Source organism: Rhododendron vialii, chromosome 6a, assembly GCF_030253575.1.
Source record: "Rhododendron vialii isolate Sample 1 chromosome 6a, ASM3025357v1".
In the NCBI taxonomy this organism is placed as follows: Eukaryota; Viridiplantae; Streptophyta; class Magnoliopsida; order Ericales; family Ericaceae; genus Rhododendron; species Rhododendron vialii.
The window spans coordinates 200,726-272,024 of NC_080562.1; the positions used below are offsets into that span (position 1 = coordinate 200,726).

Genomic DNA, 71,299 nt, shown 5'->3' on the forward strand with positions numbered 1-71,299 from the left:
AACCCACTAACAACTTATCCAATTTGACCCAAACCCGCCCGTTTGCCACCCCTAAGAAAAACTATCATAGTGCCATTTCTTGTGTCACAATCTTTGTTTAAGAGATGATAAACTCTTTTTTAGGCCTTCAAGGTGTTTTTGCGGATAAGAAAAAATGATAATCTCTTTTCTAGACCGATTATTGGGAAGCTATAGGTGATCATCTTTTACCAACTTTTTTAAAATAGGGTGACTTTGGAGAGAGAGAGAGAGAGCGCGCTTAGCATTGCAAATTTGTGGTTGAAAGGCAGGTTTGTTGCAAGCAAATAAGCAGTTTTAACAATATTTTAATCAAAGAAAGAATATTCAAGTTACGGAAAAGATATACTACTTGTCTCTCCTTTTTGTCGGCAAAAAGAGAACGGTCTTTCTATTGTCAGCCCAGTGGATTGACAATAAGCACACAAGAGAATAAGAAAAACACATATTTCTATATGTTTTTTTACACTTTTTAATACACATTCACACTTCTTATTGTCAGCCCAATGAGCTGATTTTAGATTTTTCCAAAAGAGATTATATAGTATTTGATTATTGTAGCTCACCACTCAAGCACATATCACAAATCTAATTAAAACAAACAAACAAACAAGATGACGGAGTAGTATGATTGCCGACAGAGCCGGCCATGAGCTAAAATAACTATTGCGACTGTTTTAGGCTTCCAATTTTTTTTTGAATTATATGGGCTTCTCCTACATTTTTATTCCTTATTATAGTATAACAAAAGAGGTCATATTTTTAATTTTCGCTTTAAGTTCCGAAAAGTCAGGACTGGTTCTGATGGCCGAATAATAAAAGTTTCAGTTTTCTTTTGCGTTGCACATATACTTTACGGCTCGTTTGGATGAGATATTAGGTTTGGAGGTATTATGTAAGAATGGGTGATTGGATAGTATGGGGTATTATGTAAGAAGAGTAGATCCACATTGATGTGACAGAGGGATTAAATAATACATGATTTGGATGAGGTATAAAATGAGGGGATAAAGTTGTTTTGTAGTTAAATGAAAGAGAGAGGGTGTATTATAAGGGGGGATTCCACGTAGCCGACTCCCACCATAGCCATGTGTAAGCCCCCCTCAGGGGGTATTAGGGGGGATTATGGAGCAAGGGTATTAAGATATCCACCATAATTTTGGACTTTCCAAACCACGCCATATGCACGGGTCCACGTATTAGGAGGGGGATATCATAATCCCCCTTCACATCACTGCATCCAAACCGGCCCTTGCTTCTGTATTATAAACCAACCAAACAGGAAGTAGTAGTATTGCAATTACAACGTGACGTCATCAATTACGATGGTGGGAAATGGAATTTGCCACCCCCACGCCCACCCCCACATGACACTAGGACCAAAGCTCCGCGTCAAGTAAAACCAATCAAAGGATTGGACTTTCCATTCCGCGTAGTAGGGCCGCAGATGAACGTGTCATGCTCCTCACTTCTCTCTCTCTCCTCTGTTATTCTTTGGACGAGATTTTAATAAATTCTTCCAAATGGCTGTGGACGTCACTTTTTTTGTACTACCGTGTGGTTATTATTAATTTGAATCATTTATATTGTAGATTTCATATAATATTGTACTCCATTCATGTAAAAAATAAATTTGATCGGACATTGATAAAAATATCAAAATTTGAATTTTATTTTGTAAAATAAATAGTTTATCTTTATTATTATTGACAAAAATCAGATCATCCGTTTTATAAACCAAAGTTCAAATTTTGATATATCTATTGACTTCCAATCAAGTTGATTTTTTGCATGGCAATACTATATGCTACGGGTCTTAAAATATGAACGGTTCAGATCGCAATGATAGACACTCGATGGAGCCCATAATAGATGGTGATGGAAAAAAGAAATTTTACACCGATGATTGATAGAATTTATTCTCATTCACTTTGGACTTTTATGTACCACTTACAACACCACATCTTTCTTAGGTTGTGTTCTTTTAAATTTACCATAAAATAAGTTGATTTGTTATTATTTGAATTTTTTTATTTATTTATTAGTTTTGCGCTAAATTTTGTAAATTATTTATTCGTACGAGAGGAATTGGAATTTTTTTTTTACTTTTATTTAAGTATTTTGAGAAATAATCATTTTAAAAAAAAAAGTAAAATAAGTTGACTTATTTTGAGAAATAGTGATTATTTTCCAGTAGAGGGATGATTGAGGAGTTTTCTCCTTCCTTTCTTTTCATTTCCCGTGCTGGTACCTAAATGGACTAGTTGTTATCTCTTGTTTGTCTAAATTTGTTTTTGTGTTCATCTCAGGTTAACTATTTTCTAGCTCCGCACATGTAAACATATTATTTTGTTACAATTCAAAAGACGTACATTTTAATAGTGAGCCAGCTATGTACGTATAAAGAATGTGAGTTCAACCTTCACTTAATTTATATCAGTTAGACGATAAGTTTGATTTTGTCCAAAATATTTATAATGAATTCTGTACTGCAAGTGCCGTTAGGCTTATATTAATACAACTTCTTACTTTTGTCATAAAAAAAAAACCCTTCACTTTATGTCACCATTTATGATTTGAGAGTCAAGACTAATGACTTGCGCCCTGGCTGATTTATGCCTTAAGAAAGTGGCTCATTGTCTTGCTGATTTATGCCTTAAGAAAAATCTTGTTAATCAGTCAGGTTGTATTAATCCGCCTGAGGTGGTTTTTTTTTTGGAAAAAGATTTAACTGGTTGATTTGTTTCTAAAGAGAATACCCGTTATCTTGTCAAAAAAAAAAAAAGACTAATGACTTGCCATAGACATGAACGATATAGAGTGCTATATATTTTTACTTATGTTACTAACTGAAACTCTTGCAAGAACTTTAATTAACCTGATAAAAGCTAATCTAATCCAATTATTGTGAAGTGTGGTATATATGTGAACCCGCCTAGCTTAAACGGTACCTATCATTTAATTCTTTTTTTAATTATTTTTGGGTACAAGAACGTGAAAGCGAATGCAAACTATCTCTAACGTCATTCCAGTTTTCTATCTAATTAATAAAAGGAGATGCATCCACAAAAAGAAACACAAAGACGTTAAAAACCATGCACGCATTAAGATAACACTTGAGTCATGAATTCAACAACTAGAACATTAATTTACAAGTAGTAGTGCTTTTTTACAGGAAGCATGTTTGGTCACATGCGGAAAGACAAGCTTGCTTAATTCTCATGAACCAAATTTAATTTCTACAAAAAACAGAGGTACTACTCCTTCTATAAGGTAGGATTACTTTTTCTTTTGGATTTTCTACCATGCATTCTGCCGCGGCTGTTAATTAATTGCCTCTCATATAAACAAAAAGGAGAAAAAAAAAAAAAGGAGAATTGTCTACTACTAGTCATGAATTACTAGTCTAATAAAATTGGAGGACGGAAGCTTCTTCGTAAATAGTGGTCAACCTGATCCTGAAGGAACGGACCGCCATCTTAGCCCGTCTAGAAGAATATCTGTGCAACTTCCTCACCGATCCCGACTTTGATACCCCCAACGCTGCTGCCGGCTGCTGCTTCTCCGAGATGATGGAGATTCCCTTATTCTTAATTGTAGTAGTTGCTGTCTGCCCGTTACGATTTTCATCCATGTAATCGCGATCGACAAAAGAAGAATCACTGCTAGTACTGTTGACATGATTTACTAATATTGGGGAAATCCGAGCCGACTTGTTATTCCGACGATTCCAAATATAAAAGGAGGAGGAAGAAGAAGAATGTTTGGTGGAAGTATTAGTAGTTGATTTCTGGAGGGCGAGACTGGCCTTGACGGCCAAAGCAGCCATGTCGGAGGCAGTAAGGCGGTACTGAAGTTTTGAAGCGGGGAGCACAAAGTAGATCTGATTGGGGTGTAACTGATCTTGTGCATCCAAGGCCGGGATGAAGTCATCGTAGTACAAGCGGTCTGAGTTGCAGACGAAGAAGTTGGAATTATTACTTGGGTGATCATCATGCTGTGTTGTTTGGACTTCCATCTCAAGGACTAGAGACACGGTCAGGGGACTTGTATATTGGTGTAGATCCCCATTTGCTGAGATCACATTTACACAACGCCGATGTGTGGATTCACTCCTACTTGGTTGATCCGCTGCTGTTGAGGACAAACAACCACCCATCTCGAGATTGATTTATGTTGATTGTGCGTCTTTGGAAACAGGGAGAGGGAGAGATCTAGAGAGAGAGAGAGAGAGAGAGATGGGAAATGAAAGTGGGAACGCGGGAATGGATATAAAGGAGGCAGTGGGGAGAATGGTATCTGTTTGGGGGATTTAAAAAGGCACGAAATTGGGACGCGATCTCGTAGAAATTGAGTGAGAGCAAAGGGCCAAGTATGACTGTGACGTAAGCGATGCCGTACCGTTATTTACCAGAACAGAAGGAATATATATATATATATATAATTAAAAATTCGTTTGAAAGGTGCAGGCAGACGTAAGAGCTGACTGGAGACTGGTTAGTATTTGTACGCTATGTACAAAAATTCACAAAATACGGAGTAGTTTAAGCCTCGTTCTAGAACACCTTCTTAAAAAATAAATATTTATTTCACATTTTCAAAATTAAAAATAATATAAATGAAAATTAATTTTTAATTTTTTTGTACCGTATTAAAAATCTCAATGAGATTTATTAAACAAAATTCATAATGATAAAAAAATTATTTACATAAGCATATGAATTTTGAATTTGAAATTGTCATCGTTTTGGAACGGATAGTATTCTCCGAGAGCAGAGTCAATTTCAGAAAAAAATAATAATAATTGTTCTCCATGCAAGAATCTTCTTCTTATTGATCGCTTTTCCACCTAAGCCGTGACGTGCTACGCGTCCAACTAAAAACAAAAAACGTGCTGCGCCTCACTGGTGAGACTCATTTCTAATGGCTTTTTAATCTTTTTGGTCCCTAATGTATCAAATTCGGACCATTTTGGTCCCCAATAAATGAATTGGAGACATTTAGTCCCCCATGTTTCTAAATGTGTACCGATGTAGTCCTCACCAGTCACACCGTTACCTCTAACGTTAAAACAAGGGGCAATCCTGTCTTTTCCCCACCCCTAACCCTATTATCCTCAGACGACGGATTAAAAAAGAAAAACTCTGACAGAGGGGAGCTTTACCAAATCTCAACCCAAAATCGTGTTTGTATGGATTGAAAAAACAAGAATCCGAGATTGGATCATGGACAATACTGGTGGTAAAGGTACGAAAATTGCTCTTTGCTCTCATATTTGGAAAGATTTGGTTTGTTTGCATGGATTTTGGCTCGTGTTTGTATGATTTCGTGTGAGTTAGCGTTGCTTGAGCCGGGATTGCACGTCATGCCATTGACGGCAACTGTGGGTAGGAGTATTTCACTTGCCGTAGGAGTATACAGGAGTATTTTTTTGTATGTGAAGAAACAAACTCCTCCCTTTGTATAATGTGTGTGTATATATATATATATATATATATATATATATGTGAATGTGTATGGGTACTTTGTATAAAATCATGTGAGTCTTTAATGTTTTACTTTCAGAGGATCTATGTAGTGGAGGGTAAAAAAAGGATTTTTTTTTTTATTGCTTTGTGGCCATTTTTTGTTATTTTTGTCACTGGGTGTGGTCCCAAAAGCTGTCTTTTTACTTTCAGAGGATCCAACATGAACATTTTTTGTTGTAAACCAATAATGCATACAACCATTAGAATAATACACCATAATTTGTAGGAGTTCATTTTAGCCTCCACTGCCATCAATTTCTTCTTCAACTTCTTGTTCTCTTTGCTTAGTTGTTGGTTCTTTTTTTCCATGTCCTTTAGTCGGTGCTCTAGCTTAGCATTCTTTGCCTCCAATTCGTTCTTCCTTGTCCGTGGATCAACCCAATAGAAGTATTTGCATTTTTTCTCTTTTATCTGCAAATATTAACAAAAAATTGTGTAAACCTGCAATTTATTGTGTAAACTTGTAGTTTTTATTTTCAGTATATAGTTTGTGGCTTTATTTCATACCTCGTAATTGGCGCACCCTAAGAATCGTCTTCCTGGATCAGCAATGGTCTTTGACTTTCAAAGGGGGGCTGGATTCCCACACAAGCAAGTGGGGTACTCATATTGGGTAGTTGCAGAGGAAGAAGAAGCCATGGAAGAGAGAGAAGAAACTGGTGTACTCTGTTTTTTTTCACAGGTAATGTATATATAATGGGTGTATGATTTTGGCAGGATAAAGGGGTTGCCAGGTGGGTTGGTGTATGGTTTTGGCGGGATAATAGGGTTGGGGTGGGGAAAAGACAAGATTGTCCCTTGTTTTAACGTTAGAGGTAACGGTGTGATTGGTGGGGACTACATCGGTACACATTTAGAAACATGGGGGACTAAATGTGTCCAATTCATTTATTGGGGACCAAAATGGTCCGAATTTGATACATTACGGACCAAAAAGGTTAAAAAGCCCATTTCTAATTGCCAAAACCAAATACTCATTTTGTTTCAAAAAAATGATAATTTTTGAAACTCGCATTATTTTTTATCGTTTATATTTTTCAATCTATAATATTTTTCATGAATTTAAAAATTTTGTATAATAGAACTAATCGAGAGCTAGCAAATAAGACCCATATTGTATATTTTTTTGGAAAAACTTCAAAAAAATCCCTGAACTTTCTGACAACTCGCAAAAAAACACCTGAACTTTCACTATTAACAAAAAAACACCTAAACTTAGCATTCCGTCAACAATTTGACCCCTGCCGTCCAATTCCGTTAGTTTGTAACGGATGGAGCTAACGGAAGGCGTTAACTTCTTCTTCTTTTTTTTACTTTTTACATTCAAAAATTACTTTTAACTCTTTCTTTTTTTATTGGTAAATAAATATGCAATAAAGTTCTTTTTTTCTTATTATTTATCGAAAATTACTTTAACCCTATTTTTTATTTTCAAATTTTACCTTTCCCCCCTCTCTCTCTCCCCCTTTTTTTCTTATTAGAATCGACTCCACACCACCAATTAACCCCACAACCAACCGCCTAAGCCTTAGTCACAATTTCAAAAATTCAAAAGTTCTTTTAACCTCCTCTTTGTAACCTTTTCTTTTTTTTACTACTTTCCCTATTTGTAACTTTTGAATTTCTGAAATTGTGGCTAAGGCTTAGGCGGTTGGTTGTGGGGTTAGTTGGTGGTGTGGAGTCGATTCTAATAAGAAAAAAAAGGGGGAGAGAGAGAGGGGGGAAAGGTAAAATTTGAAAATAAAAAATAGGGTTAAAGTAATTTTCGATAAATAGTAAGAAAAAAAAATTTATTGCATATTTATTTACCAATAAAAAAAGAAAGAGTTAAAAGTAATTTTTGAATGTAAAAAGTAAAAAATAAAAAGGTTAACGCCTTCCGTTAGCTCCATCCGTTACAAACTAACGGAATTGGACGGCAGGGGTCAAATTGTTAACGGAATGCTAAGTTTAGGTGTTTTTTTGTTAATAGTGAAAGTTCAGGTGTTTTTTTGCGAGTTGTCAGAAAGTTCAGGGGTTTTTTTTTGAAATTTTTCCTATTTTTTTAAATCTATATTGAAAGATATAAGGAATTGAAATTAACACGCATATAAAAAATTGACATCCAATCTGAGACAGAGGGAGAAATACCAAAAGATTTATCTCTGGTATTGATTTCTAAATTATGGGGATGTCAATTTTATTGTTTTTTTTTTGCAGGTTTATGCGGCAAATTAATTCATTGATAGTATATGAGAATTTGACATTTTCAAATGCGCACTCCAAACTGATAGTATGTCAACTCTTATACTCTCTCTGTCCCAAATTTATAGTCCACGACAAAAAAAATTGTAATTTTCAAATAAAAATAATATAGTACTTGCGCATATAATTTTTCAAAGGTGCGAGAAAATTAAAAAATTATCTACATAAGTATTTTAATTTGTTATCATAAAATTATACGAGTTTTTGTAATTGACTGTTACTAATCCAAAACAAAAGGAGTACATATTGTAATTTTTTTTACATAATTTATCAAGTTTTCGCCGAGATCGACATGCAGATGTTGTTTGCAAATTGTGGACAAAACCCTCTTACTAATGATGTATCTTAAAATCAAGCTCTATATATGTACATAAAAATACGGGATCAATATATATCTCTCTATCGGTGTAAGATCGATCCAAGATTGGGAGTCTTTGTAACATGTGTTAAGAGCCAAGACAAGTTCCCGTCATTGTGAAAGAAATGCTAATTAAAATGGAAAAATGACGGTTAAGGACGTGTTTTGATAATTAATACCTACCAAGAATAAGCTAAGAACATTTGTTAATACTAAAAATATTCTTGATGGGCATTAATAATCAAAACACGTTCTAGGCTGTCATTTTCCCATTAAAATGGTCCGTAGGGCTATTGTTGAGGGTCTTAATTTTTCGATCGTAAGGGACTATGGTTGAGGTTGAAAACGTGTGGTTGTTGTATTTGAAATGTGTATTATATATATTATATGTAAAAAAAAAAAAAGGTGTATTAAACTATATATACACAGTATGAACTGAGAAGTGTATTATTTTGAAAACAGCTTCCTACTATTGGGATTGCCAATGAGAATGTGGACAATAAGTCTCTCGTCTTGATCAGTGTGGGAAATTGTTTGAATGTGGGCAATTAGGAGTATATGTTATTTGAAAATTGCTTTGATGAGTGTGGAATGAGAATAATAATAAGTCTTGTCTTGATCATGTACTACAGTAGATTGGTCTTGCTTATATTTTTATGAGTGCTGCTACAGGTACAGAAAATTGGGGACCGAATCCGGACCGACGGCCGCCGGCGAGCCATCTCCGGCCACCGGACGGCCGATCCGAGCCGTCCAAAAATTCTAAAAAAAAAAACCGAGGGGCCCCTCGCGGGAATCAACGTCATCCGAGGTGTGTAGGGTGCTACATATACACACGAAAAGGGGTGCTCCGATCAAGCACCCTACACACCTCGGATGACGTTGATTCCCGCGAGGGGCCCCTCGGTTTTTTTTTTTAGAATTTTTGGACGGCTCGGATCGGCCGTCCGGTGGCCGGAGATGGCTCGCCGGCGGCCGTCGGTCCGGATTCGGTCCCCAATTTTCTGTACCTCTATCATTTTTGTATTTTTTTATATGCATACATACAATTAAGCAGAAATTGAACAAAATCGAATACCGCATGACTTATCTTATACACCTATTTAATTACAAGCATGATGTAAACAAATATCTATGGTTCTACCTTTTCTTTTTTTCTTTTTTTATTGAGATCTAACGAATTGATGAAAAGTGAAATAGACGGTCAATATGGCATCATTTCTTTGGGCTACTCATCGGAGCCAAATAATAATCAATCAGGTTTTCCTTAAGCAAAAAATTAAGCTTTAGAATTTAACGGACGGAGCCCATCCCACCGGTTTAGCCCAAGAGGCCGGGTCTGCTTTTGAACAACTAAGACCTAAGCAATGTACTGGCGCTTAGCGCATTCCAAAAAATTCTAGCCCAAGAGTACCTTTGCTTTGCAATCAGAGATCGATCAATTTTTTAGTTGTTGGGCATACTATAGTCTATAACCTGAGTTGGGCCTCAACAGACGTTCCAGCGACACTCTATTAGTATATATTTCAGTTAATAGTAACGATTTTCCTATTTTGTTTTAGAGTTCCACTTTTCCAACTAACTTCTCCAACAATGCTCCCTATTTTACTCTATTCCACTTAAGAAAAGGAGTAATACACAAATCGCCAAAAAACTATGGAGAACCACATAGCTATCAACTCGACGGTACTTAGGCTATGTGACGATCTACTAGTAAAATTGTTAGTTTCTTAAAAAAAAAATTGATTTTCACGCTCACACTCTTTCAATATGATAGGGTGCAAAGGTAATTAATAAAGAGTTCTAAGGTCAAATACCTACATCATTACCAAAAAAAATATCCATCCAACGGTTACCAATACAGTTTTGGCAAGTGTAATGAAAGATGTCAATTGGGTTAAGATAGTGAAATAGCGCTTTAAAGTTTTTTTAACCAAATTTGTATTGAGCATTTCAACAAGATATGGTGAGATATATATTTGGTAACTGTAAAGCTAATTAAGTAGTCCCATGCGATGATAAATGAAAATTTATTTCATTAACCTTTTTTTGAGAGAGGACATCAAAGCTGGCTAGTAGAGTAAAGACACGTATGAGGGACTGGTGGTATGGACACAAACCACCAAATTAAGAAAAGGAGGGGAGAGAGCCTTGTCAACAAACCAATTACAAACACTACTACCGTTTGCTTATCAAATTAAGCTGTTTTTGTCTGTTTTAACTTTGACGAGCTAGGCGTCATCATGATTCATGCATGAAAACAACTGAAACTAATGTTTATACTAGTAGGAATAATAAATATTAATTAGGGAAAAAGAGAAATAAAGCTTCCTCCAGTAAACTAGTAGTATGTCACATTGCATTGCTTATATATATATATATATATATATATATATATATCCATATTCCACCATAAACTTCACTCTCTGCCAAACACTGTCCCCCTCTCCCTCTCAGTGTGTGCGTGTCTCTCTCAATCGACACGACGTGTATTAGATAGGACAGGTGGAGAGAGATTCTCTCAACTAGTCCAGTTTAACTTTTAGCCAGTGGGAAGAGGAGGATAGCACGGAACCATGAATGTGTTGTAGTACAAGAAAAATGGACCAAGTGGGGTCCGATGATGAGACGTGTGAAGAAGAGACAAGGGAGGGAGGAGTGTAACAACCAAACCACACCCCCCTCCCCCCAGGGTCCCCCTTACCCCTTAGAAGAGTAGTTCCCAAAGTTGCTCACGGCTCTGCTGTCCACTTGTGTCATACTACTACCATGTGGAAAGGAAAACTATACTCTACTCTACTAATTGCATGTGTAAACTACTGGGGGTTTGCGTGCATGTTCCCCCGGGGGGGGGGAAAGTGAGAAATTTTTCGGTGCCAGGTGGGTATATTTCACTTGGTATTCGCTCGACACATTCGGTCCGTCTAATATATTTTTGAACAATTCAGATTGAAACCCTCACTCTCCACTCACCTCAACACTTTCTCTCTCCAAATCCGAGCCGTCCAAAATTGTAATAGACGGCTTGGATACACCAAGTGATACCTGCTCTCGGCACTGCAAATTTTTCCCTTTGAAGTGTACTTGAAAGCTCCCCCAAAAGAGTGACAGACACAGACGGGGGAGAGAGACAAGAGGGAAAATCTACAACGCCGCTAAAAAATTATTAATTTAAGTGTTCCTGAGGTACCGTCACATGAATGGATCTTTGATCTAAATAATTACTCCACAATACTTGGGAGAATGCCACCAATTAAGATGGCTTCGCAAAATCACTAATAGGCGAATGAATTCCTTTTGCACGCCACCAGAGGGGCTTAACTAACAGCATCGGCTGCAAATTGAACCGATAAAGTCAGGAACTAACGCTAGTTGCATCAGATTATATATTTTTCCATCCCTTTTGTTCTTCCATCCCATTCCCAAGCGCATTAACATCTCCTACCAACGTCAGATAAGTATTCAAGCCACAATCAAAAAGCTCCAAGTCAAATGACCTCTTTTTACTTTGTTTGCAACGGTTCTCTTTAGATAGTGGCGGCTGTTAACTGATTAGTCGTAGGTTCAAATCCTAAGCTCAATCGCCATAGGCATTGACATTGGCAAACAAAGCAGTGAAACCGATGAAAGATAACATGCAATCTTTACAAACACTACCTATATATATATACACACACACAGGAATAGAACTTCTGTACATGTCACAATACAATATTTCTATTGTCCTTCCATACCCACAGTGCACAACTTATAATCTACATCTACATACTATCTATAATTTGGACAGAGGACAGTAATAATGCATAGTATATGGAATGTATCTTCACCTATATGCAAATATATTTACACCAAGCATTTCCACAATTTACTTTGCCTTTTGTTCTTTCCTATGTTTCTTTTACCATTCACAAGTATTGATTAGTACTAACAAACATAACATCATTCCTTTTCTTTGTACCGTGTCATGAAACCCCCAAGCCGCGATTGATGTGGATACTGAGTTGTTTATGTTCCTTGATCAAAATGGTGAACGGTGAGGGATGCCCTTTCTCCTTCTGGAATTCCGATGGTTGAAGATGGGAGGAGTGGCAGGAGAAATGGAGTTCGTAGCCTCCTCATCTCCAGAAGTATAGTACGAGAACTTGTCACCGCCACCACCATCATTGCAGCCATCATCAGATGAAATAGTAGGACCAGCCACCAAGCGATTAAAAATATGCATCCTGCATATCTTTGTTGGGGTTGACGACTCATCAGATTCAAATCCGCCACGTAATGCATCCCTATTGTGCTTTAGCCTCAAGGTGAATGTCAGCTCTGGATCACCACGCTTCATACCTCCAAGCTACACCACCAAAATAAATGGAGCCTAGCTTTCGATCAAATTGTCAACAAAAAAAAAACCCTATAGAAACACCCCAAATTAAAGCATTTCAAGGACCCACCTTACACCCAAGAAATAGAAGACGCGAATGAACAACTATTAATTAAGAATGAAATTAGTAGATTGAAAGCTACACCAACTGAAGCAAATTTATCGAACACATTTGAGTGGCTTGAATTGATAACTTAACATTGAATAGATTGAACCAAGAAAGGATAAAAGGAAACAACTTCTAAAGCAGATGATGTTTTGTTCACAAAATTGGATCAAACATGTGGTTGAAGAAATGTTTGTAGTACTGCCCTGCCGCACAATGTTAGCCCGTCTTGGGAGTGATCGAAAATCGTATGAGCAATCTATATAAGAACAACAACAACAACAAAAAAAGCGGGAAAATCACCTTGCAGCCGAGAGAGCAGAACTTGAAGGAATCGAGGAGACTTCGCCCACAAATCTCACAAGTGTTGGTGACTCCCTTTCCAGGCCTTGGCTGAGGCCGCTCATTTAAGAACACAATCTTGGCGCTATTAATGATGTACGTCTGGACACAAGAAATGTCTATGTACCTTTGTATCTCATTTACCCTCACCACGTTATGGTAAGATGACCGTCTTATCTGCAATCATGAAACCCTTAAAGTCAAAAACAGAATCCTGCACTTGTTGGATATCAAATAGAGGAATCAAACCATTCAGAAATACTCAATGGAGGGGAATGACTAATAACCTGAAGGACGCGGTGGTCTTTGTGGTGGATCAAACAGTAAGAACAAAAAGCATTTCCGATGCAATCCAAGCAGTACATGTTGCATTCACTTTTATTGGAATCCCCATGAGTTGCACATGAATTGAAGTAGCTGGCTTTCAGCATTGGTTTCAACCATGGCGGACCCATATCCTCCTCTCCCCCCATTCGCACTATTGGACTACTCACCTTTTGATGCAAATAGAAAGCCCCAAAAAAAAGTAAAAAATATATACTCCATGATTAGCGAAACTGCTAGCACAAACAAATCTGGCACTGATACAAACCATGTGAAAATGGAAACGAAAAAACAAATAGTATTCCAGAAACTATAGATACGGAAAGAAATGATCGAGTACCATGACTTTCTTGTGCTAGTACCTGGGCTGATGGTTTTGCTGAGTATTATGATCGGTAGCCGCCTCTGGTTCAATACAAGATGAAACCCAAATTAAATTTCAACTGGAAGCCGATCGACGATGAAAAAAAGAAACGTTATTCAGTATTCTTGGTAGACTAAGAGTCGAACAAACAATTAAAAGCCAAGAAAATAATGTAGGAAATTGAATTAGCTTCCACCGCCACTTAAAATAATTGGACTGCAAACCTAAAAAAAAAAAGGAATCTTCCGTTGATACATATATGCCGATATACTATATGCCAGTGTTTATGAGTGAATGGAAGAAGACGTGTATTACGCATAGATATGGAGAAGTTCTTTCTCTCTTCTTTCTCAGTGACAAAGGGTGGTTGTTTGAACGAGAGGCACCCGAAGAAAGGAGAAAATACCAGAAAGAGGAAAAGGATTGAAATGAAAGCAGTTTATATGGCGGTCGTATTATTCTATTCTAGCTTATACTGTAGGTGTAGGTTTTATCACGAATTTTCCATTTCTACCGACTGCTCCACAAATATTGCTACACTCCAAAAAAAAAAAAAAAAAAACGAAATCAAAAAAGACAAAAGTATTTTATTTTTTATATTTTTTAAAATGACGTGCAATTTTTCATTAGGTGCTGCCCCAACAAACAACAAATTCTCTCAAATTTGGCAAATGCCAATTCCTTTTTCATAGTATATGGCAAAATTGTCGTTTGAGATTGAGAGAGTGAGTGAGAGAGAGAGAGCACCCAACATGGGTGCAACACTCTTTAACATTTTTTTGACAAAACAACACTATTTATTATCCAAAATTATGGTGAACCTGGCAAAATAGCATTCATATATAGTAGATGAAACGTGCCAAGAGTATTAATACCAAGCGCATTGTGAATCTGACGGATGCAAAAGAACCTAATAAAAACCCTCACGGCCCATATTCTCCCTTTTATTGCCCCTTTCGACCTATTATTACTCTCATCAACCGTTGACCACGGAGAACATGACGTGGTTCACCCTAACACAACTCAGGCTAAGTTTTCCTTATTATCTAAACGGGCCGGGTAAAGTCCACAAAATATGAATTTAATTCGATGATCGTCATTTTATTTATGTATATCCTATAAAAGTTCAAATAGCGGAAATAATTTGTGTAAAGTGCATAGGCTATAGATAAAGTTTCTACAAGGAACTCACACTAAGAGCTCTCGCTCCTCACAGCGTAAAAAAAAAAAAAACTAGTTAATTGCAAAGATTTTGGCAAGAAAAACGTTACAGTAATAGGTTTAACGTTCAACAAAAATTCTACAAAGTTTGTTGCTGTGGGTTTCTCTTTTGAGAGCTACTTACATTTACTTGTTTGAGTATAAATTCTTTCCAACTTAGGTGAAAAACGCACCATTTTCGCCACCCATTGTGGGTCCCGTGCATTGCAATAATTTGAATTGTTTATCTTGTAGGATTCGTAGATGTAGAGTATCTATGCAAAAAATCATCTTGATGAGATATCGATATGTATATCAAAGATGAAAGTATATATAACCATTGAGGGACATTAGCTACTTTGTTTGCCATGATGATCAAGTTGTCAATGCAACACTAACAGGATTTTCTAGCTTGCTTTAATTTTGCTAAGCCTCGTGGTGTGGGGGGTTGGTTAAGTACTCTCATGGTGTTGTGCTGTAACGTGCGATAGACTTTGCTAGCTTGCTTTAATTTTGTGATTGGAAGCTACATCTTGATTGCTCATGCCGGAGTGGTCTGACATCTATCGAAGTTGAATATCCAAGTTTATTTTCGACAGCCTTTATAGTGATCATGATTCAACCTCCATGTTCATCACCGTCTTGTATGTTTGCAGTGAACATGCTTTCCGGTCCTCACGTACATGATCAAAAAAGAAAAGAAAATAAATAGTGCTTTCCACAGGATATATACCTAGGAGACTGAAATCCGGATAGCTTGTGGGTGTTCACAGCTGATAACTCTCACAAGACTCAACTCAATCTACCAGAGCACCAGGGGGTTCAAAATGTCCTTTCTTTCATTGCTTTCATTATTGTTTAATTCTTTTCATTGCTAGGGACTAGCAAAGTTTTAGTTGATGGGTGTGATAGGTGCCGAAAAGTACCCATTCAATCCTTTTAATTTACGCTTTGTGTGTCCTTTCCATTGTTATTTAATACAGTATGTTTTGTGTTAGTATTCGTGATAGCAGGTCTTGGAGATCGTTGGAGGCTAAAAGTAGTGAAATGGAGGTTGATAGAGGTGATAAGGAGCAAGGAGTGGAAGCTGGCCGGGAGGTAAAGAGGAGACAAAATCCAGTTTGCAGCACTTCTGGTCTGGACCAACATCACTCTAGTCCAGACCAGAGCTCCTTGAACACTTTTCCAGGTTGCAGCACATGTGGTCCGGACCAGCCCAGCCTTGGTCCGGACCAGCGGGCCCTTCTCGCACAAACAGCTCACAGCACACCAAATTAATTTCTCCGTCTACCAGCATTTTATTGTAATTTTTAAGGAGATAAACTATAAATAGACCTTCCAAAACTTGTTTTAGGGTTCGACTTTTGTTTTAGACGTATTGGAGAGAGGCAAGAGCAACTTCAAAGGAGAAACTCCATGTCTTCCTTATTTTCTTCAATCTCAAGCACGTTTTTCTTCTCCATGGCCAGCTAAACTCATTATTTAGGGAGAAGATGAAGCTTCGCGCTAAGTAACTTCTTTTCGTGCATAGGTTTTTGGGATATTATTCGAATCGATTGTATGGCTAAGAACCCTTTCCGTTTCAATTGAATGGAATGATTTTAATGGCTTTAATCTATTGAGTATTTGTATGCATGCTTTCAAATACGAGTTATACAATAGTGTTCATTGCTTGTAATTGAAGTTCTGAGATAGATTATACTCGTAAGACGGACCGTGCCGTTAGGCAACTAGACCATACTTCTGAGACAGTCCGTGCTATGGAATACTCTATACCTTTTAACAACTCAATTAATTATTTTCTTGATGATTATCGGAAGGGATTGCAAGCCCTAACGATAATCCTTCTGATTCGAATAATTGACCTTGCTTATGCATGTTCGAGTTACGTGGTCGAAGTGGATTCGAACCCTAGATTCTCTCCCCATCAGTTACAAACCATTAATTTAATTGTTTCTTAGTTTAATAAATTCTCCCAAATTCAAACAACCAAACTTTGCTCGAATTAATCTGAAAATAAATCGAATTATAGTACCTTAGTCAATCTATCCCTGCGGATTGACACTCGGTCTTGACCACTATTCTACGGAGTAGTAGTTAACTCTAAGCTTTTATTAATTTATTTTTGACATGGAACGACAAGGTCAAATTGATCATGTAGACGGGAGTGGATCGAGCCATGCTTTGTGATGCCTTCCCAACAATTTCTTATGAGGAAACAGCCGCACAAGGTAGTCTCAAAAAAAAAAAAAAAAATGAACTCTGTTGTTTCTCCATAAAGCTAAGACTAAAAAGCTTCCAAAGAGAGTTAGGAGTAGAGATTGCACAAGGTAATCGGGAATATATTTCTTTAATCAAGGGACTGGATTATTGACAATGTGATCGATGCCCAGGTCTATCTGATTGGAAACTCCTTAACAGAGGAGAAACCTCAACGTACTAGTGTTGGATTTCAAGGTGATCTGGACTTTCTTTGGAGTAAGAAATATCCGTCTGGAATCCCTAAGGAGATCTAGAGTGTATTAATATATACTGTTTCTTTTATGGAGATCAAAATGTATGTATTCATCGAGAAAAGAGAAAAAGGAGTGAAAAACTGCATGCTAAAGTAATCTACTTGTCTTAATACTAATCCCAAATCGTTCACTACGCACATAATTAACCTGTCTGAACTTGCATTTCATCAAAACACAAAAAATAGCTAGCTTTAAACAAACTGACCATTAATTCAAGTGACAGTCAAGGCTTCTCCACCAGAAAGTAAGTTGCACCACTCTATAGTTCTTTTTTGGATTATTAACCTTTTTGTGTTGCTTCTGAACATTTTGTGTTGATATTCCGAGCAATGACACAACTGGCAATTCACTTGATCATGAACCATAACATGGACTCATAAAGCCTCGTTTGATAACAGTGATAAATGATTAGAATTCGTAAGGAGATGGGATTATGATTAGGCTTGATAATGAGAAGAGATTGATAATGAGAAAGGATTTGTAAAAAGTATGTTTGTTTGAGATGAGATGAGATGATTATTAATATCATGTTTGTTTCACATGGGATAGAATTGGATTGATGGTATACATTTTCATTTTTGCCCTTATGCAAAACTAATTTATTCAATAAACAAGGATAGAAAAGTAATTTTGCATCGTTTGTGTTGGGATTGGATTATCAATACCAATTGTGAGAGAGTATTGTGTATACCCCCTAAAGCTCATCTTGGAAGTCCATAGGACTAATAGTCCCAACCCATTTTAGATTACCAAACAAGGTATTGGTAGTCCCTTGAGATTGCCGATTGGTAGTCTAATCCTAAAAGTTAATACCCTTATCAAACGGGGAGTAGGCTCAAACACCATCTTTGGAATGCCCCATTCCACACAAATTCTGATGTTTCCAGGTGTCTTGGGGATCCTTCTCCATGAAACCACACAAGATCGACCTCACTTCTTCCATAATCAGCTTTTCAACAGTTGTGATATCTTGTCCCTTCTGCTGGAAAATTCTACAATTCCTCTCTTTCCAAATATGATAGATAGTAATTAAGTAGCTGATAAACTAAGTTTGAAAAGGAGATATTGGACAGAATCCTTTCTACAGTCTGAAGTACCCCATTCAACTTCAGAATCCAAATCCCCAGCATGAGGAGGAACCCCACAACGATCTCTAATTCTCAGCCAAATCCAAGAGAAAAACTGTCAGGTAAAAAGCAAGTGCAAATGGCTTTCTTGGCCACCATAAGACACGTCCTTTATCAATCAGAACACCCCAAGCTACCAATCTGTCTTTCATGGGTAGCCTACTCAGAATGGCAATCCCTTGAATAAAAGACCAACAAGGGACTGATTTCTTATACCAAACCAAGTTGTACCAACCCAACTCTGGAGCAACAGACCGAAGAGCTGACCATGCATATCTAGTTGAGTAGCAGCCATTAGCATTTAAAGACCAAGTAACACTATCTTCGCTATCCATACGAGGAACAAGATCCGGGGGAGTCGAAGCAATAATATCCCTAACAAGGTCACTCCTGCCTCTTGGCCAATTCCGAACCCCATCATGAATAGTAGTGCAAACATGTGATGAAGAAGATACATGTTCAAAAAGGAACTAACTTAACACAAGGTTGAACTACAAATCAAGTGCGAATAGGTAAACTGCAGAGTTACATATTGTGCCTAATTCTCAACAGATTTTCAGTCCATAAATCTTGCAGAATTGGCAAGTGGAGTGGAGTATAGTTGTCCTTGTACTCCCATGCACAAGAGCAGAGTTCGATTCCCATAAGCACCTATTCCCCTCCCTAAGTCCTCAAGGATAGAGTAGATTAGGTTTAACGAATGTCAAAAAAAAATCTTGCAGAATTGGATACTAGCACATGGCTTATTTCTCTCCTGATTTTATTCCTTCCTTTCTTGTATTGATTTGTATACATTGTATCTTCCTTGTATACAAAATTCACTATGTAAGTTGAATACTATATAGATTGACTTGCTCGATGCATTGTGAGCAGAGCTTTCTACAGATTCTTAATGATCTTATTTTTTAAGCTCTTTTGTCAAAGTTTTACAATTAATCAATCGTAGAGAAAAAATAGTAAAATATGGATGGAAGTAAAAATGTTATCAAAATTTCAAGATTTTCCTTTTTTTTACTACTTTTAATCATAATTTATCTCTTTACTTTTTTTTAAAAAAATACGAATCTATCAAATATTAAATCAAAACAATTGAAAAGACCATTGAATGGGTGAAGGGAGCTGTTAGCATATTTGAGAGATGGGTGAAGGGAGCTGTTAGCATATTTGAGAGTAATTAGGAGTAGATCAAATAATGATGTTTGATGGAAGTAGCTCGCTAGTAGGGTTCAAAGAAAGATCCCATCAATAATCCCCCCCCCCCCCCCCCCCCCCCCCCCCGAAGCATGCATGCCGTATTATCTTAAGCCAGAGAGGTGATGGTGATGGCAACGGCATTGATTGCTATATTTGGTCAAATACTAAACTAAAGTCACTGTTTTTGAAAACTGATTAGGCTGAGAACATCTCCAGCTAATAAGCATTGGAAAACAAAAAACCCAGTAATGCCGGCATGTTATGGGTTCCCAGGTTTCTTTTTTTAATCGTGTTGGATGCAGTCCATAATAGGTTTGGTACTGTCAATCATAATATATAGATATATCTTCCTAAATTTAAGGCATGAAATAAGATCATCATGAAATAAAAGGCCCAGCTATATATTCATGAATCATGATGTCCGATGAAAATATATACCATGGTAGCGTAGCCTAGCCTTGCAGTTGAAAATATACCATAGTGGTCATTAATTCCTAGCTAGCTAAGCTAACTATGCCCATTTGATACAAACAATTACAGTACAAGCATGTGCCTCCCTCCCTCCCTCCCTCCCTCTATCAACGCATGTCTAATCTAAAACTAAACTAACAAAGCATCTTTCCCTCGGGCCCCTCCCTATGACGAGAATTAAAAAAAGAAACTGCATTAGTCAACGTTATGCATACATTAATACAGTACATGCTTTGATTCAGCAATCTCACCACCGACACCACTATCCCGCCTTCTTCACAAAGTAAAAAGTGTTCCCCGAGTCGTTAGTAGACAAAAATACACAAAAAGACATCTTCAATAGAAATAATAGTCCATTTACATACCCAAAAAAAAAAAAAAAAATTACAAGGAGAAGAATCGAACAATTCGTTAGTACCTTATTAGTATAGATAATATGTATGGCTATAGAAGGAACAAACTCATGAACCCACAACTTATAACACAAAATCTACCTTTACGGACGAATGGAAGTAATAACAGAGCACTGCTCCACATACTAATTATGCCAAAGCTCCAAATTGGGATGAGGTGAGTGGTTTATGTCCTAGGCAGAGGAGTATTGTGAAAAATGAATAGCACCTGTCCAACCAACCTCAGTACTCTTGATTTTCACTCTGATTGATTCATCAAGCACCACCATACCACACAGACAGACAGACTTTTTCGCCGTAAAATGTTCGGTTCAATCAGGAAGGCAGTAGACTGTTGCTTGGTGTAGGTGAGGAAGTCCCTTTCTTGAAAGAGAAGAAATCTACATAACAAGAAAATTTCACAGAACGGAAAAAGAGCGCTCAAACTCCTTGATAGTGGGGGTGATTTTCTTCATAGTGTCGTCATAAACGTATGGGATGTTGTCGAACCAGGTGGTGTTGTCCTTGGCAGTCGTGGGCAAGAGTTGCCTACAGAGCTCTCCGTTGATGGTGATGGAGTTGTGGTAGTGGTAATACCTGATTTTGGACTCTGTCTGGTGCAACGTTCCCCCTATCACATTCTCTGACATGTGCACCCCTGTTGCGTATGCGTTCTTTGCTTGTATGGCATATTTCCTGTCTCGCCAGATATTCGTACGCGAGTCCTTGAACAACAGCTTCTCAAATCCCCATTCCCTGCACAATACAGAAATTATGTGCTTATTTCTCTTCATCCATTCGTTCATGCTATATCCACAACAAAATTAGAAGCATGTTTGCATTGATTAGAAAATAAAACAAAAGCCAAACAGATAAACGGCAAAATAGATAAATTGTGGAAGGACATGAAGTCTCATAATTCAATTGCTACACACGGTATGGTTTCTTTGCTATTGAAATGAAGGGTGAAGGAGCCGTTGTACATATCCTTGATAGAGGCCCCTACTATTTGGGAGTCGATTACTTGTTAAGAGATGGCTCAAATCGATAAATATCAAGGGCTCCAATTAGATTGAAGTTCTTCAATGTTCCTCTTAAAATTTGCACTAGGTTGGTTTGAGTTATGTTGTATGTGGTCTCACTGGCACGCCTTTGTACCTTGATCAAATCTACTCAAAATAAGAGTATGCTCCAATGTGGTAGAGTTATGTATTGAAGTTCAAGCTAACGAAGAAATGCCCAAAACATAAGAGCTTCCATGGGTCTCCTTGTGAGTTAATGATTGTGGAGAAGCGCCATGGAAGCCCCAGAGATATAACAGTGTGTTGGTCACTCTAATAAACCTTGTCCCTTCAAGCATGTAATCTTGAGCACCAGCTCCTCATTGAACCAAGAATAGAGGGTAAAGAAGCTGGAGTTGAAGATAGCATTAGCAACAAAGAGGGCGAATAGGGAGAGGTGAACAAACTAAGATCCCTTTGTTTTCATTGTCTGATTCTCAGCAAGAACATAGAACGGCGGGGTTGTGTTCGTTGGCTTTTTGTAAGTTTAAGAAACAAATTGAAGGACAAAACCGAACGCTTGCTCCGGACGTTATAGAGTACAGATGGGAGGCATCAAGAAATGAAGACATTCCGTCCAAAAAAATCCCCGCAAAAATGGAAAAAACAAAAAAAACAAATGTCAAGTGCATCAATCAAAATGATCACATGAAAGTAAAAGTGTCATGAGTAACAAGCCGCTTGCTTATCTTCACTACTACGATTTATTTGAAGCCGAGAAAGTCAATTGAGTCATTATCAGACAAGGAGGTAGAAAAAAGAGCCAAATTAATCTGAAGCAATACATGCAAGGAATTCATTCATTCACAGGTAGGTAGGTTAATCAGGGCATGCAAAAGAACATATGGGGGAGTAGTAATTAAGGAAGGAAATAGTAAATAGTGTACCTGGTGTAGTCGTTAGTAGAATCATTCAAGCAGAGTACACTGGACATGGCATATTGGTCAATCGTAAACTGAGTATTATTATTCCCAAACTCGTTCAAAACAGATTCCAGAGTATTCCCATCAGGTAAGTAGATATACTCGTCCACATCGAAAAAGAATGTCCAATTGGCAGCGTGTCGGTAACGGTGGAGGCAATCGTTGACTACCAGGAACTGATTGTAATAGTACCCATCGTAATCATCCTGCTCCTTAATGTCCTGAATCGTGACCCTCCCAGCCCTCTCCCACGGCTCCAGCACCGACTTCACCTCCGCCGACACTCCTCCGGCGTCGTGGAACACGAAATGCGATCTCTCCCCGAAAAACCACGCGTGGTACGCCATCCACTCCCTCACCCTCGCCGCGCTCAAATTCCCGTACAAGGACGACCCACAGTACAAATACTCGTACTTGTAGGGCGGCCTGTACTTGGACTCGTCGTACGACCCAGGTGCTTCTTCCAAGGCAATGATCTTCTCGTACCTCTTCTGCGATTCCCCGTAGTAGGCGTAGAGGACCAGCTTCCCTCCGGAGTTGTTCTGGTTTGGGTTAGCATTGAAGGTGCAGTTGACGACTACGACGGTGTAGACACGGCCGTAGCCCCAATCGGGGAGCATCTTGTAGGATTTGGCCCTAGTGGCTGTACCGTTGTTAGAGATCCATTTGCATTTGTACCAGGGGCGGCCGTAGACGTGGATGGGCTTGGAGGCCAGGCCCACGACGGCGAATGTTTGTGGGCCGCCGCGGTAAGCCCCCATTTGGACGAAGAGCGCGGCTGCATTGCCGTAGGCGGAGAAGAGACGCTTGTTTGGGTCGACTTGGGTCTTGGTCTTGGGGGCGGTATGGAGCTTCTTGTTGGTGTTTTGGGCTGCTGCTAAGGAGGTTGTAGTAATTGGGAGGGATGTGGGTAGGGGAGGGGAAGGGGAGGAGCAGGGTCTGGTGGAGGAGGAGAGGATGTTGTCGTAGTAAGGTTGGAGGTTCCAGATGACCATAACAAGGGTGAGGGCAAGCAATGTGGCCACCAAGGGCTTGGTTTCGAAACACAGGGATATCTTGGCGACGTTATTGGCCGCCGCCGGTGGCCCTTCCTTTCTCATTTTCCGGCTTCCGAGAAGTGGGGGAGGGGGGCCACTGGGGAGTATTACAGAGTCCTTTGTTTTACAGTAGATGGAAAGGAAAGGGGGAAATGGGGGAAATGGGGGAGTACTCGGCCGACAGTAGTACCGTGGTCTCAATGAGTGAGCGAGCGCGAGGAGAAAGATGTCTCCAGTAGTTAATCAGAAATGGAGATAGATCTACTGTGATTTACGAAATTGCCACTGCAACTTCCCTTCACTTTCACTTTCACTTTCACTTTCACAGGGTGGTATGGAGTAGTTTTATACAGAGAGATGGGCGAGATTTGGCTGATGGGGTTCTCTCTCTCTCACTTGAAACAAATACTAAGGCGCCATTTCGCGACGCGAAATAAGAATTTATTTTTAAAAAAAATAATTTTAAGCTCAAAAATGATAAATTTATTAAAAATTTAAAAATATGCAATATGAATTTTGTTTTAAAAATCTCAATGAGATCTTTAATACGGTGCAAAAAAATTAAAAAATTATTTTTCATTTGCATTATTTTTTAGTTTGAAAATGTGAAATAATTACTTATTTTTTAAGAAGGTGTTCTGGAACGGGCTATAAGAGCAAGTTTACCAAATGAGACATAAATGTATTTTTAAGCTATTTTATTTAAGGAAAATTCTAAAATCAGCCCAATGGGTTGACAATAATGAGTGTGTGAATGTGTATTAAAGGTATAAAAAGTACACAAAAATACGTATTTTCTTTGTCTTCTAGTGTGCTTATCGTCAGCCCAGTGGGCTGACAATAGCAAGACCGTTTATTTAACAAAAACACAAAAAGTCACTTGCATTAGATGAGCATGAGCTAAAAGAGAAGGTAAAATAGATTTGAAGAAATGGGTAGTTATTAATACCTATGTACTGTTCATGTGTCATTCTTAAACAATTAGTTTCTCTCCTCCTCGTCTCTCTCTCTCTCTCTCCAAAAAAAGAAATAATATTTTAATAAATGATAGGTAAAGTAGAGAGTATTGATATAGTGTTGAAAGAGATATGAATAAGTAAAATAAAAAAAATGCACTGTTTACTAACATTTTTACCTAACAACCAATAAACTTGCACTAAATACTAGCCTCCTTTCTCTTTCTGTTTTGAGAAGCAGGCAGGAGAGAGGAGGTGATGCGTTTACTATTGTCAATGGGCTTGTTATAGTATAGGAGTAGGGGTGTGCACGGGTCGGACGGGTCGGGGTCGGCCCCGAATCCGACCCGACTGGTCGGTTATCGATTTTTTGGTCCCCGAACCGAAGGAGGATGAATAACCGTCCGCATAACCGGTTTTTTTTTTGGGGGGGGGGGGGGGTCGGGTCGGGTTTTTGTCAGGACGGGTAAGAAAAACAGCATCCCGAGCCCCGAACCGAAAACTGATTTTTTTCAAAAAATGGACCCGTGCCCGACCGAACCACATGTTCGGCCCCGCCCGAAACCTTTCGGGTCAGGTTGGGTCCGTCGGAGCTCGGTTTTTTTGCACACCCCTAATAGGAGTATGTTATTAGTGCATTAGAGTAATTGATAATGAGTTGTTATTTGGTGTTCCATAACAATAACAACGTTCATGTCAAAAAATTAAATTAAATTAACAATAACAACGTTCATGTCAAAAAATTAAATTAAATTAACAATAACAACGTGAGGTAAAGTGTCATCCTCAAGTGTGACAGTGTTGCAATAAAACCAAACTGTATTTTTGCTGTTTTCCCTGGCTAACCAGCTGAGGGGGGTGATCTATGTGCCACTTTTCAATTAGTAGTTGTCAACTTAAGGGGCTTCTTAATTTTGTGCGCAAATGCTTCCCTATCAATACCTCAATTTTTTATTACATGTATATATGTAAATTTGATCTGGTCCGGTTTATTCCGGATTGGAACGTGAGAAACTGGACCAAATTGATTTCTTTTAGCTTTACCAAAACTCAAACCTGACCAAATCGTTACTTCTACCAACCAAACCAAATTACCGATTTGGTCTTATTTTGGTTTTCAGTTTACCGATTTTTATTTTCTCCCTTACTTAATTTAACACTAAAGAGAGCAAATACAGTAGTTAGAGAAAATTTCATTATTCCCCTCACATAATGGAGCTTTTATAATGTTGCTTTTATTTTCTTAACAAGAATCGAACAAAACAAATGAAAATTTTAACGTTGAGTTATATCTATATATGTTTTCCCATAGAGTTTAGACTTTCGAGATTTTGTGAAAATTTAGCGAGAATGCATGATCTTTGTTACTACCAACTACTGGTCTACAAGCATCCTTTAGAAAGGGGTCCCATTTTTGACAAACTTATTAGATATCATATGTCTTGGTATTGACTTTATATTGAGATTCTGAAAGTGGTAAAAAAATTATTTTTTAGTTTAAATGGTGAAACATAGGATAAAACTATTTGGATCCTATGTTTCATTAGTTGAAGCTAATTACTACTTATTTAATAAGGAAGGTAGAAGCGACCTAAAGCTACCACTCCCTTGTTTAAGTTAGCCAAAATTCTATAACTACACGCATTTACAAACAAAATACTTTGTATTGTGTATTGTTTGTATAACTGCATGTAGTTGCAGAAGAATTTTTATATACGGTCACTGGGAGCTCTATATAGTAGGCAAGATGGTCACATAACCACCTAAAAAAAATTCATAGAATACATGAAAAAATCGTACTATTGTAGGTTAGTTCATCATTTGAATACCATGCCCAAATATGAATTAAAACCCAATTCAAATTAAATGAACACTCATCCAAAATATTAGCTCCCAAATCAATACATATAAACACTCAGCCTTATATTATGAACACACATCAATTCAAATAATTCATAATCAAACACCTAATACAAACACATGGTCGATGTTCTCGGCGAGCTTCAAAAAAAGAAACACTCTGATCGTTCTTGTGGTCCAGAAAAGTCCCACAAATGATCCAAGCTAGACCGGATTGGATGGAAGTAACAGGACGGAATCTGAGCCCTAGTAAAGGTACTCCAATGGCGATGGTGGTGGGGTAGTGTAGCGATGACGTAATGATTGCAGCCCATAATGGGGCCCGTTACATTAACAGTGGGCATGAGAGAGAGAGAGAGAGAGAGAGAGAGAATTATTGGTTGCTATGGGAGCATGGACTACGTGGCTGTCTAAAATGCCTCATGAGCCCATCACCACCAACCGGCTACCCTCCCTCCCTCCCTCGGCATCGTGACGACCAAGTTATTGTTTGTTTTTTGCTCGGAGCATTTGGCCCGTTCCAAAAACCTTCTAAAAAAATAAGCAGCTTATTTCACATTTTTAAATTCAAAAATAATATAAATGAAAAATAAAATTTCAATTTTTTTTGCATCGTATAAAAGATTTCAATGAGATCTTTCAAATAAGATCCATAGTGCATATTTTTAGATTTCAATAAACCTCTCATTTTTTAGCTTGAAATTGCCTTATTAAAAAATAAAGGTTTTTTTTGAGTTCTGGAACGGGGTAGTTATTTTGTCGCTACTTTTAAGTAGTACTACTGTAGAACAATGGATTAATTGCATTTCCTGGATATATGATCAAGTGATATGAGATTGTCAAGGCCGCATACATATATAGTTTGTTTGTTCGTTTGATTTATGGGGAAAACAAAAACAAAAACTTTCACTTGTACGTATTAGTAATTATTAAGTCAAACAAAGTGAATCTTACAAAGCTGCTTTAAACCAAACAAGGTTAAGGTGCTTAAATTTAAAAAAAAAAAAAAAAAACAAGGTTAAGGTGCTCGAGCAGATATAAGCGGCTCTTAAATTAAGGGGCCGACTATTCACAGTTCCGTATTTTTTCTCTTAGCTCACTACATTTAGGTAAATAGTTGTTGAAAATCATACATAACATTTCAGTAAATAGTTGTTGAAAACAATATTATATTTCGGTAACTACATGTCGAAAATATATTTAACTTTTGGTAAACAACTGCCGAACATACATTTTCAGTAAATAGCTGTTGAAAAAAATATTATATTTCGGTAATTGTATGCTGAAAATATATCTCAATTTCGGTAACTAACTGTCGAGTATAATTGAAAATTTTAAACAGGTTAAAAGAGAAAATACGGGGCTGCGAATAGTCGCCCCCAAATTAAATACTCCACTAGTTGCCTTCACCAGTCATAACTCATAAGACGCGATAGAATGACATTTTTAAATTAAAACTTCAATGAACGGTTTGGTGTGTTGGTTCCCCTAGTACGCAAATCAAATTCCTCCATGTTTCTGCTACTCAGTTTTGTTTTTTTCCCAAACGGAATATTAATGTCTGTTTTTTTTAATTTTTATATCAGTCCCCCTAAGAGTGATGAGATCATGAGATGACTGACTGATTCAATCAGTCTATAAACAATTGAGGCCAGACTTATTAAGGTATGAGTTGGTTGTTCCGGTTTTACAATATTGAGATATTGCAATTAATACGGCTAGTAACATTGTCTTAAGTTTTGTTTTAAGTTATGGTACAACTGCGCGCGTTTACACGAATACATTATGATGGTTGTACAATGCCTATGTGCTTTCAACTCTTTTGTGGTCAGACCACACAAGAGTTTGCCTCTCTTTAAATAAATTAAGTTTACACTAGCTAGTAGATGCTAACATTAGTTTTGAGACATTAGTCACCCTAAATTATTAAAATAACATTAATTACTGCACCATAAGAACATATACATAAATAATATAAATTAATTGCGTCTAAATTTAATACTAACTATCATGCATTTAATCATTTTTTCTCTTTTTTGCTCGGCTATCATGCATTTAATTATCGGTGTGCAAATTACACCAATTGTCCTATCTGTTTCACCTGTGCGCAATTTTGTACCTCTAAATTTTGTTTGCAATGACTATGACCTTTTATTTTGCCCTTTTCATGGACCCTCTAAATTTTGTTTGCAAATAGAGGGAGGATTTTAAAGTGAAAGGCCGAGGTAGGTACATTGCTGTGATGGGGGACAAGGGAGGAGGAGGAGGAGGAGGAGCAGGGCATTTGAGGATGGTGGCACAGAGGATGGGCTTTGCTGTTGAATGGTTGAGAATGGTGTTTTGGGATGGGATAAACGTTTTACATAATTAGTTTCATTGGTGTCTAGCTGGGAGGGGACAGGGTTGGTGGTATGTGGTGGTGGTGGCATACGGAGTTTTGCTATGTTTTAACTAAGCCCCTACTCGTAGACGTTAAGATTAGTCCCCGGCCAAGATTAATCGAGATGCGTGTAAACTAGTCCATACACTTGAGTTATCCAAAAAAAAATTGTGGTAGTGGTGGTATATGGATACTGATGATTTTGCACTTTCACAAATTAAATCAATCATGTGCCACTCATAGCCCATCCTCATTTAGTTCACAAGCATTTTTATCAAATGCACGTATTAGCGACCACAATCAGAATAAAATTCTATAAGTTTTGGTATCGACATTTTTCACACAGCATTTTTACATGCACTGAAATGCGTTTCACATATTCCTAGCAAGCACTTCTCTGTATAGTAATGGCAGCAACATATATCATCATTAGCCAGATTTCATTGCACTTTAATTAATGGTGGATTAAATGACTTGAACCAATGCTATTTTAGACATAAAAACTCCCCAGTACTGAGTAGTAATCCTCGCGTGTTATTAGCTAATTTAGACATCCGACTTTCCCAAATTTTCAGTTCGCTCCAGGTATGCGTGAATAAGAAAAACAGGAAGGAGGTTCCAGACATGGTACTTCTTTGGGTCAAAATAGAGCATATGTATTTAATTACAGAGAAAACGACGAACTGCCCAAAAGTGCCTGAAAGGGGCCGGGTGCATGTATCATGTGTGTATGATTTGCTCAAAAATGAGATGCTATTGTAAACTTTGTGTAGTAGAGTATGCTGCAGATATCTAACTGGTGTTTGAAGGTGATAGTTTAATTGTAAAGGGCTGAGAGATGTGTCCATCAAATCTCTATTCTCATCTTTTTCAGTGTGTTTTTCTTGACTTATGGTGGTTATGGGTTGAAATGGAGAAACAAAGGGGAATCACTTACAAGACACAAACTAGTAATTGGGCATCAGTGACCCTGCAGCCATTCAAAAGATTGATAAAGAAAATCCATCCAATCTTTTGTTTATTAATTCCTTTACAACTCATACCACAGGAAATACGTTGCTTTAGTATGCACATACACCCCTTTCAGAAAAAAAGAAAAAGGCAGCAACAATTTCTTCATTTCTACTTTTAAAACGAATAAGAACCCTCTGAAAAGGTTGTGGAATGTGGATACATGTCGTACTCACTCAGGATTGCGGGAAGCAATTGCCCAATTATCAAAGCAAAAGTGGAAAACCTTGACTTTGCAGCAGTTAAATAGTGCTTATTTCTTGACTGTGCTCCAACTTCCGATCGATCTCTATTCCGTTTTGCCCTTTCTGTCAAGATTCCATATATGTCTGGGCCCTGAATTTATTCGGTTGTTTGCTTGTAGAGCAGCACAAACCATATCAATTGGACTTTTTAAGCACAAAGATCCTCTCCTCAGTTCTCACCTAATGATGGTTTCTCATTTTAGGATCAAAATAACAACCAACCTGACTGCACAACGGTTTTCTTAAAAGGGTCAAATCTTTTTCTTTTTTTTTTCCCCCCTTTTCAAAAGGTCCAAATCTACACCACCTGGGAAGGGCCTTGGATTAGTGAATGGTTTATTGAATCACATACCTCAACCATGCGATGGGATTCAGTTTCAGCCAGCTGCATAATGTAGCATACAAAAACCTAATTTCGACAACATATGATGTACATTAATTGATGGTAGGAGATCCTCTATTCCAAAAACATGCCATTTCTTATTCCTCAATGCATTCACAGTCACCTAGTCTTATGCCTTCGCAGTCACACAATTGTGCCTCAAAATTTTTGTGTTTGAGATTGCATTAATTAATAAAAACTTTCGAGGACAAAGGATCCTTGGCCTCTGTAAACAATCATATAAAAAGAGAGACACCCTTGAACCTATTTCTTTTTTCAGAATCTTCTACAGAATTATTTTGTTGTTTCGGTTAACTTTCGTAAACAGGAAAAGCAGAAGAGCATAATACTCCGTAAGCACTGGCAATCAACTGGGAGTTTCTTACTGGCATCCTCTTTCTCCATGGGCTTCAAACAGTGACAACTTTTCCAGCATAAATAATATTCCCCCCATTAGCAATTCCCACCACCAATTCAGACTCCAGAAAAATTGAGGTTGGGTTCTAGGCTTTTTCTTTCTTGCTCTTGGATTTTGGAGAAAAAGAGGGTAGCACCAGAGCCAATTATGATGAGCACAAATTCCTTGAGCAAATCTGGAACATTTCTCCTCAAAAAGTATCCTTCAATGGAACTACTCGAAACCTCTGCTCAACCCACAACAAACATCCCAAAAAAGACCTTTTCGTTCGAATTCCCGACCTCCCCTGAACCTAGTTACCAAGAAGAAATAGTTCATATCAGTCACCAGCAGCATCCCCTAGCAAAAATGACACTCCCTGATCTCTTTACTTGCACAGGCTGCAAGGAGTACGGTGCAGGCAAGAGGTTTGCGTGCCAACAATGTGATTTTCAGCTACATGAATTTTGCGCCTTGTCTCCTCCATCTCTCAACACTCACCCCCTCCATGGCCAACACCAACTCCTCTTCCGCTCCAAATCCAAATCAGGTAACTCAAAAGTACTACGTACTGCTTCCTCCTCATATTCTTTACTTATATGTTTTGCATATGAGAAGTTTCTATGATTCGGTTTTTCCCTCCATCTATTTGAAAGTAGAAAATTCTTTAGTTTTTTGCATCGAATGATTTTGCACAAAATAGTCGTTTTCTTTATGTTTTCACGCCAAATAGTTTCCAAGACCAATTCATAAGTGACATGCTTCAGCATTGCGTCAACCTGAATCTGTATCAGCCTTTGCATTCAGTTTGACCCAACGCCAAATCTATCAAGAGAATAGGTTGAAAAATCAAAGATGTCAAATGCACTAGTCACAAACTACGAAATTTCAGATACCAAAACTGAATTACGAGCTTTTTGAATGTAAATCGTTCTTGGCCCTATAACACAATATACTTCTCCTTACAAATGTTTTACATACTCCTTGTTCAACGAAACAGCATAACCAAGAAAAACATCTTTCAGAAAAATATTTGACGTCGAAACGTAGTCTGTATTACTGTTAGCAGCTAAAAGATAACCTGGTTAATTAGATGCTACTGTTTTGTATTTTCAATTGTTAAAAGGTGGAATTGGTTGGCCAAGCTGTGATGTTTGTGGGAAGGCAACAAAGGGATTTACATTCCGGTGCAGCGCCTGTAGCTTCCAGATGCATCCATGTTGTGCAATGCTTTCTACTCAAGTCAACTTTTCAATCCATCCACACTCCTTGAAGCTCCTACCGGCTATGACTGCTTCAAGTGGGGAGTCTGGTTTTGTCTGCGGTGAGTGCAAGAGGAAGAGGTCAGGTAGAGTGTACGGTTGCACGGTTTGCTGCGATTACCATCTCCATGCAGTTTGTGCAAAGGACATGATTAACGGGCTACAAGCCAACGGAATAAAGGGCCCAGTGAAGCCCAGCATGCTTGGAGCTGCAGCACGTGTGGCGTCTCTTGTCATCGTAGAATTTATTGGTGGCCTTATCGATGGGATTGGGGAAGGTGTTGGACAAGCAATCGTTCAGAATATAAGAGGAAGGTGCGTTGGTAGTAATAGAAGAAGAAGAGAAACACCAACAATAGATCAGGGATGAATAAATACTCGTAGCTCTAATAGTAACCTGTTCTTAATTCATTACGCTTGTAGTATGTGTCCTCAAAATAAAAATTCGGAGTGTTTGAAGCAGAACAACTATGTTCTCACTCTTGTATTGAATAATTTTGTGTAGATGAAGAGGTTTCTTGGCTACATCGGGGAGAAGATGGAGGTTGGTTGATATTGAGGGTGGCATGCCAAATTGTGACGTGTATCTGCTTATAAACATGTATTGTTATGTGTATTGGAAGTATGGTTGTCTGTGCTTGTACATAGGAGTATATGTTTATGGTAGAAGCAGTTTAATTGGATAAGGCAGGGGCGTTCTTTTTTTTATTCAATTACCTAATTAGTACTTGTCAAGATTACGAAAAAAAAGGTTAGAAAACAAAATAAAGAAGAAGAAAAACAGTTTGCTGGCTTGGCTGCATCAACTTAGCACCTCTGCCTTGGAATCAATCCTCGAAAAATAAGGTAAAATGAATTAGTTAATCAACTACTACAGTACATGGGAACTGGAAGACTTATGTGAAGCGAACTGTCAAAAGTATTGCTACTATGAGCAATCAATCAGAATATGGAGTAGATTATTCTCCAAACACGCATCAATCTCAAGTTTCCAATCAGATGGTCACACACAATAATAATGAAAAAATGACAAAAACCCGTCCGCATATTCGGCATAAAATTCAGAGATGGTGTGCTACTTACCCATCTTAAACTCATTGGTAATCTTCTCGATCCTCTCACCCCTCCCCCACATCAGACACCAGAGCCAAACAGGCTCTGATGAGTTCCTTACACTTTCTTGTGTTCTTCCCTCACGGGACCATAATCCATTAGATAAGATGACCGTTTCGGATGAGAAACACGTTTTAAGAAAGCAGCACTATCAACATCTGACGGCAATTCTTTTGCTCTAAAGGCGAAATCAAATTCTCCCTCTCATCTAATTGAAGTCCTTGCAATTTCTGTTCAGAGGAGATTTCCATCCGAGTAGCTTAGCAAACAAAGGCCCTAGCAAACACAAGATGGAGTAAAATACCCTTTTCCCTACGCCCTTGCCTATTGGTATTCTGTTTGTGGTGGCGAACGTAGATCCAAATAATTAGGCCCCGGGGTCATGCTTGATTTGTAATTCAATCTCATGCCTACTCCGGCCAATCAAATAGACCTGGAAGTACCGACACCACACACTCACGGTTCCATTTTTGAAACGAAAATGGATCGACTTTACAGTACCCATGGCGGTTGTTATACAATTGCATATGACACAGCGTTTGAGAGGAATTCAGTAATTTCAACATTTTATGCTAGTTACTCAAAATGAAGGACTCCATATATGTTAGTATGTTACTACTATTTTCACTGTCCACCTAATAAATATCATAGTTACTCAACGATCCTATTTGGATTGACTTTACAGTACCGATGATATCAATCCCGATAGAATCTTTCTCTACACTATGGTATCCCCCGAAATCAAGGAGGAAAATAACCACCACCAAAACTAACTAAATTAGACACGGTCGCATTTGAGGAGTTGGATTGTTTACTCTCTCTGCGTTTCTGCTGCTCTCCTAATTCAGGGCCTTCGATGTTTCACTTTCTTCAGCCTTCATTTCCATCACTTCTTCTCATCCTGTATGCTACAATTAACAGTGTTTTCCCAACATTGAGTTCACTATGTCCTAGAGAAACAATCTCCTGTCCACAGTAAGTGTATGAAGGAAAGGCCAAATGCAAAATGATCCCCAATTTCAGGTTTGGGAAGATACAAGTATAGAGCAACAGGATCACAAGCTGCCCTTGTCTTCCACCACTGCGCCCTTTCTAGATCCACCATTAGAAGTACATCCCACTCTAGTAATACCCCAAGTTCACTACCTCCTCAGGCATCTGGCAACTGAACTCATCCAAATTTAATCTTCTACTCCCCCTTTCCTCTTTCTCCGAAGTAGGCATAGAGTTATTGTTTTACCTTCCAACTAAATTGGGTTATGTTCCTCTTTTCTTTACTCAGAAGTAGGCATATAGTTATTGTTTTACCTTCCAACTAACTTGTGCCATAATTCAAATTCTCCCACCTGAAGGGCTCACATAAATGAGTTTCCGGGTGGCCTCGCAAAATCAAGCAGACACAAACACAGACAGCAGCAATAGCAAGCATTGAATGTATGTACGGGCGGTGAAGGAAGCCTTGTGAACCGGGCATCCTCTTGTTATATCTTGAAGCCACTACTGCACACTTGGAACAAGATTTTTGCCCTTTCTTGAATTGGGACCTATGATGTTGGTCCTGACTCACTCCCAGCGATTGTATCTCATTTCCGATAGATATAGAGACTTGACCATTTTTCTTGTCAGCAAGCTTTCGAGCAATCATCCTGTTATAAGAGTGGTTGTTTCTCATCGAGGCATATGCATACGGAGATAGCCCATTTGAGTCCAGGAGGGAGTTCCAACAGTTCAACCCAATCTGCATTGGAGGGAAGGGAGGAATATCAACGGTGTACTGAAAACACAAAAATCGAAAACTTGCCTGAAAAACATAAGAAAGAAAACCGCCAAGTCAAAGCCAAATTAAGATCAAATCCTTGACCTTTTTCTCTTTTTTTTTCCTTTCGTTTCCTTTTTTTCTTTATTTGCCAGAAAAGACCCGTCATAACAACTGTACTTTTGGTAAAATGAAGCTTCCTAAAGTAATAAGAAACTCAAAGTACTTTGTTGGAATCTTCCAAGAAATTGAAACCTGGAGAGGGAATTCAAACAAAAAACCCTAGAGAAGGAATTCAAGAGTATCAGAGAAAACCAAAATACCTCCTGTGGGTCACTTGTCAAAGCATCAATCAAATCATCCGAGCCAGATGTACAGGCAGCAAGATGTAGAGGTGTAACACCACCAGGTCCAAGAAGATTTGGTGGGAAAATGTACTTGGAAGTATCATTACTGCTGTGTACATAATAATGAATGAGCAGGTCAACCATGTTCCTACACCTCCTTTTCACTGCCCTGTTCAAGAGGTGAATCTCCGACAGCATCTCCAAAGACTCCCTTGGTTGCTCACCTCTATGCATATCCCTTTCTAGTAGTATGTCCAGGAGGGTTTTCACCAAGGCACAACAGTCCCTTTCAACAGAGAATATGAACAAAAACTGGAACCGAGCAAGTGTATAATCCGGATTATCAATCATCAAAGAGTTTCTCTTCCTTTGGAATAGCCATCCAAGCTCATTTAAGAAGTGCAGCACTTCTACCTTTGATGGGGGCTGCCCAACGTCATGAATCTGGTCCTCCAAAATAGTATCACGTACTTCTGCACCTTCACCAAATTCAGGCTCCAGGAGTCTCAGTTCTTGGCAGATGGCAGCATCAGCTATTATCACAGGAAAACTGGTGCCTTTGAAACCATTCTCAACCTGCTCATATCATTACCAGTTGTTAAAACACCCAGGGACTTAATAAGACTTACAAATACTCGCTGAATGCTAAATTGATCAGCTGATTCCAGAAGTGCTACCTCAATGAAACAGCGACCAAGTACACCAGAAGCCACCCCATGAATTTTAAAACTGATCGAGCTCATCTCATTGTGTGCTGTTTCCTGACTGGTTGATCCAAGAACTTCCGTTGATAGGTAACCTCCCATACATGTACAGTGAATCCTACACAATAATCGAAATTATAAGTCTGAAACAAATGGGCAAAAGAAACTGGAACAGCTATGCTTGCGGAAGAACGGTCTACTTACTTGGTGCCAGGAGAAGTCAGATTCCGCCCTCTCAAAACAAGTGAGGTCTCTTCCCCACCCACAACTGCCAAAGGGGACACTGAAACTAGCTTGGGGGATCGCCGTGCTCTCCAAGATTTGCATAGACGAATCTCTCCTGAAGGTTCATAACTTGGGTCAGGCAAGTTCTAACCACAAGGTCATAAAAAACAGAACTTTCTACTACAATAATGACGTACTTCAGCAAATAACTATTTTTCCCCACTTTTTAGTTTTATCTGGATAATAATCATAATAAGCTGATACTAACCATCTTTATGAGAAGCTAACTGCCTGCCTGTATGAACTAAAAACCTTCCATTTCTCCACAAGTCACTATCAGAATCCCAAACCAAAGAACTGACATGCTGAAGAAGATTTGATTCCAGCTGCAAAAACCACACACACCCTGCAAATGGTAAGTGAAAAGCCACACGAGAAAACTAAGCTATATAAGAGAAGGATGTTCACTGACTTGCTCCCAAGCAGACAATGGCATTGAAATGTAAATGGATAAAACTACACAACCAGGCCTGATGTAACTCTCCATGTCTGACGGACTGTGAGAGAGCCAATTATAGATCTAAGAAGAGAGGCAACAACAGTATTAGGATATCTTATCAACAACAGTAAGAACGCTAAAGACTCGAGGCATAACCACAAACCATCACCTGTGTTCGCAACGTTTCTGGTAATTGACTTGGATTCTTACCGAACAATTTGAAAATCATCCTCCCAGTGCGATCCTAAAGATATATTATGAACCATGAGACAGGCAAAACAAATCAAACCACAAGTGTAAAATGGCAACCAAAGTCCACATAATCAGGCCACTCAAATGGTAAAAGCCCCGAACTACCTGAGCATCAGAATTGGAACTTGAAGGCGAATGATCAGACCCAGAAGAGGATGTGTATCCAGCTTGGTATGGATAGCTTTGGAATGAACTGTGGTCAAGACTTCTGTTTGATCGTCCAAAAAGCTCAAGGGATGTTTCACAATCACGAGCCTTGCTGGTTTCAGCATTTGCAATTTCTCCGCTTTTTGAGATCCCTTGTGGGTCAGTTGCTCTCGTGGTCTGCATTGGAAACAGTTTCTGCACAGCAGATGGAGATGATGACGGTGAAGCCTCTTCAATGGGATTACTGCTGTCCGAAGAGAAGTATTTTCTGGCAGTTGCGAGATTTGGTGGGCCATCATCTTCTGGTGAGGAACTGAAGAGCTGCAAAGGTAAAGTTGCTCCGGTTACTTGAACTTGGCAATCTGAATCTTCAACGGGGGACTGGTAACTTGAACTACTTCTCTCCCCTCCAACTGAAGGGAACTCAAGAGCTGCTCTATTTTTCATACTAAGACTCAATGCTTGGTCCATAGTTTTATTTGCATCAACAACTTGGCTGCTGCTTGGAGATGAAACCTGAATGGCCTTAGAACTAGGGGCAGCCAGAGTGGCTGACAGAACAGCAAGTAAGTCTTTTGTGGATGAAGAAGAGATGGTGCGGTTCAATCTGCTCTGGTTATCTAAAGAGGCTTGTTCTGGAACTGTTTTACTTGAACTTGCTGATGTCGGCAACTTTGCTTCCAAATCTAATGGCGAAGGTAACGTATTTATCTTACTGAGAATATGAATGAGATGATCTTTGTTAGGTAGCAACGAGCAATTAGTGCTTTTGACGTCTTTGTTCCCTGTGTACAAAACCGCAAATATAGATATCATACAAGAGAAAGAGAGAGAGACATGGAAAACAATTCGATTATCCAACTTTTTTACCTTGTGCACGAGCTAAAACTGTTAGCAAATTGACGATGTCCAAATCCCCATTCCCATTATTATCATTGTTTCCAGAGAGTGATATCCGCGAGGAAACATCCTCTGTCTGAGTTTTCCTCCTTCTGCGGTTGTGCCCAGCAAGTCTACGCCTACAACTTCGCTTTCCCTCGTCAAATTCTGAAAGAGGATGAAACCTGTGAAAAAGACCACAACAACACATCAATGATACTGGTTGTAGCGGTCAAAGAAATAGCAGTAGACAATGACGGACAAAGTTTTGCCATAACAGTCAACAAATAGATAAAACGTGCGGGGAAAAGAATGGAAGAGTTATGCATTTCAATTCCTCTAAACAAACTTAACTTTAGACTAGAACAAAGAAAGAATCTTCCTATAACCCAACTCATGAATCATCTACCACATGAGATAACTGAAAATTGAGGAAAATTGCAGAATCAAGTTAGCCAACCTGCTGCACTGTTGGCAGAACCTTTGCATCTGCTTTCCTACTAAGGCATGAGTTGACTTACTATGAACCTCACACACTTTATGTCGCCGGTGATAGTCTTTAGCATTTGACAAATCTTCCCTGCAGTTATCTACCTGACACATGGGATAGCTGCCGCCACCGGGAGATCCAGACCGGACTCTCTTATTGGGCTTTGACACGGGCTCCTCGATTGAATTCAAGCCACCCCCTAGGTTCAACCGTAGGCTTTCATCGTCTCCATCCACAGAGTTGTTATTTGTAGGAAGCCCACTACCTTCCCCATCACTTGTTCTCTGCTGCTTGGACTGGATCGATCTTTCCGCACCAGTACACGAAACATCCAATTCCAAGGGTTTGGCAACAAACCTGACGCTGTCCCAATCCCATCCATTGGGATTCCAGTTAGACCCAGCGGGTAACCGTGATTGCTGCTGCTGCTGAAAATTCGGAGGCTGAAACGGTAGACTACGCTTCTTTGTCATGGAATGCCCATCACAGAATCGACCCCCGAGAGTTTGGTGCATAAAAATTGGAGGAGCTACTTGCGCACCCACCTCTTCCATCTCTTTTAAAGTCTTGAACCCACAACCCTATACTCTGAGAGGGAATAAATTGAACTTGTTATGATCAAATTCAGTGTTCAACATGAATAGACTCCTTGATTCAAAAAAGTTACGTAAAAAAACAATAAAAATTCAAATATGATTGGTTCAAACACTAACGTCCTGCAACATCAGTACAAAATCAAATATAGCAAGAGAGGTAGCGAAAAACAGAGACAAAAAAAAAAAATTTACAAATAGCTTTCTAGAGAAAATCAATTGACAACCGGATTAAAGAGAGAGAGAGAGAGAGAGAGAGAGAGAGAGAGAGAGAGAGAGTTCTTTGAGTTGTCCTAGCCTCTTGAAGTTAGGATTGCTTTTGGTGAAAGACGAGGAGATGAGAGGATTATGCCGACACGAGGCAAAAGCTCCGATTACTTATTTCAAACGGAAAGAATTCCAAATGCCCTAAACTGTATGGAAGACTGTTGAACGTAAATACAGGAAAATAACGGAAAAGAGCCAGCCAGTACCTATCACGTTTATCCACAGCCTATACGAGAAACCGCCTCAGCTCAAATCTCGTTCTTCAGCCAGAAGAAGAGAATATCAACCCTTTCGAAAAGAGGAAAGATTCAAAGAAAACCCCTCTCTAGAGTTTGGTGTGTGTAGTGAGATTACTGGGTCCTGATCTGGCCCGTAAAAGGAGCTACTGCATCGGATGGATATCAGGGCTTGCCGAGATCTGCAACCAGATGAAATTTCAACCGGAAAATTGGACAAAAAGAGAGAAAATACCAGATCTGAGAGGATGTTTGGTGCGGTGAAGAAAGAAAGGGAGCAAGTCTCTTTGCAACTCAACTATCTTTTTTACTTTTTCTTCTCTCTTCCAATAAACAAACAGGAGTAGTACTACTACTACTTTTCCTTTTTTTGTTTATTTTCCTCTTCCCTTGAGACTTGAGAGGCAGAAACAGTAAATTCAACCCAGATTTGGGCTTCCGGCCGCCCACACGGACCCCACGAACAATCCACGACTTTTCCGAGTTTACACTGCGTTTTTCCTGCCTTTTCTCTCTCATCCACAGTACTCCTCCAAACCAAAAGGAAGACTCTCAATAAAAATAAAAATAAAAAGGTTTGGGAAAATGGGTAATCAAATTGGAATTTAAAAAAAGAAAAAGAAAACGAAAGGTACATGTATTTGGTACCGTCAACCGTTACCTGGAGTTGTACGAACTCATTCTTTTCCAGTTGTTTCTTATCATTATGTACGTCTCTTTCTTTAGCATAAAACAATACTCCAATAAACGAATAAAATTATTAGTACGTACAAATTCGTTTATAGGTCCCGTTTTAGAATACTTTTTTAAAAAATAAATATTTATTTTATATTTTTAAATTTAAAAATAATGTAAATAAAAAATAATTTTTTGATTTTTTTTTGCATCGTATCAAATATCTTAACAAGATCTAACAAATAAAATCTATATTGATAAAAAAATTATTTACTTAAGCGCATAATTTTAAACTTAAAATTACTTTCTTAGAAAATAAGTATTTTATTTCTCTTCCCGAAAAGGACATTAGTATTTCCGTGGAGTATTTCTCGATTCCTTCCAGTAGGAGTAACATGTTGACACGAGTGGGACGACTTGGCTAATGTTTCTTCCCACGTCCTCGTCAATATTTTCGGGAAAATTTCAAAATGGCACCTGAATTTTCATTCCAATGTCATCGAAACACTTAGACTTCATTTTATTTCAATTAAACACCTGGACTTACAAAATTCTCAAAATGAGGCACCTACCATTAGCCTTCATCCATTCCGTCAACAAAATTGCTGATGTGGCATACATCACTCGTTAACTGGTCCCACTTTACATGTTATGAAGTAAAAGATATGCACACAATCAAAACTCCACCATTTCACTGCGCTAGATCCATTGTCGCTTCTACTTCTTGAACCCTCCTAATTTCCTCTGCTTTCCAATCAACAAAATCCACAATTTCTGCCAAATTTGGTTGGATTTTTTCAACAATCATTGATTCTAAAACTAAATCTTTGGATTCAGGCTTGACCTCAAATGTGGGTCCCTCATCTGTTTCTCGCTCCTCCCCAACCTCTCAACTCCATTGCCATTTCTATTTTTTGATCCTCTTTGACCTTCTCAGCTATGGCCATCCTCTATTTCTCGCTCCTCGTCATCTCTAACTTTGACTTTTTCGCACCATCCGAATCGGAAAAACTCGACCAATTTGTTGAAACCGGAGCAAAACGATTTGGGTTTGATTTGTTTAAGGAAATGGGGGCAAAACAGACTTTATAGCAAAATAAATTGGTTTTGACCCATAGATAGGGGCGGCGGCGCAATTTGGAGGAAATGGGTCGGTGGGCTCCAACTTGGTCGATGCTAGTGACTTCAGGAGAGGACGGTTCGTGGGTCTCAATTGCAGGTGTTCTTGCAGATGAACATTGGGCTGGAACGCGATTTGCCTCTGCTTCGACCACCGAAATTGCTCCTAAGAAACCTCATCGGTGGCGGTGGGAACTTCTCCGACTAGTCTAGTGCTTACTGCCACAACCTCTCCTTCAAATATAAGGTTGAGAAAACCCCAAGCGTAGGGCTAGATCGTAGGTAGCATAATAAACCGATAAGTCTGGGATCGTACGCATAGGGAATTCGAAAATAGCTTAAATCGGATTGTAGACTTTGTAAGATGGGTTTTGGTGTTTAAGATGGCCAACTTGGTTTTGCTTTAAGCGGTGAAAAATTAAGGCAAAAGACTAGAAAAGTGTTTTATGAACTAAAAGAGGCAAGTCTAGGGATCATCTATCCCTTGACAAAGGTCTTTACCGGTTCTCAATTATAACTCAAGTGAGAGTCACGACCGCGCACTCACACTCGAAAGATTCAGCTTTAAAAGACTACGTTTATCGAAAGATGTGATTAATCGGAACTAAACCAACCTATTTTTGCTAATGTATCTAACACGTAGGAGGCCACGAGCCCTCAATATGTCACTTGCCAAGACCGCTTAACTAAACAACATACCAAGGAGTTAACACCCCTCTCTTTGACCAAAATGGCTAGGTTAATGAAATTTCAAAAATCATGATTTTTTAAGCCTGAAGGTTTAAGAACCAAATAACAACCTAAGTCTTTGGGAAAGAGTAGCCCAAGACTTAGCCAAAAGACTACTCACACATATTGAAAAGATTATGAATTATGCTAGGAATCGAAAACATGATTAACCGATAAAAACGAAAATAAACTTGATATTCACAAAGATCTAAAGAATAGCTACGACTTTAATAAACGAGAAAACATCAAACTAGAAATTAAATTTACAAGTATTGAAGCTTGAAACTAAGAACAACAATGGAGAAAAACTAGAGAGAAAACTAACCTAGAACATAAAGAGATTTTTAGATAAAGTGGGAGAGAAGAATATTTATACAACTCAACTTCTCTCCCAACAAATATCCTACAAACATACAATAAGTAGTAAATATTCCATAAATGGAAAGTTCAAAAAGCCGCAAATATATGGCCGAAGGCTCGTAGTATCGATACTAATTATGAAAAGTATCGATACCACACAGCTAAGTTGAAATGGTCATTTTCCCCATAACGCTCCCATATCGATACGGCCTTCATCCGTATCGATACAACAATCACTAAAACTCCGCAAAACTAATGCGTATCGATACAGGATAAGGCTGTATCGATACAGGGAGGTTATCTCCAGTTCTTCAGGCCAGCCTCAACAGACAACTCCCAGCAGCTTCCACAGCTCCACAGCACCTTATTTTCATTCTCTAAACTTAAGTAAAGACTACATTTTAAACATTTCTTTTACATTTTCTTTACTTTAATTTATTTAATGAAAATAAGAAAATACCCCCAATTTGGAAACAATGGTATTACCAGAATTTCAAGATTCCAATTAAATCAAAATGTCAACCCCCCACTTTTAGTGTAAAATGAAAAACTGCATGTTTTTTGCAAGAGGAAATGGCTCAAAACATAACCTTACTCTTCAAATAAAACCTTACAATTTTGTAGTTACTCTTAGAAAAATTCAAGGATCAATTATCGTCATTTTTAATCTCAAAAATCGATACTTTTTTGAAAAGTCATTTTTCCATATTTAGACAGATTTTAAGGGGCCGACAGGGTCTTCGGGTACTTGGAAGCACTTGAGCCATGCATGGCATCAAAACACGCCTTATTTGCACGTTTTATCTGAAAACACTAAAAACACACCTTACGTGCAATATTGAATAAAAACTAAATAAATGCAAGTTAAAATAACATAAAGCGGGACTAGTCTCACCAAACAACATAAATTTATGAATAAAGAAAATAACATAAATCGATAAATGCATTTTTTTTATGTTATTTGACTTATAATTTTTTGAATAAAGAAAATAATAAGTCAATAAGACAAAAAAAAAATTACTTATTCTTGTCTTTTTGAAAAAATTTATGAGTTTCGATCATAATTTTTTAATTTTTCAATTTTTCTCAACAAGACCAGTCACTAAGTCACAAAAGTTTGATGCAAAACTATCAAATACGAAAAAAAATTGAATAAAGACAAAAAAAAAAGATATATACATCTCGCAACGAGCTAGTTTTGATTCCGATCAAATGAAAAATTCAACTTATGAATGGAAAGTTGGCTTGTTCGTGACTTATTTTTTTGTCCTTATTTAATTTTTTTCGCATTTGTTTGTTTTTCGTTAATTTTTTGTGAATTATTGCTTCGACATGATAGGAAAAATCTAAAAAGTAAAAATTATGATCGAAACCTAAATTTTTTGAATGAAGACAAAAATAAACCAATTTTTTCATCTTTATTCAAAAAAATATTAATTTCGATCATAATTTTTTACTTTTTAGATTTTTCTTGTCATGGCAAAGCAATAATCCTAAAAAATTTGACAATAAACTAACAAATATGAAAAATATTTGAATAAAGACAAAAAAATAAGCCACTTGGATATGCAGCAATTTGGTAATTAAGAGCGACCAATATGGTAATTAAGTGTACAGAGGTAATCTGGTCATTTTTGTAGTAGAGAGATAGTATGGTAATTTTAGTGTATTTGGTATTATGGTCATTTTAGTGTACATATGTATTTTAGTCATTTTAGTCTATAGTATGTAATTGGGTTAATGGGCGGGTCAGATTTGCATTTAAATAAATGGGTTGGATTGAGTATGGGTAATTAGACTTAATTAATGGGTCTAAATGGGTCAATGACCCATTACAGACCTAACCTACTTGCAACTTATCGATTTTGACCCAAACCCGCCTATTTGACACACCTAACGTCAGGTGCCTCATTTTGGAGATTTTGTAATTCCAGGTGTTTAATTGAAATAAAGTGAAGTCTAGGTATTTCTGTGACATTGTAGTGAAAGTTCATGTATCATTTTGAAATTTTCCCGGTAGTAGTAAGATTTCTTAGAGTATTTAAGGAAAGGAATACCATTCAGATTTTCTTTTCTTTTTTTCGTTGGAAAACGGAAATGCATAAACTTAAGATTACAACTAATGCGAGAATAATTTTGTTCACCCTCTTTTAAAGGGGATGAACATTATTCTCCATGTGATTGGTAGAAATTATGTGTCTGACCACAAATTAACTTATTATTATCCAAAAAAATGTATTAATTTCGGGCCCGTCAATACACAATCTCATCATTCATCAACTAACGACAGATTCAAACCCATAATACTACTCCTATAACGGGATTCAAGTAAATACTCCCTCTGTCCCATTTATTTGTCCTTTTTTTGATGTTTATGTCAGTTTCATAATTTTCGTTATTTGTGTCGTTCTGTAAATGGTTAATATGTCTTAGTCTATGAGTTTTTAAATATCCATCTTCAGAATCCATCCCATGTAAGTATTAATCTCATCATTTTGAACAGTTATGTTTTCATCCTTTTAGATGGTGAAATACCTATTTTACCCTTTTAATAAGATATACACACGTGGAGTGGGTTTCGAGGATGATTATTTAAGTTCATGATGAATTTGTAAAGTTAACCATAAAAAACATGGTCAGTTTGAAAAATGTCTTGTTCCGAAATGTTTTTATGGTAATTTGTAAAAAATTATTCATGAAAAACATGGCCAATTTCACCATATTCCAAAGGATTTTCATGATAATACGGAGTACATGGTAGATAGGAAAAAATAAATGTGATTTTTGAATTCAAATAGATGAAAAATAAATCGGTGAAATTTGGTAATTAGGAATTTTTAAAACTTTGAAATCCTCTTTAAATTAGGAAATGATTGAATCCCACTAAATTAGGAGATTGTTGAATTCCGCTAATTTAGGAAGGTAATATACATACACGTGTGTATACCTTATTAAAAGGGTAAGATAGATATTTCACCATCTAAAATGATATAAAAACATAATTGTTCAAAATAACCGAAATGAATACTTACGTGTGATGAATTCTGAGTATGGATGTTTAAAAACTCCATATGAATATGTGGATAAATATTTGTGGTTAAATAATAATTAAAATTCTAGTACTACTAATCAAATCTTTATCTCAACAAGCGATGAATGGCTCATACATTTTTTTTTTTTTTTTAACAGGAATGGCTCATACATACTCCATCCTTAAAAAGCACGGAAGCTAGCTAATTATTACTAGGGCTGCTAAGCGAACCAAGCTACTCAAGTCTAAATTCGTGTTCGTTCGTTAAAAGCTTATTTAAAATTGGTTTGTTACATAATCAAACCAAACTTGAACATTTTTTAAAGCTCATTAAGATTTCAAGCAAAAATTGAACAAGTTACTGCTTGGCTCATTCTGCTTATTATGTAAAAAATTCAAGCTATTTTCAGATCGGCTTGTGTTTGGCTTAATTAAAGCCCGTTTAAGATTGGTTCGTCTTATAAACAAGTTAAACTTGAACATATTTTTGAAGCTCGTTAAGTTATCAACCCAAGTTTGATCAACTACAAGCTTGGCTTGTTTGGCTCATTTATCACCCCTAATCATTACGGGGCCTTGCACTTGCATTTACTATCATTGTGGGGTTGCCATTTGATAAAGAATGGAAGTTAAGTGATTTTACAAAATACGAACATACAATTCGGCCTTTAAACAGAACATGTGCTGGATTATGAAGGTGTAGTAACAATTAATTAATCACAAATATTTTGGATTACGAATTTATCAATTAGCTTCCTTATTTACATTTTACTCCTATTTGTTAACCTAATTAGTTCATGAACAGGAATTGGGTCATCATAATTTGGTATGCTTTCAACCTTATAAGTCGGCGTGGTGATTACTAATTCCTATAATGAACTAATATTTAACTTAACAAGAAGGCAATCGAAAATGTGCATGACACATACTCATAGATAGGAGTATGTTTCTCACAAGGAATAGTAACTTTTGTGAGCAAGACCTACTATTTTTTTTTTAATTGAGACAAATGTTGCTAATTTTGGTTATTGAAAGGCTCAAATTTGGTTATTGGTTAAGAGGTTGTTAAGTTTGATTATTTTATTTTGAGCCATTTTTAGGCCAAAATTGTAAACATGTTGCTTTTGGTTATGCTATTGTGAATACTCTAACACCGATCTGAAAACACCTAAAAAAAGTAATACCCATTTGGTAGTCTCTAGTATGAAAATACGAAAAGGAGAAAGAGGAAAAGCAAAGCATATACTCCCTCTGTCCCTTAGGCCCTTAAGAAACTGTGTGCAATTTTTGATATTTACTAAAAGAATTTTTCGATAGTGCACAAAAATTATTTCGATAAATATCTTATTTTTCAGTTCAAAAATTGCACGTAGTTTCGTAAGGGCCCAACTTTATAGGACGGAGAGAGTACCAAGAAAACGAATCAACACTTGTCGTATACGGAAAGTGCTAGAGGCAAATTTGTCTCTGTTCGTGGGCATTGGGTGAGAGGGAAAAATTATTCTTTGTGCACTGTCACATGGTGTTTGAGGGGCACGGACTAATTACTTCTTGGAGAGAGAGGAATCATGTGCACCGGCTGTATTTCTAGGAAGAAATTAAGGCCTCCCCTTCCGAATTGTTTTATTTTTTAGTCAATTTCTACACTTTATTGTACTGATAAAGATATGAACTTTTGATGTTTAGTACTCCCTCCGTCCTTTTTTAAGTGTCCTGTTTCGTAATTTCAACTTATTAAAAAGACATCATCATTACACCTTTCACATCAATTTTTTCCTCCACTTTCCCTACTTACCCATCATCATTACACTTTTACTCACTAACTTTTCAAAATAAAATTTACTTTTTGGGACAAAATAGATAATACACCAACTTTTACTCCCCTAACTTTACAAAATGGACACTTATTAAGGGACAACCCAAAATAAAATACTGGACACAAAAAAGGGACGGAGGGAGTCATTTCTTTCCCCGATGTAGCCACGTTTCTTTCATACTATTAAATTCGTTAGTAAGCTTTCATATAGTCACGTTTGTCCTATCTCTTGATCTTCCCCTGGCTTGGTTGGGCGATTTCCCAATTTGGTCTCAGCTGAAAGTGTATTTGAATATTTCTTCAATTGCATAATGAATAAAGTGTGATTGAAGAAAATGCAATCTATTTAACCCGAATGGCAACCCAAGAAGGGAGAAGTTAAGGGTCTGTTTGGTTATTTTGTATTATCTGGGTTTGTTTGGTTACTTTGTTTTATTTATTGGATTATTTCACTTAAAATCTAAACACAATAATGGTAAAATTCAAAATAAATAAATACTAAAACTAAATAAGTCTATAATAAAATATCGAAATCAAATATGCCCCGCATCTCTCACCCGTCACCACGTAACACAACACTGCTATAGGTATAGATTTGGAATTTGTACTACACGTAAAAATCACTTTGGGGCTCATCTCAAGTCCTATAGTTGATTGAGCCGCTCATTTTCTTCCAAATATTTGGTTCAAGGTTCTTGTAAAAAATAATTCAATCGGATGTTGTTAAGAGAGTTTACTACTACTCCGTAACATTTAATTTTGCTTCAGAGTATAGACTTAAATTCTAGAGCAAAAGGCTTAAATTTTTAAGCAAAATTAGATATTTCGTAAACGTCGCTACCAGAATTCGATTGAGCTGTTTTTTTTACGAGAACCATAAATGATAGTATATATCTGAGTAAAATGAATAACTCCGATCATCTTTATAGAATTCAAAACGGACATTATAGTGACGGACCGCGGGTACAAATCCCCAATTTATACCCATATCATATCTCTTTGCCGATAAAGATAAGCATTGGCCGGCGGGCGGGCGGCCAAAAGATTGACTCATAGCTTTGAATGAAGTAACCATCATATCTGTCTGTCCGTGAGTTGTTTCCTACTATGGTAGTACTATTTGTTCTTTGAACACTTATCTGGTTTTAGTATTTGCAGAATACTGTATTTGTATATAGGACCGCCAAACGCATTGCGGGCGGGGAGAAGCCCCCTGCACTGTACACTCACTCTTTTGTAGAACCAATCGTTTCGTAATGCTGCTAGTGGAGTACAAGGGTGTTTGGATGGCTTGGTTTTGCATTTTCTAATTCCCATTTTTGGATTTTGGGTGTTTGGTAGGAAGAGGGAAAATAGATTTTGGGTAAAATCCATTTTTCAATTTCTTATTTCTAAAACAAAACAGATAATCTGCAAAAAGAAGCTTTTTCAATTCCAATTTTTCCATTTTTGAATTTAGCCATGCCAAAAAGACAAGGCTACCCTTTCTCTTTTCAGATAATTTCCATTTTGCCATAATGTTGATTGAGTTTGATGCGTTTCAAATGATAGTACTAGAACTAGAGTGGTAATTGAATGCTCTGAACTTAAATTGATGAGTGGTTTGGTTTTTAATTCTCAAGTTTCACGATTAGTGGTGCAGATGAGGAATGAACAGGCTGCAAATTGTTGCAGGCTTGCAGCGATGTTTTCTTGCTGATCATTTACCACTTTAGAGCCCGGGTTCTTGCCCTCTTGGCGGAGATGGTAACAGCTTGATGGGGATGAAAATTCCTGGTCCTTGTTTTCTTTCTTGTGTGATAACAGATGCAAGATTAATTACTCCTATCATTCTCATCTCTCTTAAAGAAAGTACTCATAATTTTGGTTATTGAAAGTCGCTGCAAAGTTTAAGATGCTCTTCTTAGATCCATTTTGAGAACCAAAATCAAGGATTGTTCTGTATCCTTGCTTAGGGTGGGTTCTTGTTAACTTAATTTTTATTCTTTCTGTTTTGTTGTCTTTTTTGAATTTTTGTCATATTTGTATTATATTTTTTGAATTAATTATTCGTCTCGACGAGAAGAGTTTGACACATATGAACAAAAAAAAAGAGTCCACAGAGAGGCAAAAAAAGTATTCAACTCTTATGTTTTTTTTAAAGCGTCGTCTTATATAAAAATAAAAATAAAACATTGGTCTATTTTTTTATACTTTTTTGATTAATGATTAATTTTAAAAATCATAATGAAAAGCTAAACAAAAAGTAAGAAATACTGAAATAAGTTGTGGACAAATAAGTTTATAAGAACGCAGTTAGTATTACTTAAATTGAGCCCAAACATTATTTATATACATTATATACCATTATTAATAACCGGGGGCAACATAGTAAAAAACCAATCCATTATTCATTTTCATGCCATATCTTCCAAACACTACTCCTACTGCAAAATGCATTCTGCACATATCGTCCAAACACTCTACCAAATACAAAATACATTTTGGTCATAATCTCAAAAGCCAAAAAGCCAAAAAGTGAAAAACGAAAAGCCAAAAAGTTGGCTCCCAAACACCTCCACGTAGGAGTAACTTTTTTCCCTTCTCTCACTCCTTTCCTTTGGGTGGATTTTACTGTTGATTTATGTATAAAATAATGTTAGAAGCGCGTTTCACATGGTTAAAGTGTGACATCAGGGAAAATAAATACTCGGTTGTGTTTGGTTGAGAGTGTAGTTTAGTTTAGTTTTGGTAGTTGGTGGAAAGAGAAATAGAGTAATAATTGAAGATAGGGGTAATGATTTGAGAGAGATGGGAAAGTAATAATTGAAAAAATAGAGTAATGATTGAAAAAAGAAGTAGGGTAATGATTAAAAAACAAAACAAAAACAAAACTAAAATGGCAAACAAACAATGTGAACTCTCTTTTACTACGTACTATGTTAGTACTCCCTCCGTCCCTTTTTAAGTGTCCTGCTTCGTAACTCTAACTTATTAAAAAGACATCATCATTACACTTTTCACATCAACTTTTTCCTTCACTTTTCCTACTTACCCATCATCATTACACTTTTATTCACTAACTTTTCAAAATGAAATCTACTTTTAGGGACAAAATAGATAATGCACCAACTTTTACCCCTCTAACTTTACAAAATGGACACTTATTAAAGGACAACTCAAAATAAAATACTGGACACAAAAAAAGGGACAGAGAGAGTAGTATATAGGATGATAAATTTAGTCGCGCTAAAGTAGACTAATGAAGAGTATTTCCACATAGGAGTAGTAACAAAAAAGGGTGGATACAGTAGTTGACTCAGTTTATGTATTTCGTCTAGCATATCCCTTCCCTTTTGATTCATTGATACATTATTTCTACCAGTATATTTTGGCATGGGGAGATATATGAGAGAGCTACCTTATTGCTTGCTCGGTTGGCACTAACAAGAAAATGGATGGCCAATAACAGTTTTTGTTTCTTGAGAAAAGGTAAGAAGTGTTTGCGTATTAATTGGAGTTAGAATAACCGAACCTAAAACTAGATGAACTGAAGAATACATGTATCCAACTACTTGGGCTACTGTGTGAGCAGGCAGTACAGTAGCTATTACTGTACTAGAAGGTGAATATGCTGTGATCAATTCCGTTTTATTCCAATATATCCTTCCTTCAACAATCAACCAAACTAACAAATTATCAAATCATGTAAAGCCATACTCCAACAACCTAGAGGATATAAAAATAAAAAAAAAACCCTCCAACAACCTAACAAATACTACTCCTTCCGTCCTATAATATTTATCCGGTCCACAAAATGGAGACGTAAAAATAATACTCCCTCCGTCCCTAAATAAGTGTCCGGCGTGTAACGACCCGGATTTTTGACCTAATTTTTTTTAATACAAATTTATATTGTTAAATTCCTAATTCAATAATTAATTAGATTGAATAATTTTTTTTTTTTTGAAAGGCAATTAGATTGAATAATTTAAATATATTATTATGTGTACAATTGATATTATTTGCATTATTATTATGTGTACAATTGATATTATTTGCATTATTGTATAAGATATGTATTTAAACTTTAGATATACAGGGAATCAGTGATTCATATTCATCTCTTATCTTTCCTATCTAAACCATAAGTAGAACTCTATTCAAACTAACTCTCCACTTCTCTATCTCTCATCCTATACATAAAAGCGTCCAGATACATTCTTACCATGTACATACATGCGTCCACATACATTAGAATTGAAAACCCCCCAAATGTGGCACTTGTCCTCTATCTTTTTATCGTTATCAGTATCACTCTCCTTCCTCATTCCACCACTTTTACACTTATCCTCTCACCTTCTTACTATCTTATTCCCTCTCATTATACATACCCACATAATCCGAAAATTGAACACCAGTAGATTATTTCACTCCCAATTCTATTGTTGAGTCTAGAACAGAGAGAGAGAGAGAGAGTTGTGACCGTAGGTGTGTGCATGCCGTGAGTTTCGTGGGCATACCGCTGCTGCGGGCCCTATCAGAGTGCCGCCGGACGCTGCCTCGAGATTTCAAAACCACCACAGCGATCTACGGACACCGTACAACACTTATCCGAACTTAGAATCGCGTTTGAGGTAGTTTTCCGGAAACCCGAAACCTTTATCTGCATTTTAATTGAGTTACTTAGATTTAAAGTTTATTGAAGATGATGATCTGCTGTTAAATTGTTAATTTATTTTTAGTCCTGTTTATATTAAAATGTAGTCCGGTTGTTCTGGAATGATTAGTGTTATACCCTGTGAAAATTTATGATCGTTTAACAAGTGTTTGATTGTGAAATTATTATTGATGTTGCATTGTTGATTTGTATTTGAATGGACGTTTACGTGCTTAATAAATTATTGGGGTAAATAAATGTTTATGAAATATTCACAAGAATATTTTATTAGTAAAAATTTATTTAGATTGTAAACAAGAAATATTTTAGATTATCTATTAGTTAATCTTTAATTCTAATAAATATTGACTAGAATAGCCTCACATAATTTTGTTGTTATGAAAATCTCATATTAATATTTAATATAGTTAGTAAATACTAAATTTAGCAATAAGTATTTTCCAATAAAAAATTAGTTGTAAAATCTATAAATAATATGAGAGTTAAAGAAAATGTTTAAATAGTAGAAATGTTTTATAAAATTTCTAAATGAGAGAAATAGACTTAATTTTAAGTGTAGTAATTAATTGTTTGACTGAATATTATTTTATTACTCGCATGATAAATTCTATGACATGATTAATTTTATCGCATGGTTATGTGTTGTTAGTACTTTTAGTTGAAATGTTGAACCGTGTGATATTTTGTTGTGGCTGTAGATTGGACAAATAGGTTCCCTGGGTGGTTACGAGTAGTGACTCATGTAGACGATGTTAAGTAAATGGAAATTGATAAAGTGTTGGAAGTGTGATTGTGTGGATTGTGATTTGAGCCATGGTGATGGCAAGGGTAACCTATGGGGCCCTGTGTTGAAATGGGTTACCTGAGGGGCCCGGTGTTGTGACGCTAATGTATGATACGTCATGGGAAGTTTCTCTTCGAGGAAGAGAATGGGTCCCATGAGACGATTATAGTTAGTGAGACGTTAATGTATGATACGTCATGGAAAGTTTCTCTTTGAGGAAGAGAATGGGTTCCATGAGACGGTTATAGTTAGCGTGGGGTAGTGGATGTCCGACCCTAATGTACGATACGTCATGGGATGACTCGATCCTCCTGTTATGGTCTTAAGTGAGAACATACTCGGTACATAACTTAGATGCGCTCACCTAGGACCCTGGTGCAGGACAAGCAAGAGGAATGGTGGACCCATGAGACGATTGTAGTTAGTGGATGTGGGAGGAAAGGATCTCGCGGAGAGAATCCTTAGATTACATGTAAGATGATGGATAGTAAAAAAGAAAGACGATGTGTTATTATTTTGTACCTTCGGTGTATTATGAATTATTATACTGTTGATCTGCATATTGTGGTATTGGGTTTTAGGATTTCTACTTAGTGAATTATCACTCAGGATACGTTTGTATCCTGGCAAATCGTTTGCTTCGGCGTTCAATTTGCCAGAGTGTGCAGGATTCCACAGTGGAGCAGTTGATACAGGTGGGACCCCTGAAACGGAGTCTGGGCCAACATTGCTTGGAATTTCGTGTCAAAACTAGAGTCGCTCTGGAGTTACTTTTGTTAAATAAATGTACATAGATTTTTGTATTATTTTGAAATTGTAATTTTTGTATAAGGATAAACAGGGGTCTAATAGTTTGTAAAATTTAGTGTATTTTTGGGTTAATGCTTCCAAAATTCCTTGAAAAATCGGGGCGTTACACGGCGCGCAAAACTAAGCTTTACAAAACATGCATATTTTCTATTAAAAATGTTAATTTTTTTTCACAATCTAATAGAACTCATTGCTATCTATTGATTTGTGAAAAAAAATTAATTTTTTTAACGAAACAAATGCATCTTTTTGAAGGCCTAATTTTGCGCGCTGGACACTTATTTAGGGACGGAGGGAGTACAATTTTTATAAGAAAAGTTGAAAAAAAATTCAATAATTTACTAGATCTTGACGAGTTCTTTTAACTTATGAAAAAAATTTAAATTTTTTCTTGAAAGAAATACATTATTTTATAATTTTCGTTTTGCGGACCGAACAAATATTATGAAACGGAGGAAGTACTAGGATTACTAGTAATTTGTGTCATACAACCTAGAGGAAAGGTACAAGGCCAGCTGTATACTCCTAGTACAGTATTAGAAAATAGAGAATCACAAAGGAGTACTCCATTATTGATGTCACAGGGGCAGGGGCAGTACAAAATTGAAATCCATGTCCTCCCTCCGAGAAAGTAAATGGGCAGTCCCATCCATGATCCGTCCAGTACTAGGAGTCTCCGTTCCAGTTTTTTTTAAAAAGAACTTTTAAAAAAAAAAGATAATTTCAAGTTCAAAAATTATGTATTTATGCTGATAATATTTCTATCAATATGGATCTTGTTTAATATATCTCATTGAGGTCTTTTAAACGGTGTAAAAAAAATTAAAAAATTATTTTTCATTTTCATTATATTTAAATTTAAAATTAGCTTCTTTTTAAAAAAAATTTAAAAAGAAAGCGAAATAACACCTTAATTACTCCTAAGCAATGGGTGGGTCATCATGCTCCACCAATCTGCTTACATCCAACGGACGACCCTTTCCAGTTAGGGCTGCAAACGATCCGAGCAACTCGCGAGCGGCTCGGAGCTCGGCTCGATAACGGCTCGGCTCGGCTCGGTTCAAGACAAAAACGAGCCGAGCTCGAGCTAGTCGAAACTCGGCTCGAATTGGCTCGCGAGCTCGATTATATAATATATTTATATATATATTTATATATTTATATATATATATATTTACATATTTATATTTATTTATATATATATTTTTTTACATATTTATATTTATTTATATATATATTTATATATATTTGTTTCATAAACGAGCCGAGCTCGAGCTCCGTAAATACCTATCGAGCCGAGCTTGAGCTCGAGTTCTGCAGCTCGTCACGAGCTCGAGCTCCAACCAAATTTTTGCCGAGCCGAGCTCGAACACTCTAAAACTCGGCTCGGCTCGGCTCGTTTGCAGCCCTATTTCCAGTCTTCCACTTACCTTGCCCCTCTCAAATCCCCATCCCCTCCCCCCACCCCCCCGGTTTTGTTGGCGGTTCCTTTATTCTTTTTTTCCATTTTTTGATGGAGGTTTATCTCCAATGGAAGGCTTCAATGACAAGAGTATATAATTTGATAAAAACAGAACCAAAGATAGAGTAGTAGTATTAAAGATAGAGTAGTAGTATTAAGCAGTTAGTATAACTTTTAGTAACTTATAAGTTTATTGAGTGAGTGGACAATCAATGGGGGACTAGCTAAAACTTGTTATGTGATGAACAAAACAATCTATGGCAAAAGCAATTAGACATTTCAAATGCCTGAAATCAATATGGTGAATGGTTTATCCTAAACACGCCACTATCCCCAAACGACTAATGTCTTCTTTTATTAGAAAAAAAAAAATTAACACTACGTTTAGTAAGTACAACAAGCCCATAATTCCCCAACAAGAGTCATACTAAGATTGATTAAAAAGGCCGAATAACCGCCACTGATGACAGATCAGACCAAAAGCACCTCAGGAAACAAATTTGGCCCAAGATATAAGCAACATATCAAAGATAACTAACACGCATATACTATCCAGTTTTATTGTCCTCAAATTCAAACTTAAACACATGCTTAACTAGTTAAGCAGCTTAAGCCTACTGATTCCCCACTTAAGCACCCTCTAACCGGATAAACTCAGAATTTGAGAATGGAACTAAGCAAACAATCACTAAGAGAGAGAGAGAGAGAGAGAGAGAGAGATAGATAGATAGATAGATAGATAGAGAGACCGTCGAAGTTCCAAGGTCACTAAGAGCTACGGTACCCAATTATAAGCAGAAGTAAGGCTCCCTACCAAACCAGGAATTGAATTCCACGTAACACAGGGAATGGAAGGGTCCAATTACAGGTGATGAGCGTTTTTAACATGGATTAACATGAGTAATAGTACAAATTTACATACAGAAGAAACAATTCAAATGAATTTGAGAGAGGATAGAAGGTTATTGTGGAAAGGATCAGAGATGTGTTCAAGAAGGTTTTGTATTGGGCCTTTACCTGTTAGACCAGCTTGTGCAAAAAATCCTAACCATGCAACCATGGCCAACCGGCCGTTTTTAATCTCTTTCACCTTCAGTTCCTCAAAAGCTACTGGGTCTTTAGCTAGATTCAAGGGATCGAAAAGTGCACCTCCGGGATAATTGACATCCCCAGGCAAGTAAATTCCCAACGGTTCCAGCGCCTCAATGCCACAATATCTTGCATATTCTGGTCCAACCTATGCACAAGTAATAAGTGGGTCTCATAAACAGAAATGACAAAGCCAAGCACAAAATGACCTTGTTTGTATAAATCCCGATCGCTATACACTATTTTACAGACTATCTTAATTCCATGCCTTCTGACTATGATCTCTTCATCATTTGGCAGAGGGAACGGGATTGCCCCAGTCTCACCATGCTAATGCACATAAAGCAATCGATAAGAAATCACAAAATCAGTCTTCTCTCTGTATCTGTTATTCTGTTTTCCTGCAAAATATAGAGAACTTAGACTTGAGGGAAGTGGATGATGGTGGGCAGGACCATGTCTTCACCATTTGCTAGAACAACATATGTCAACGAAAGTGTTGCCTTTTAAGCTTCCATTATGTACTATTCGAACACCGCACGACAGACAGAAAATTGTGATTCCCGGATAAATTCTTTGGAGTTACTGAATCCAAACATCTTACACTACACTTAAAAGAGAGAAACTGTATCTTCAGCTCTTTTGTGAATCAGGAAATCGTTTTTTTTCCAATATAACGTCCTTTCCCTAGCGCCTGACATTTGCACTAAACCAGGTTCCTTTATGCTTGAACGACATAGAGATCAAATTCCTTCACTGGCACAAGTTAGACTTGAAAGCACGGCTCGAACATTGGAATTCAATATTGTTTTGAGTATTATTACCACAGTGTGACCACAAAATGAAATGACAATTTATTTTGGGTCACGAAGTTTGCACGAGTAGAGAGTATGTCAAACGGGTCAAATTATTCAGTGCTCTCGGAGCACAGCCACGTGGTGCTCAAGGACCCTCCAGCACCAAACATCATAGAGAGAAGGAAGAAGAAGAAAGAAGATACCTCTCTTATTCTTTTGGTTGCACGAAAAGAAAATGGGTGTGCACAACTAGTGGTTTGGCGCGAAATCCATACAAGTACGGTGAATGATGTATACGTACTACGTAGAGCGCATGCCCATGCCTAAAAGCACGACCCAAAGAACTTCAATACATTAAGAAATGATGTTCACAGGGGCCAGAAAAGACTCGGTCATAAGAACTTAGACCACCTAGGTGCTGGTAAACGAAAACCACCTCGACCTGATCAAATTAAACAACAATGTTGAACCAGGCTGCCCCTTGTCTCGACAGAATTCACACGCAGCCACCAGCTTTCCCAAAATAAGGGGAGATCTGCTGCTAAGTATTGAATACAGCTAGTGTCCTTAGCATGGTGAGTAAGTTGCCTGTGCCATTAGGCATCCACATGATTTGATCATAAGCAATACCAATTACCCATTGTTGACCACTCAACTAATCTAGGATTCAAAAAAATAAACTGCTAGAAAAAAAGAAATCATGCGGAGTATTACAGTAGCCACAAATAAAAATGTTGGTACCAATCAAACTCAATCTATCTTCGTCCTCTAATCCACAAAAACACATTCAAAGCCCCATTCATCATGAAACTACCTTAAGTCCAAATTCCCCCTCAGGTCCCTATCAGAGACTTCAGTATTCAATGCAGCTAAGTGCGAGTACAAAATGAAATTGGAAATCTATTTTGGGGCAAATAGAATGCACAAACAGAAAGGATATGAAATGACTATCAATAGGAGGACATAGTAAATGCCTGTGCCGAAAGTCATCTCCGAACGCAATTCATCCTCAACTAAAAACTTGTTCCCATGTTCATCATCTCCCATATTGAACATCTATGCCATTTAAAATCACTTTCCAATATCAATCAATGTGAAATCAGATACTACTTACTTTAACAACAAATAATTTACCAAAATTTCCAAAAGAACTCAATGCTTTTAATCAAAGTCCATTCACAATGGTGTAGAACACTTATATGGTCAAAAGGGTATGTTTTGATAGCATAGCCCCTGTATGCTAATTTCAGAACACAACATTACAGGTCACTCCTCCTAACTGGAAAGGGAAAGAATTAAATAAAGGTAGTGTCACTCATGTTTAAAATAAGTATAGAAAAATATGACTTATGTATCTTTTTACTCGCAAAAGGTGCACCCCTAGAATGTAAAAGTTCCAACACAATATAGGAACAAAAATAAGTCTGGTTTTCTAACAATGTGTCTAAGTGGGCCTTTATTTTGTGGTTAGTCTGTTTAAATAGATTGGCAACCAAGGTCAGGGTAAGAAGATGGGGCATGGAGGTTGACCCTACTTGTGTCCTTTGTTCCCAACATGCTGAATCCTTGGCACACTTGTTTTTTGATTGTGCTTATTCAAGAAGCATATGGGAAACAACCTTGCACAGATTCCAGATTCAAAGAAGGGCAGAGGCTTGGGATACAGAAATTATCTCGGCAGTTGGATTCTGCAAAGGTAAGAGCTTCATATCAGTGCGGTTTAAATTAGCCTTGGCTGCAGGAGTTTATCATATCTGGAGCAAGAGGAATTCCAGAGTATCTGGAGGAAGACATAGGAGCTCTGATGAAGTTCTAGCTAGCATTACTGATAATATTAGACTTTGAGTCTGTACTTGGAAGCTTTTCCCCAAGTCTCTTGAGAACCAAAGGCTTTGCTGCCAATGGAATATCTCTAACAGAGTTCTTGGAAATGCTATCCATTAGTTTTCTCTTGTTCGGATAGTTAATTGAGGCTTATCTTCTTTGTATAGGTTTTTGAGTTGTTTGGGTCTGTACCCTTTGTTTTTGTGTAGGTTGGTTATAAAATGGATCAATTACCCAAAAAAAAGGAAGTCAACCAAAATTGATGCATATTAAACAATCATAACTCAACTCTCTTTGCCGTGACATCACAGTGGTTTGGCCTCAATCAATGATAAAAAATGTGGATACCTTGAACAAAATTAACTCAATCAATGATATTGCTTATACATCCTATGAGATTACATATATCTTTCACTCTTAATCTTGTCAAACAAAGAGGCCCTAAATGGCTTTATCCTTTGATTACCTTGTAATTTGGCCAATGAGCTATATTTTTCATAAATTAAGTCTGAACTTTTTCCTACTTTGAAAATCAGTAGGAAAATACCACAGTAAAATGGGGCATACTCCACCACTTTCAACTCAGAACTTCCAAAGTAACTCATCTATGAGACATTCTCTAATTACAGTGATTGATATGTTAAGAACCCTAAGTAGAATTGGTGTTTTCCTGTAAATCACCAACCACTAAGAACAAATTGTATGGAAGGGGAAAAAGTGTATGTAACTGACGATACAATAACATGGAATAAAGAATCAAGCAAATGTTCTTTGCCCGTAAAATTGACTATCATCCACTAATAGAATTCAACTAAGAAAAAAATGTTCTCCCATATTTGATACGCTAAACAAGGTTTCTCCAAGCACTGCGACTCAGAATCAAAGGATGAATTTCAACAATGGAAGAAACAGAGATTAAAAAAAACAAATGGAAGAAACCCACTTACCATAAAACCACTCAAGATGAGCCCTCAACCGATTCAGCGGTTAAGCAACCTCATCCCCTGTAGGAGTAGTATTTTGTCTCCACCCTTTCCAGTAACCTTCCGAAACTCTTCGCCTGTCGCTAGCACTGTCGTAAAGTGTCTGGATCTGAGTCTGGACCTTTTTATCGGTAACAATCTCCCTGTGATAATGGTTGTTACATTGGAAACTCTAAAATTTGAAGCCTTTTAGAAATCCGAAAACGTGCCGCCACAACTCGACAACCTCCACCACTGCCTCCCAGCATTTCTCTTCACTAAAATCCGCTTAACGGCGGGTACAGGAAATTCACTCTATGGTTCTTAGCGGTGTCCAAGGGAAAGAGAAAGATTGCTTATCCATGAGAAAGAGAAAGAGAGAGTAGCGGTTGTGATTGAAAGAGGGAGGGAGAGTAAGAGAAGATCATAAGATATGCTTAGCAGTTGCGGAGTGATATTATAAATTGTAGGTGCAAAAGTCGTCGTAGCCGATGAAAGTGGATAGACAGAGATGCTTTAAGTCATGTTACTATTTCGCTGTCCTTAAGACGATATTCGCCCCCACCAATTCGAGAGAATTCGGTGTGCACCGGGTTACAGCGAAGCCGCCTTCAAGATAAATTGAAGCCCAGTCTCCAACTGTTGTCTAACTGCGTTATGCACAAACGAAGAGAGACCCGAATACCTTTGGATTCTGTGAGCCCCTCAAGTATAATCGTAGGATATAATTCTAAAGAGAAACAACAATCAGAATGGTTCTAATTATCTCTCTCTTTCAATTGGTAGAACCATTTGCCTTTTATAGGCATAGATCGTGATCGTTGGCCAAAGAGTAAACCTCTTTGATTAAATGCAATAGTCATGTCTATTTATAATAGTCAATCTATTTATTCCACCCCAATGGTCACACCTTTTGGTCTGGTAATGTCTATTCATTTAACCTGAATAGACACACCTTTTGTGCTTAAATCCAATGTTCACGTCTATTCATTTAACCTGAATAGTCACGCCTCTTGGATTAAAACCGTTCACCAATATTTACATTTAATATCCATTAAATATTTTGGAAATGTTCGAACAATCCCCCACCATTTTCAAAATATTGAAAATAGAACTTGTTTAAGCTCGGAAAATCTTGTGCATAAATGAAGGTATCTTACGATTTGAACCATTCACTTAGTGAAGACATATCAAAGTTAGTCGGAAGAGCATAGTAGACTTGTCTTTGAACTAGCAATCCTTGTTGACTAACCGGACACATCTCACACACAAAATTTTCTTCTCCTTAGGTAATTCATAAAAGCCGACCCGTGAATGGCCTTGGGTCTATACTTTGGTTTCATGAGTGCTCTAAAGTCAAAAGCCCCTGAGGCCTATAGGAAGCGGCACCACTTCCACACTCATATAGGTAGGATTTTGTCAGTGTTCCTGTAATTACAACACAAAAATCCTATTAAGAACTAAGTAGTTCGTCCTCTTGTTTTTCAACATTACAGGTACCAAGTACTTTACCTTGGGATGGATCAATTTAAAAATTAAGTGCTTACAATCATGACATATGGTGTACTTTGCTATACTTTGCTCATTGAACTCAAGACTTGAGGTATGGCTCAACGTTGAGTCGAGTTTCCACCAGGAGTGATTAAACTAATTGGGCTAAAAACCCCATCCCTTTTGATGTTTGCCACATCAACCCCCCTGCAAGAATAAATAAAACCATTGCCTTGAAAGCAATATTTTCCATAACTATATCACCATAGTTTATGACGTGATTCACTTGTCCGGATAACCACTACAATCATAACTATCAACCCTCTCTTAAGTGATTTATTTAGAAGTATATTCGTGACAAAATACCATGTCACCCCTATCTCATCGTAAAATCATCACTTTAATTCATTGAAAGCAATATTTTCCATAACTATATCACCATAGTTTATGACGTGATTCACTTGTCTGGATAACCACTACAATCATAACTATCAACCCTCTCTTAAGTGATTTATTTAGAAGTATATTCGTGACAAAATAGACAACCAACCCAAAATAGACTTACTATTTATCTATGGTTTCTATGCTTATATTATCAGGCGCCTTTGTATCCAATAATTATAACTGATGGATACCAATTACAAGCATATAAAACCAACCCAAAATAGACTTACTATTTATCTATGGTTTCTATGCTTATATTATCAGGCGCCTTTGTATCCAATAATTATAACTGATGGATACCAATTACAAGCATATAAACCAATTCTTCTAAATAAATTATTTAGAACTCATTAGTGGGACATAGTTGTTTAGAACAACTAATTAATCAAGATAGTAGAAATTCACCATTCCACATCTTTGTTTACTCCCCAATATACATAGGAGAACATGTGACCTAAAGGCCACATTAACAACATACCATCCAATGAAAACCACGTTTCATACTTCTTGGAATAATCACGACTCTTCATTTTAATCCAGACACCACATCCCTTGGTTATCTTCCAATGGTCACACCATTTAGTCTGAAGCCAAGAGCCACACCTTTTGGGCTACACCCCCTGGTTAAATCCTTAACCTCCACATATACATATTTACATGTATATATCAAAGTGTATTTTGGTAAAGGGCAAGAGAAGAGTCCTGTCCGTTTTATTTTCTCATAAAAACAAACTCATTCATATAAAGAATTCACAACACTCACCATTTTGATTACCTTATGCAAAGTACATGCATATAAAATTTTCAAACTTATGATGGTATGTTCAGTTTGGAAATGGCTTCCAAAACTAGGATTTCAGAATACTCTATATCTAGCAATTTGCATAAAGCAAAACAGTAGAGATAATTTAATTGGCCACCGATTTGGTTAACCACCGACCATGTGTCCAACAGTACTATAACCTTGTACTTTCCCTAACACGATTATATGGTTCTTTGATCAAGGCCGTCAAACATTGCTCATTGAAAGCCACATAACACATTTCCGTGTTACCGAAACACCACATGACACAATTACCATGTCAGGTATCACACCTTCGACAGGCCACATAAACCTTGGCTATAAAAATATCCGATACTATCCATAAGACCTTATTTCCGTGCTCATAAAAGCAACATTTCATAAGCATAGCAGTTCATATGCAATAATAAAAACATGAGCAAGAACAATTCTTAAATGTACTGGTGTCGATTCCTTATAGAGACAATAAGGACTCTACCAAGCATCACCAAGGCAGTAATGTATGAAAGAAGCAAACGGCACTTCTAAACGTTTTAATCATACGGTGCAACAATTCAAAAATTAGTAAAATAGCGAAACGAAGCCAGCGTTTCACATGAACCGGTTGATCATGTACTAATTTTAGCACTTCAAAGAATAATAGCAACAACATAAATACTACCACAACCTAAACAAACACATTGACCGCATAAGAGGACAAATCAAACTAAAAATTATACTCTAAACTTAAACACAACACACTTAAATCATCCTGACACACATGCATCCATGCATACTAAAATTGCATAATGCAATATACTAATTCAAACCAGTGCTGTAATGGTCCACACCCACTCGTTTCACCCGAATAGGTAAATGGACCAACACCATTGTGGACTGTCCAAACACAATCAACGGCAGCGAGTGAATCATCCGATGTACCATTTTGCGAGCATTTACAAGAAACTGTGTGACTCCCCCATCACACGTACGCTCACATGTACGCCCCGCGGATTTCATGTCAGTGAAACGACAATGCCAAGTTCTTGATTATAAGATGAATTAGAATCACAATGTCAAAATTATTTTCTTTGACAACTCTCCGAAACATGCACGCTTGCAAATCAAACATAAGATAACGTGCCGTGATTGCATTTCAAAAGCGATAGTCTGAAGGCATGACAAAATGAGTTTTTTGGCGTACCTTTCTCCTTGGGAATAAATAATATTATTAGTTGCAACTTGATAAAACTCACAGCATCATCATTTGATGAAGTCTCCGATCACAACTATCCGTCTTCGTCTTAAGGATCCATAACGTAATCAATCCACTTTCATCTTCGAAGAATATCGTCTTAAGATTGTAGGTGCAAAAGTCGTCGTAGCCGATGAAAGTAGATAGACAGAGATGCTTCAAGTCACGTTACTATGTCGCTGTCATTAAGACGATATTCGCCCCCACCAATTCGAGAGAATTCGGTGTGCACCGGGTTACAGCGAAGCTGCCTCCAAGATAAATTGAAGCCCAGTCTCCAACTATTGTCTAACTGCGTTATGCACAAACGAAGAGAGACCCGAATACCTTTGGATTTTGCGAGCACCTCAAGTATAATCGTAGGAGATAATTCTAAAGAGAAACAACAATCAGAATGGTTCTAATTATCTCTCTCTTTCAATTGGTATAACCATTTGCCTTTTATAGGCATAGATCGTGATCGTTGGCCAAAGATTACACATCTTTGATTAAATGCAATAGTCATGTCTATGTATAATAGTCATGTCTATTCATTCCACCCCAATGGTCACACCTTTTGGTCTGGTAATGTCTATTCATTTAACCTGAATAGACACACATTTTGTGCTTAAATCCAATGTTCACGTCCTATTCATTTAACCTGAATAGTCACGCCTCTTGGATTAAAACCGTTCACCAATATTTACATTTAATATCCATTAAATATTTTGGAAATGTTCCAACATAAACAGTTAAGATGGACCATCGAATTCGCAACAGGAGATGTAGGAGAGTGGTTTGTAGCAGTTCACGTCCAATGGGCGGCAAAAGTTGAGGCTGTGAAATCGATCTTGGCCTTACTTTCTTCTGTATCGTAAACTCAGCCCTTGAGTGAAAGGTGCTACAGTGCTACTCAATCCGAACCATCAATTAAGCACCAAATAGATGCAGGCCGTGGGATTTATGTATAGATTCAAAAAAAGTCCTTATTATATAGATATACTTGACTTTATGAGATTTATCATTATTGTAATGCGCATATGTGGAACACCAAAGTGTAGCATACCTAAAAATTTGTTCACAGATGATTTGCAGTAATCTGAAATCACAGTTATGGCAACTTCGCTTCATGGAGAATAAGATTCACTCCTCAGGATTATAGATTCAAAAAAAGTCCTTAATATATAGATATACCTGTCTTTATGAGATTGTCATTATTGTAATGCACATATGTGGAACACCAAAGTGTAGCATACCTAAAAATTTGTTCACAGATGATTTGCAGTAATCTGAAATCACAGTTATGGCTACTTCGCTTCATGGAGAATAAAATTCACTCCTCAGGATTAGACCTCTCAGAACTATTCCTTCATCAACCCAGATGCTATTCTAATTATGTCGGAAACAAATGACTTCAAAAAAGAACCTCTCTTTTAGGAAAGGGATCAAGGAATGTTTTTTTTGAAAAATATAATCAGTTACAAAAAATGGCATAAAAATGGCATACCGACCTCATAAGTACACAGACAAGCATGATGCATGCATATGGAGGGGCAGTTGCCGATAGTTTTCATACTCACATTTGGTGTGGAAATAATTCAAACGATAAAATTTGTGTTCGTACCATGAGAAGGGCTTGGCAGACAGCTATGACTAGCACTGCTTGACTTCCAGCCAAGTGGAGCCCAGGGATGCCAAGATAGTCCAGCGTGTCACCCTGGTAAATCATTCGAAGAGGAAAGTTAGCATAAGAACTCCTTACTATATGCCTCATAAACCAAAACGACAATGCATGTATTTAGCCACGTCATACTATGATACAAGGAGTTTTTTATTTTGAGATGCCTTAATAACTGTTATATGTAAAGTGTTATCGTCCCCTAGTTACAAAGAGGAATTAAGAGAATTGTGAAGTCATAAAGTGTAACATGCAAACTGATTGCTACTTAACATGCTATTCTATCTCAAGAAAGTGAGCTGGGTTGAAATATGATGCCGATATTCATACATACATACATATATATGAAGGATGAGTTCTCAAATAAAAATACACCCATACTTTGTCCTTCAGATTATCTTTGAGTAAAACTTATACACTTGATTTGCTCAAAACGTTGTGTTTAACTTTCAGATGACTTAGAGCGATATTTTTGAAATGTTTCATGAAAAGTATACGGGGGCCCCATATTTTGAATTTGCCTAGGGCCCCAAAACATATAGGACCAGCCCTGCTTGTTGGAGAAATAAATGTATGCTTCTCATTGGGATCTATATTCAATCATCTCAATATTGCCCTGACCGTTAATAAGATTAGCAAAACATATCTGCCATCTAATGACCCTTGGGAAATGGAAACCTCCCACGTGTCAGTGACGCCTCCAAATGAGGGTGAGTAGGGATGCCTGTAACATTTGTTTAGTAGACTCATCTGGGCTTTGTTGGCTGTACTGTCAGCACACAAATATAGCCCTTTCTCATCCTTAGAAAGTAACTACGCAAAACCCATGGCCATGGAAATGGCCCATAGTTTAAGAAGGGATTGTAGACAAGACTTTTCTTTCAGAAGCCAACCCAGAGAACACATTTGAGCTAGTTTCAATTTCCTCAAAAAAATGACTTCAAGCTTTGATGAAGCAATTATATTACTTTGCTTGAAGAACTGTGAAAGAATTGGTGCATCAACTTGCACTGAAGTTTTTAACGAAGCAGAAAAATATTGAACACATAGAAAATCCATTGAAAAGAATTTTTTTAATGATCATTATTAATAGGGAGGAGAAAGAAAGGTACAAACCTTAAGTTTTGAATAGCCAACTCGCCACCATACTGGTTCTACAAAGTGAAAGGCTCCTACTAGGTCTAATAGTTCAGGAATTAAAGCACCCAGCGCTCCCAGCATGGCCCACCGAGCGTGTAGTATTTCAAAGCTGCAAAAAAAAAAAGAGAGTAAACAGATCAGCTGGGAGTTACAATTTAGATAAAAGATGTTCCTAGAAACTATAATCACATCATTCGCCCTCGACAAAGCCGTATCATAGCCAAACCATGCTACAACGTTATAAACATATAAATACTGCTTGATCCAAGGATTGAGAAGAAAGTAATACATGGTAACACCAGAACAAGTTTTTCCTAAAGCAACGCATCAACAACATATTGTATCAGATATCCTACCGATAAATAGCCCTTGACTATCTCATCTGATGTAAAGTCACCCATATGATTCTAACTACAAACTTTAATGGTAGAAAAAAAATGCATTCATTAGCCAGAATTATATAGGGCAATGTCCTTCAATCGGCTCTATTGGCCAAAGGTTAACTAGCGACAATGAAGCCTGAACTTAAGAAGCAAAGAAAAACAGTTGTGCCAAGTAATGAAAAATGAGAAAGAAATGATGAATACTTGAAGTATTTCTGGAAAGCCATAGGATCCCTGCTCAAACCTGCAAGGTCAAAGCCATAGTCCCCAGGTAGTTCTCCAGTCAGATATGGAGGATAGTCATATGGAATTGGACCAAGCCAGCGAGGACGTTTCTCTCCATACCACAAACTGCAAAGTTCAGATAACGCGGTGAAAAAACAGTATCAAATCACCAAGTAATAAAGCTGACTAATTGGTTATGTACTGATGTGCATGATACACCAAGTCAAATACACAACCCCAACAAGCACAAATGCTCAGACTCAGAATTCTCGTTCCAAAACCAATCCTTGTTTCAAGAGTGATGATCACCCATGAGTTTCCAAGCAAGAAGACCTGAAAGATTCATGCCAAATGATCTTCAAGCAAGCTTCCCTCGAGAAAGGTGAAGATGATGCGCAACCTGTTTCTTTGTGCAAACCTAAGCTTAGAGCCAAAAGCGTCAAGACTTATTATGCACTTGATTAACATCAACTGAAAGGTATTGGCCCAAAAGATACTACAGTTTCCCCTATTCAAAGAACCAGCTTGTGGATAATAAAAAGTCTTGCCCATACAGTTTAGGTATGTGTTCTTAAACAGAGACATCAGTGACGGGCTTGATTAACAGCACTAAGTTAAGTTAATTGTTTATCCTTGTAGAGGGTTTAAGTGCTTGATAGAGACATATGGTATGCAAGGAGTATACACATTTTCCATCTTTTAACACGAAGAACCAGTTTCAACTATTCCAGTGAATATATGTAACAGGAAAAAGAAGCGGGTTCCAGGCTAGGCTAAAACCTGAGTCGGTTGATAATTAGAGAGACTTATTCGATACAACTTCTCGGTTCGCATAATAGGAGGAAGCTTAACTGCTCAACCCAGGCTCCTCCATTATTGCCTCTCAGTTGGAGCTGATTCTCACATTTCTTTTTGAAAGTTGGCAGTTGCTTGGGGCCTTTAATCAATCCATCTTCCACAATCCCATAACATTTATCCACTACTACATGTCCAGTTTGAAATATCAATACAAGGCATTTATAGGAGCCCTATCACACACACAAAAGCTGTAAATCGTGCTGAGGAAAAACCTCGTAGAGAAAACAGCAAAACACTCAAAAAATCTACTTTCGCCACCAATCGTCGATAGATGTGAATTCTCAACAAACCAACGTCCACTATCCAACTTGCAAAACAAAGAATTAAAAAGAAATAAACTTGCAAAACAGATAACAAGACACAAAATACACATGAAAATGTATTTAATGTGAACAGATTGTCTCGCCAGCTGCTACCTAACTCTTCTTGCCATTTTAGCGAGTGCCTTGAACTTTGAAGAATTATGGACGGCAGCCTTCTTTTCCTTCTCCAATCGCCTCTGAAGCAACTCTCCCAGGGGACTGTTGGCGATGGCTTTCACCGCAGTGAAAGGAATGGCAGAGAATACTAAAACACCCGCAAGCTTCACACATAACAACCAAATTTCAGAAAAAAGGAAAGGAAGATGAAATCCATGAGAATAATCAATAACCCAGTAACCAATTCAAATGCAAAAACTTTGTAACTAGGGAATGGTTAATCCCCATAATCCTAGGCCACACCTCTTGCCATGAAGCTCTGCAGCCACGGTGGCGCTTAGCAGTGCTGGAATTTGTTTTGCAAAGATTCGGTAACTTCGGACCACCGACTGTCGATAGAAAGCCGAAGCCGATGGGTGACGATATTGAGGATTGGTGAAGCAGCAGAGCCATATATATACGTGTGTGTAGCTGATGATGATGAACGATTGGACGTCGTCTCTGTAAGCCACTGTGTAGAGTAGGAAATTGAGTAGAATTCCATACCAGTTCGAAAGGGTAAATTTCACTTTCAGCCCTTCAAATTTATTTCGTCCTTCAACTCTAGATATACAGTATTTTCCTTCAACTCTCGACGAAAGATAGGTAATAAATGAGCCAATTGAGAAGAGCACGAGGTTCCATGGTTGCCCAATATTGGTTTGAAAAACTTACCAGCTCAAAAAATATATTTCAATATAGATGTTTTATAGGGTAAATTGTGGCACATAACGTGTTTTGATAATTAATATCTGCCAAGAACAAGTTGAGAAAATCTGTTAATGCTGAAAATGTTATTGGTAGATATTAATTATCAAAACACATCTTTAACCATTATTTTTCCTTTTTTATAAGATGTGCAGTGTTGACCATTATTTTAAGAGGTCTAAAGCAAAAATTAAAGATTGGGCCCTTTATGTTAGCCTATTACAAGAGGAACCAAAGTTACAGGGGTCTCTAAAATTTGTAGATATTTAGAGACTTAGGCCATCCACAATGGTATAATCAAATGCCAATTGTTTTTAAAGTTAACAATGTTGTTGCAAAAGATCGCTCACAATGGTATAATCAAACTTAGCAACATCCTTAGAAATAATCAAATTTTAGGCTTTGAATAACTAAAACTAGCAACCTTTTTCAATAATCAAAATTTGTGGTAAGTTAACTAGTTCCAAAATTTGTATACACACGTGTTTCAACTGGTATTTTCTTTTTCTCTTCTTCGCCTATTCTTTTTTTTTTGGTAAAAAAAATAAAATTAAAGAATAAAAATTTTATGTAGCCAAGCTTCTTCGCCTATTCTATGTCTTCTTCACTTCATCCACAAACTATTTCTCTTTCTTTTCCTTCAAAAGTGAAACTCATCTCTCTCGATCATCGACAATTCAACTCATCGTCGCTGGATTAAGGTGTTTCACTCTTCTTTCCTGTTTCAATTCCCCCCCCCCCCCCAAAAAAAAAAAAAAAATCATAATAAGAGGGAAAGAAGTCACCGATTTTTTTTTTCCAAAATTAAGAGAGGGAATCGATATATTTTAACCCATAAAAACGTAAATTGAGGGAAGTGAATGACGGAAAATAGAGGGGGATAGAGATAGAGAGTGAAATTATAGTGGATCCCATATTTTGATTATGGACTAGAAGTGACCATAGTGAAGCTTAACAATGTTAAGCTTAGAAACCTCTTAAATGAATAACCAAAAGCTGATATGTCAATTTTTGATTATCCTTTTTTGATTATACCACTGTGGATGGCCTTACAACACTGTAGCTCATGCTTTAACTTAGAGCCAACTATGAAGATGAGTCGATCTCAAATGGGTTTTTAATGAGCCAATATCGATCATTTTAAAGCATCATAAGCCAAGCGAGTAAAGTAAAAGCTTGTTCAAGCTCGGATTGAAACTTTAATGAGTTTTAAAATACTATTAAAACTTGTTTTTTATGTAACACAAATTAATTATGAATGAGTTTTTAACAAGCAAATACAAGCTCAAAACTTAATATCTTGATCCGTTTACCAACTCTATGACATTGTACTCCCACAACAAGAGTGCTACACATTCCTTCATGCATCAGAGCTAATGTTACGATATAACATTGGCAATTGCATTATCTCATTTTTAATAGTGCTCCAGTGATTACATATTATTTATCGGCATAGTTGGGGTTTCTACCTTTCTATTGGTCGGATCACATCCCTCGTTGTTGATGTTTTAGCAATCATAAATAGTGTCAACTTGGCTCAAGATTGTCAATATCTTTATTAGTCTAATTAACTGATAAATTTATTGAAGCATAATATACGAAAGCGAAAGCATATAAAGGAAAAGAGAGATTCGACTTTAGTCACATAATTAAACAAAAATGCTACTTGCACAACCGTTGTGTTGGTTGTGTTGGGTAATTCTGACCGTCCAGATGTATTTGGACGGTCTAGATTTTAAAAAAACTCTTCCATGGATAAGTTTAACTTTTATGAGGAAGAGTTTGAGCGAATCCTGACCATTCATTACAGCCATGGAAGGCTAGAGATTGGTTGTGTGTTGTGTTTTACACAACCGTTGTGTGTGTAGCACTTTTGTTATTTAAAAGCTACGTGCTCGCGTTCTCAATTATCGTTCTCACAAATTTTAGTAGATTGAAATATATTTCAAGACGTTTTTACGCGTGCACTCCTGCATCGGCTCACGCCTTCAAATTATGTAACTTCGGATTTGACTCAACATTAAAAATGCCGTTTGGTCATGTTTTTTCATTACAGACCCTAAACTTACACAAATTGATGCTACGCAGAGTACTTTATGACTTATTATGAGTAACCCTTTGTCTGAGGAATTACCCTTCATTTAGGCTCCGTTTCAAAAAAAATTTAAAAAAATAAATAGTTTATTTCACATTTTTAAAC

General features: G+C 37.3%; 6 protein-coding genes across 10 annotated transcripts; 1 reads left to right on the top strand and 5 right to left on the bottom strand.

Moving 5' to 3' along the window:
* Positions 1-3,122: 3,122 nt before the first annotated feature.
* LOC131330766 (uncharacterized) lies at positions 3,123-4,299 on the bottom strand. Its single transcript, XM_058364483.1, has one exon. The coding sequence runs from the start codon at positions 4,175-4,177 to the stop codon at positions 3,425-3,427; it is 753 nt and encodes a 250-aa protein (XP_058220466.1). The 5' UTR covers positions 4,178-4,299; the 3' UTR covers positions 3,123-3,424.
* Positions 4,300-11,791: 7,492 nt separating this feature from the next.
* Positions 11,792-14,162, bottom strand: LOC131330767 (protein RGF1 INDUCIBLE TRANSCRIPTION FACTOR 1). 4 transcript variants are annotated; one of them, XM_058364486.1, is made up of 5 exons: positions 13,975-14,162; positions 13,636-13,700; positions 13,259-13,465; positions 12,933-13,148; positions 11,792-12,493 (listed from the first exon to the last, which is right to left on the bottom strand). In XM_058364486.1, the coding sequence occupies exons 2-5, from the start codon at positions 13,636-13,638 to the stop codon at positions 12,167-12,169; spliced, it is 753 nt and encodes a 250-aa protein (XP_058220469.1). In that variant the 5' UTR covers positions 13,639-13,700; positions 13,975-14,162; the 3' UTR covers positions 11,792-12,166. The 4 variants fall into 4 exon arrangements, with proteins under 4 accessions (XP_058220469.1, XP_058220467.1, XP_058220468.1 ...); XM_058364484.1 differs by having other exon boundaries at positions 13,636-13,738; XM_058364485.1 differs by lacking the exon at positions 13,975-14,162 and adding an exon at positions 13,884-13,947 and having other exon boundaries at positions 13,636-13,738.
* Positions 14,163-20,486: 6,324 nt separating this feature from the next.
* Positions 20,487-23,831, bottom strand: LOC131330768 (galactan beta-1,4-galactosyltransferase GALS1). The gene is made up of 2 exons (XM_058364489.1): positions 22,508-23,831; positions 20,487-21,315 (listed from the first exon to the last, which is right to left on the bottom strand). Exons 1-2 carry the CDS (start codon positions 23,641-23,643, stop codon positions 20,979-20,981), a joined length of 1,473 nt encoding a protein of 490 aa, XP_058220472.1. The 5' UTR covers positions 23,644-23,831; the 3' UTR covers positions 20,487-20,978.
* A 6,673-nt stretch (positions 23,832-30,504) lies between these two features.
* On the top strand, positions 30,505-32,716 carry LOC131330770 (protein VACUOLELESS GAMETOPHYTES). Its single transcript, XM_058364492.1, has 2 exons — positions 30,505-31,361; positions 31,938-32,716. The coding sequence occupies exons 1-2, from the start codon at positions 30,980-30,982 to the stop codon at positions 32,441-32,443; spliced, it is 888 nt and encodes a 295-aa protein (XP_058220475.1). The 5' UTR covers positions 30,505-30,979; the 3' UTR covers positions 32,444-32,716.
* A 1,008-nt stretch (positions 32,717-33,724) lies between these two features.
* LOC131330769 (squamosa promoter-binding-like protein 14) lies at positions 33,725-40,119 on the bottom strand. 2 transcript variants are annotated; one of them, XM_058364490.1, is made up of 11 exons: positions 39,552-40,119; positions 38,456-39,066; positions 37,987-38,180; positions 37,075-37,901; positions 36,887-36,961; positions 36,691-36,798; positions 36,487-36,604; positions 36,198-36,333; positions 35,967-36,111; positions 35,266-35,865; positions 33,725-34,924 (listed from the first exon to the last, which is right to left on the bottom strand). In XM_058364490.1, the coding sequence occupies exons 2-11, from the start codon at positions 39,037-39,039 to the stop codon at positions 34,502-34,504; spliced, it is 3,210 nt and encodes a 1,069-aa protein (XP_058220473.1). In that variant the 5' UTR covers positions 39,040-39,066; positions 39,552-40,119; the 3' UTR covers positions 33,725-34,501. The 2 variants fall into 2 exon arrangements, with proteins under 2 accessions (XP_058220473.1, XP_058220474.1); XM_058364491.1 differs by having other exon boundaries at positions 38,456-39,071.
* Positions 40,120-55,818: 15,699 nt separating this feature from the next.
* LOC131330772 (chlorophyll a-b binding protein 7, chloroplastic) lies at positions 55,819-68,912 on the bottom strand. The gene is made up of 6 exons (XM_058364495.1): positions 68,656-68,912; positions 68,350-68,516; positions 67,055-67,201; positions 66,444-66,576; positions 65,274-65,366; positions 55,819-56,264 (listed from the first exon to the last, which is right to left on the bottom strand). Exons 1-6 carry the CDS (start codon positions 68,803-68,805, stop codon positions 55,962-55,964), a joined length of 993 nt encoding a protein of 330 aa, XP_058220478.1. The 5' UTR covers positions 68,806-68,912; the 3' UTR covers positions 55,819-55,961.
* Positions 68,913-71,299: the final 2,387 nt, after the last annotated feature.

What these genes read in the sequence shown, in the direction of transcription:
- LOC131330772 (XM_058364495.1), bottom strand. Translation starts at nt 68,805, where the DNA reads ATGGCTCTGCTGCTTCACCAATCCTCAATATCGTCACCCATCGGCTTC. An exon ending in TTGGCTATTCAAAACTTAAG is followed by an intron (nt 65,367 to 66,443) that starts GTTTGTACCTTT and finishes ATGATTTACCAG; the next exon opens with GGTGACACGCTGGACTATCT. An exon ending in TCTGCCAAGCCCTTCTCATG is followed by an intron (nt 56,265 to 65,273) that starts GTACGAACACAA and finishes ACTTGTGCATAG; the next exon opens with GTTGGACCAGAATATGCAAG.
- LOC131330769 (XM_058364490.1), bottom strand. Translation starts at nt 39,039, where the DNA reads ATGGAAGAGGTGGGTGCGCAAGTAGCTCCTCCAATTTTTATGCACCAA. An exon ending in TTGGTCGCTGTTTCATTGAG is followed by an intron (nt 35,866 to 35,966) that starts GTAGCACTTCTG and finishes TGATATGAGCAG; the next exon opens with GTTGAGAATGGTTTCAAAGG. An exon ending in TGACAAGTGACCCACAGGAG is followed by an intron (nt 34,925 to 35,265) that starts GTATTTTGGTTT and finishes CCTCCAATGCAG; the next exon opens with ATTGGGTTGAACTGTTGGAA.
- LOC131330766 (XM_058364483.1), bottom strand. Translation starts at nt 4,177, where the DNA reads ATGGGTGGTTGTTTGTCCTCAACAGCAGCGGATCAACCAAGTAGGAGT.
- LOC131330768 (XM_058364489.1), bottom strand. Translation starts at nt 23,643, where the DNA reads ATGAGAAAGGAAGGGCCACCGGCGGCGGCCAATAACGTCGCCAAGATA. An exon ending in TCTACTAACGACTACACCAG is followed by an intron (nt 21,316 to 22,507) that starts GTACACTATTTA and finishes TGTATTGTGCAG; the next exon opens with GGAATGGGGATTTGAGAAGC.
- LOC131330767 (XM_058364486.1), bottom strand. An exon ending in AAGACCACCGCGTCCTTCAG is followed by an intron (nt 13,149 to 13,258) that starts GTTATTAGTCAT and finishes TCATGATTGCAG; the next exon opens with ATAAGACGGTCATCTTACCA. An exon ending in TCTGCTCTCTCGGCTGCAAG is followed by an intron (nt 12,494 to 12,932) that starts GTGATTTTCCCG and finishes TTGGTGGTGTAG; the next exon opens with CTTGGAGGTATGAAGCGTGG.
- LOC131330770 (XM_058364492.1), top strand. Translation starts at nt 30,980, where the DNA reads ATGATGAGCACAAATTCCTTGAGCAAATCTGGAACATTTCTCCTCAAA. An exon ending in CCGCTCCAAATCCAAATCAG is followed by an intron (nt 31,362 to 31,937) that starts GTAACTCAAAAG and finishes AATTGTTAAAAG; the next exon opens with GTGGAATTGGTTGGCCAAGC.